This window comes from Mchenga conophoros, linkage group LG23 (assembly GCF_057382185.1).
Source record: "Mchenga conophoros isolate Kocher_MC1m ecotype Shallow Benthic linkage group LG23, M_conophoros_male_GT1.1, whole genome shotgun sequence".
Classification (NCBI taxonomy): domain Eukaryota; kingdom Metazoa; phylum Chordata; class Actinopteri; order Cichliformes; family Cichlidae; genus Mchenga; species Mchenga conophoros.
The window spans coordinates 30,792,638-30,864,079 of record NC_140547.1 but is presented as its reverse complement, the minus strand read 5'-3'; the positions used below and the strand labels follow the sequence as shown (position 1 = coordinate 30,864,079).

Here is a 71,442-nt window from a genome sequence, read left to right as displayed (position 1 = left end):
GTGAGAAACGCATTGTCTTGGCGAAATAAAGCGTTTTTGAACAGCTTCATATAAATCGCTGTAACTTTTGATAGAAGACTCAGACAAACATGTTTATGGCTTTATCTTATAGAACTCAATATCCCCGTGCTGGGCAAACAGGTTTTGCAGCCGATTGAGCTAAGATTTTAAAATTATTCACATAATGAAAACCTATACTTTGTCTCGGGCGAGTTTCCCATTCAAATGCATGTAACAGTGAGAAACACACTGTCTTGGCGAAAGAAAGGTTTTCGTACAACTTCATATAAATCGCTGTAACTTTTGATAGAAGACTCAGACAAAGATGTTTATGGCTTTATCTTATAGAACTCAATATCCCTGTGCTGGGCAAACAGGTTTTGCAGCCGTTTGAGCTAAGATTTTAAAATTATTCACATAATGAAAACCTATACTTTGTCTCGGGCGAGTTTCCCATTCAAATGCATGTAACAGTGAGAAACACACTGTCTTGGCGAAAGAAAGCGTTTTCGTACAACTTCATATAAATCGCTGTAACATTTGATAGAAGACTCAGACAAACATGTTTATGGCTTTATCTTATAGAACTCAATATCCCCGTGCTGGGCAAACAGGTTTTGCAGCCGTTTGAGCTAAGATTTTAAAATTATTCACATAATGAAAACCTATACTTTGTCTCGGGCGAGTTTCCCATTCAAATGCATGTAACAGTGAGAAACGCATTGTCTTGGCGAAATAAAGCGTTTTTGAACAACTTCATATAAATCGCTGTAACTTTTGATAGAAGACTCAGACAAACATGTTTATGGCTTTATCTTATAGAACTCAATATCCCCGTGCTGGGCAAACAGGTTTTGCAGGCGTTTGAGCTAAGATTTTAAAATTATTCACATAATGAAAACCTATACTTTGTCTCGGGCGAGTTTCCCATTCAAATGCATGTAACAGTGAGAAACGCATTGTCTTGGCGAAATAAAGCGTTTTCGTACAACTTCATATAAATCGCTGTAACTTTTGATAGAAGACTCAGACAAAAATGTTTATGGCTTTATCTTATAGAACTCAATATCCCCGTGCTGAGCAAACAGGTTTTGCAGCCGTTTGAGCTAAGATTTTAAAATTATTCACATAATGAAAACCTATACTTTGTCTCAGGCGAGTTTCCCATTCAAATGCATGTAACAGTGAGAAACACACTGTCTTGGCGAAAGAAAGCGTTTTCGTACAACTTCATATAAATCGCTGTAACTTTTGATAGAAGACTCAGACAAAGATGTTTATGGCTTTATCTTATAGAACTCAATATCCCCGTGCTGGGCAAACAGGTTTTGCAGCCGTTTGAGCTAAGATTTTAAAATTATTCACATAATGAAAACCTATACTTTGTCTCGGGCGAGTTTCCCATTCAAATGCATGTAACAGTGAGAAACGCATTGTCTTGGCGAAATAAAGCGTTTTTGAACAACTTCATATAAATCGCTGTAACTTTTGATAGAAGACTCAGACAAACATGTTTATGGCTTTATCTTATAGAACTCAATATCCCCGTGCTGGGCAAACAGGTTTTGCAGCCGTTTGAGCTAAGATTTTAAAATTATTCACATAATGAAAACCTATACTTTGTCTCGGGCGAGTTTCCCATTCAAATGCATGTAACAGTGAGAAACGCATTGTCTTGGCGAAATAAAGCGTTTTTGAACAGCTTCATATAAATCGCTGTAACTTTTGATAGAAGACTCAGACAAACATGTTTATGGCTTTATCTTATAGAACTCAATATCCCTGTGCTGGGCAAACAGGTTTTGCAGCCGTTTGAGCTAAGATTTTAAAATTATTCACATAATGAAAACCTATACTTTGTCTCGGGCGAGTTTCCCATTCAAATGCATGTAACAGTGAGAAACGCATTGTCTTGGCGAAATAAAGCGTTTTCGTACAACTTCATATAAATCGCTGTAACTTTTGATAGAAGACTCAGACAAAAATGTTTATGGCTTTATCTTATAGAACTCAATATCCCCGTGCTGGGCAAACAGGTTTTGCAGCCGTTTGAGCTAAGATTTTAAAATTATTCACATAATGAAAACCTATACTTTGTCTCGGGCGAGTTTCCCATTCAAATGCATGTAACAGTGAGAAACGCATTGTCTTGGCGAAATAAAGCGTTTTTGAACAGCTTCATATAAATCGCTGTAACTTTTGATAGAAGACTCAGACAAACATGTTTATGGCTTTATCTTATAGAACTCAATATCCCCGTGCTGGGCAAACAGGTTTTGCAGCCGTTTGAGCTAAGATTTTAAAATTATTCACATAATGAAAACCTATACTTTGTTTCGGGCGTGTTCCCCATTCAAATGCATGTAACAGTGAGAAACGCACTGTCTTGGCGAAAGAAAGCGTTTTTGTACAACTTCATTTAAATAGCTGTAACTTTTGATAGAAGACTCTGATACACATGTTTATGGCTTTAGCTCATCGAACTCAATGTGCTGGGAAAACGGGATTTGCAGCCGTTTGAGCTAAGATTTTAAAATTATTCACATAATGAAAACCTATGCTTTGTTTCGGGCGAGTTCCCCATTAAAAAGCATGTAACAGTGAGAAACGCACTGTCTTGGCGAAAGAAAGCATTTTTGTATAACTTAAGATAAGATAATAGAACTTTATTAATCCCTCGGGTGGGTTCCTCTGGGAAATTCGTTTTCCAAAAAAGCACAGCACCGACAGAAGTTAGAGTTACAGAATATTATATACACACACACACATACATATATATATATATATATATATATATATATATATATATATATATATATATATATATATATAATACAGAGACAATATAAATAAAATATACGAAGGGGATAAATAGGAATAAAAAATAAAAATAGAAGTGAATTGCACATTTCAAGTATTGTCTATTGCACTGTTGACTATTTACAAAAGTATTGCACAAAAGGTATTGCACAGTGAGGTGAAGAGGCACTACAGCTTAGTTGTTCCCCTCTCCTTTGTCCTCCTGTTTCCCCTCCCTCTCCCCTCCAGAGAGGAGTTAAACAGTTTGATGGCGTGTGGGACAAAGGAGTTTTTAAGTCTGTTAGTTCTTGTCTTTTGGAGAAGCAACCTGTCACTGAACAGACTCTTCTGGTTGTTAATGGCCGTGTGCAGAGGATGCCTGGCATTGTCCATAATGTCCATCAGTTTCTTTAATGTCCTTTTCTCTGCCACTGTCACCAGAGTGTCCAGCTTCATGCCGACCACAGAGCTAGCCCTCCTGATCAGTTTCTCCAGCCTGGATGAGTCCTTCTTTGCTGTGCTGCTCCCCCAGCACACCACAGCATAGAAAAGTACTCCAGCAACCACTGACTGGTAAAACATCCTCAGGAGCTTCCTGCAGATGTTAAAAGACCTCAGCCTCCTGAGGAAGTACAGTCGGCTTTGTGCTTTTTTTATACAGGTGCTCTGTGTTGCATGACCAGTCCAGTTTATTGTCCACCCACAGCCCGAGGTACTTGTACTTGTTGACCACCTCCACCTCCTCCCCCTCTATCTGAACCGGCAGTGGACCTGCTCTAGACCTCCCGAAGTCCACAACCAGTTCCTTAGTCTTTGAGGTGTTGAGTTGCAGGTGGTTTGTGTGACTCCATGCGACAAAGTTCCTCACCAGACTTCTGTACTCCTCTTCCTGATCATCCCAGATACACCCCATGATGGCTGTGTCGTCTGCAAACTTCTGAATGTGGCATAATTCAGAGTTGTAGCAGAAGTCAGAGGTGTACAGGGTGAAGAGAAGAGGGGACAGCACTGTTCCCTGTGGTGCTCCTGTGCTGCTGACCACTGTGTCAGACGTGATGTCCTTCAGCCTGACGTACTGTGGTCTGTCGGTGAGGTAGTCGGAGATCCAAGCGACCAGGCAGGGGTCCACCTCCATCCTGTTCAGTTTTTCCTGAAGCATACAGGGCCGGATGGTATTAAAGGCACTGGAAAAGTCAAGAAACAGGATCCTGACCGTGCCTTTTCCCCCATCCAGGTGTGAGTGGGCTCTGTGTAGGAGGTACAGGATGGCATCCTCCACTCCGACACCCGCCTTGTATGCAAACTGTAGTGGGTCCTGGGCATGTTGTACCTGTGGTCGGAGGAGGTTGAGGAAGAGCCGCTCTAGAGTCTTCATAAGATGTGACGTCAGTGCCACCGGTCGGAAGTCATTCAGCTCATTGGGCCGGTTCTTTTTGGGGACCGGGACGATGCAGGATGTCTTCCATAGGGCGGGCACTCTCCCCAGTCGCAGACTGAGGTTGAAGACTCGTTGTAGTGGCTCCCCAAGTTCAGCAGCACACGCCTTTAGCATCCTAGGACACACCTTGTCTGGGCCTGCTGCCTTTCTGGGGCGAAGCTTCCTCAGTTGTCTCCTGACCTGATCCACTGTGACACTGGGAGATGTTTGGGAGGAGGGGAGGGGGGGAGATGTCTTGCTGCTGAGAGAGGGATTGGAGGAGGGGGGTATCATGGTGTCAGGAAGGGGGGGAAGCGAGGGAGGTAGGAGAGTGGGGATTGGACTCTGTAGTGAAGGTGAGGGTGAGGGTGGGGGGGTTGTGGGCTGGTCAAACCTGTTGAAGAAGTTGTTGAGTTCGTTTGCCTTCTCCACAGTCCCCCCCCCCCCCCACTGTGCTTTTCTTGGTGTTGTGGCCTGTGATGGTTTTCACACCATTCCAGACCTCCCTCATATTGTTCCTCTCCAACTTCTGTTCCACCTTCCTCCTGTAGGTGTCCTTTGCTTCCCTCAGGCAGCGTTTCACCTCCCGCTGTGCTGCTTTCATCTCCTCCTTCACTTTGCTCCTGAAAGCCTTCTTCTTCATGTTGAGGACAGCTTTGACTTCCTGTGTTACCCACGGTTTGTTATTAGGATAACACCGTACCGTCTTAGCAGGGGCGACCGTGTCCACACAAAAGTTGAGGTAGTCTGTAAGACAGTGTGTCGCCCCCTCTATGTCCTCACCATGTGGGCTCAGGAGCACATCCCAGTCTGTGGTGTCATAACAGTCCCTCAGAGCATCCTCCTTTTCTGGGGTCCACCTCCGGATGGAGCGCGTTGTGACCGGCTGCCTTTGGACGAGGGGTGTGTATTGTGGCTGTAGGTAAACCAGGTTGTGGTCTGACTTCCCTAGTGGGGGGAGGGGGGTGGCTCTGTATGCATCTCTCACATTAGCATACAGTAGGTCAATTGTCCTGTTGCTCCTTGTGGGACAATTCACAAACTGGTGAAAAGTGAAAAGTCTCCAGATATAATAATGAAAGCCTCTGGGTTTTGTGTCTGAAGTCTTGCTGTGATTGTGTGTATTTTCTCACAGGCAGCTGTTGCGTCGGCCCTCGGAGGGATGTAGACACACACACAGATCACATGACTGAACTCCCGAGGTAGATAATATGGCCGCAAGCTAACAGCTAGCAGCTCCAGGTCCAGACGGCATACCGAAACTTTAACGGAGACGTGTCCAGGGTTACAGTATCTGTTGTTAACGTAGACAATGAGTCCCCCACCTCTGCTTTTTCCGCTGGCCTGCGTGTCCCTATCGGCTCTCACGGATGTGAAACCGCATAGGTCTACGTTAGCCTGCGGCGTTAGCTCGGTTAGCCACGTCTCCGTGAAGGTAAACAAGCTGCACTCACAGTATAGTCTGTGGTTGTTCAGAGCGCACAGTTCATCAATCTTATTCTGTAACGAGTTCACGTTGCCCATGATCACTGTCGGGATTGATGGTTTGAATCGCCTCCGGTGATCCGCTCTCCTCGTTCCAGCTTTGCAGCCTCTGTAGCTCCTCTTTAGCTCGGCCGGGATGTTGTGTCGCATGCCGGTCTGTCCCTTTGTTCTTAGTGCCAGCAGCTCCGCTCTCGAATAGATGAAGGAACTGGTTCCAGAAGTTTTAAAAAGTGCATTATCCATCTTGTATCGCTATATCTAAGAGGTATCAGAATCAGAATCAGAATACTTTATTGATCCCTGGGGGAAATTATTTTTTGTTACAGTGCTCTATTTTAAACCAACATTAAGACAAGACAGACAATACACTAACTAAGAATAGTACAATATATACATATATATACATACATATAGAGCAGGGCGATATGGCCAAAAATATTTATCACGATATATATTTGAAAATTTGCGATAACGATATAACCGACGATATAATTGATGCGAGACAAAATACAACTCCACAACATTACTAGCGCAAAAAGACAACCTTCCATTTATTTTCACTTAAACAAGAAGCTGGTTTTTATGTACATTAAAGCTTTATAAAAATGTAACAGTGCAAATGCAAATTCCTTGCTGAAAGTTTAACCAAAAGGCATTTCCAGTAGAAATGGGCTGACATATCCTGAGCATAACCATGTATAATATCCACTGAAGTTAAAAAGAGGTGCTTTGCAACATTAAACTGCAGTGTGCAGTACGCATTTTTCGGACCATAAGGTGCACGGGATTATAAGGCACATTAAGCGAAACAAAGCAGTCAGATAAATCAAACTTTATTAAACTCATTCTTCTTGCTTCCTCCACTTCTGTACCATTGATTCATTAATGTTGAATTCTCTGGTAGCTGCTCTATTCCCATGTTGTTGCAGTATATTAATGACTAACCTCGTATTGTGGATGGATTATCTCAGTTGTTCTCCTGACTGAAGTTTGGTCCGTTTACAGCATCCTGCCATGCGATTGCATTTGTCTCTAACCATGAAGAACCTTCACGTTAACTTTTATAAGTGGAAAAGTGTTAGTGTTCGTCCTCCAGCTTCACTGTTTATGTTATGCTAACATAGCTGTGTCGCTAGCGATCACGTAGCACATCATTATATACCAGCTAGCCAAACTTCAGTAACCCTACAAACGTCACTGCTGTTTAGTTTCCCGTCTTCATTTATGTTGGAAGTGATAGCAGAGCTGTACGTTTGATTTTTTTCAGAAATCTCTCAGTCAGAACATGCAATATCATGCTTAGGTAACTAGCGAAACTAGCGAGCTAACTTCCGCTAGCTTCCTGCTAACTTCTAACTCCGTTAAATGTAATAACTTTTGTTTTCATGGATGCCTGGAAGTTAAACTTTATAGTTACACCTGGTAAAGCAGCAATACTGATCGTTTTATTAAAGATGAAAGAATTTAGACAGTTTTTAACTCTAAGTGATGCTGCAGTGTTGTTTGACCTGAAGGATACGGAGTTTAGGACCCAGATTACTCCCAGATTTAAGAGCATCTTAGAACGGCCACTTGCATGTTCTGCAAAAAAATGTGCTTTGTTGTGTATCTGACGGACAAACACCAAACCAGTTCCACATCACGGAAGTTGCACCATTTTTACAAACCAATTCTGGTTCATCTGTTTCACTCAATAATCGGCCATGTGCGTATGAAAACAAAGGCACTGCGCATGCGCGTTTTACTCCCATTCTATCGCGATATTTCATTTTCCTATCGTTGCCTAACATTATACCGGTATTACCGTGAACGGTATAATATGGCCCAGCCCTACATACATACATACATAAGTCACTCATAAATAAATAGTTGGAAAAGAAACGTGTAGTTGTAGCAGCAAACAGTGTGTTAAGTGGATGCGTTGTACAGGGAGATGGCCACAGGCAGGAATGATTTCCTGTGTCGTTCAGTGGTGCTTTTTGGTAATCTCAGTCTCTCACTGAACGTGCTCCTGTGACTGACCAGCATGTCATGGAGTGGGTGGGAGGTGTTATCCAACATTGTCTTTATCTTGGACAGCATCCGCCTCTCCGACACCACCTTGAGGGAGTCCAGCTCCATCCCCACAACATTGCTGGCCTTACGGATTAGTTTATTAAGTCTGTTGGCATCTGCGACCCTCAGCCTGCTCCCCCAGCATGCAACAGCATAGAGGATCGCACTGGCCACAACAGACTCATAGAAAATCCTCAGCATTTTCTGGCAGATGTTGAAGGACCTCAGTCGCCTCAAAAAATAGAGACGACTCTGGCCCTTCCTGTAAAGTGCTGTGGTGTTTTTAGCCCAGTCCATTTTATTGTCAATGTGTACTCCAAGGTATTTATAGTCCTCCACAATGTCAACACTGACCCCCTGAATTGAAACAGGGGTCAAGTGTTTCCTGGTCTTCCTGAAGTCCACGATCAGTTCCTTGGTCTTTGCCACGTTGAGCTGCAGATGATTCTGCTCACACCACGTGACAAAGGAGTCGACCACAGCCCGGTACTCTGTCTCATCATCCCTGCTGATGCATCCAACCACCGCAGAGTCATCAGAAAACTTCTGAAGATGGCAGGTCTCTGTGCAGTGGCTGAAGTCTGTGGTGTAGAGGGTGAAGAGGAAGGGGGAGAGGACAGTCCCCTGTGGTGCCCCTGTGTTGCTGATCACCTTGTCAGACACACACTGTGGGAGACGTACATATTGTGGTCTTCCTGTCAGGTAATCAACAATCCAGGACACCAGAGAAGCATCCACCTGCATCGCTGCTAACTTATCACCCAGGAGGGTCGGCCTGATGGTGTTGAAAGCACTGGAAAAGTCAAAAAACATGACCCTCACAGTGCTCGCCGGCTGGTCCAGATGGGTGTAGACACGATTGAGCAGGTAGATGATGGCGTCCTCAGTTCCGAGACGAGGCTGATAAGCGAACTGAAGGGGATCCAGATGTGGTCTTACTATGGGTCGCAGCTGGTCCAGGATGAGCCTTTCCAGGGTCTTCATGATGTGAGAGGTCAGTGCCACGGGCCTGTAATCCTGGGGGCCACTGGGACGTGGCGTCTTTGGTACAGGGACGAGGCATGATGTCTTCCACATCACTGGGACCCTCTGCAGACTCAGACTCAGCATAAACAGTTTATGAAAGACTCCACACAGCTGGGGGGCACAGGTCTTGAGGACAAGGGGACTCACTCCATCTGGTCCAGCAGACTTGCCTGAGTGAAGTCTCCTCATTTGCATCTCAACCTGGTATTGAGTGAAGGTGATGGGTGGGGGATGTTAACTTGTTATTTTCTGTTTTATCGCGAGAGTACGGTTGCCCGCGAAGTGTTGTTGTTGTGGTCCGTATGTAAAATGGCGGAACGAATAAAGGCGCTGTGAATGAGAGTACGACGTCGTGTCTTTTGAGTTAACATTGGTAGCAGAGGATGGTTTCCAATTACAAAGTACCACCAAAGCTTGATGAAGCCAGGCCATACGAATGCTGGAAGAATGAAGTCAATATCTGGAGACGGGTTACGGAGCTGGATAAAAAGAAACAGGCACTCGCGGTGGCGCTGGGCCTCGAGGGAAGAGCCAGAGAAACGGCCATGGAGATACCCGCGGAAGATTTAGACAAAGATGACGGTATGGAAATACTACTTGCAAAACTTGACGCGGTGTTTCAGAGAGAAGAGAAAGACCGCGCTTATGAAGCCTACTCGTGTTTTGACTCCATTGCAAAGAACCACAGCGTGTCCATGGCAGACTACATTATAGACTTTGAACAGCGTTATAACCGGATGAAAAAGTACAACATGACGCTGCCTGACGCTGTGCTAGCATTTAAGCTTCTAGATACAGCTTGTCTTGATGAGAAAAGTCGACAGCTTGCACTGACAGCGTGCACGGACTTAACGTTTGCGTCTATGAAGTCTGCACTGAAACGGATTTTCGGAGGGAAAGTAACCGGAGTTTTCAGCGGAATTCAACTGAACCAAGAAGCAGTTTTCCTTACGGAACAAAAAGGTCCCAAATACAAACGAAACAACGGTACTTCGTCGCGGAGTGGACAGCGACAACCACTATAAGGTACCAACCCTCTTGACAAGTTTGGCAAGCGAACAAGATGTGCTATTTGTCAGAGCACTTACCACTGGGCGAAAGACTGTCCTCATCGTAATGGTGACCAAGTAAAGCTAACTGAAGATGGGAAAGTGGAGGAGTGTAACATTACCTTGTACACTAAAGCCTCAATGACAGACTCTGAAATCTTCCTGACTGAGGCACTGGGGTCAGCCATTATTGATACTGCATGTACACGTACAGTTTGTGGTCAAAAGTGGCTAGATAGTTACATGCGTGACCTCAGCCAAGGCCAAGTAAACAAGCTGTTGCAATCAGAAACCCCCAGCTCCAGACCATTTCGCTTTGGGGATGGTATTGTAGTGTATTCCAGCAGAAAAGTGAAACTTCCAGCAAAAATTGGACAAACAAAATGTGACATTGAAAGTGAAGTAGTTCCTGTTGACATTCCACTACTACTGAGCAAAACGTCTCTCAAGAAAGCAGGGACTGTTCTAGACATGGAGAATGACAGTGTTGTCATGTTCAAGCAGCCTGTTCCCCTAGAGCTCACTAGTTCGGGACACTATTGTGTGGACATTAGAGATGAAAATACTACAGAAAGCTGCAATGAAAATGAAGTTCTCATGGTAACTGCTGAAATGTCTACAAAAGAGAAACAGAAAGTCCTTGTGAAACTTCATAAGCAGTTTGGTCATGCATCTGCAGAGAGGATATTGAGGCTCATCCAAAGCTCTGGCAATACAGATAAACAATGTGCAGTTATTCTACAAGAGATAGTTCGTGACTGTGACATTTGTCAGAAATATTGCAAAACCAAGCCGAGACCTGCTGTTGGTCTACCCCTGGCTTCTGAGTATAATGAGACAGTAGCGATGGATCTACATGAGCTGGAGCCCAATGTGTGGTACCTTCACATCATCGACCACTTCACACGCTTCAGTGCTGGCAGCATCGTAAAGACAAAGAAAGCTGCAGAGATCGTCAACTCCTTCATTCACACCTGGATAAGCATTCACGGTGCCCCCAGACGGCTCTACACAGACAACGGCGGAGAGTTCAACAACACAGACATTCGGGACATGGCTGAAAACTTCAACATTGAGGTAAAAACAACGGCGGGGTATAGTCCCTGGAGCAACGGACTACTGGAGAGACATAACATGACACTTACAGAAATCCTCCTGAAGGTAAAAAAGGAACGAGGATGTGACTGGCACACTGCGCTAGACTGGGCCCTTATGGCCAAAAACAGTATGCTTAATGTACATGGTTATAGTCCACATCAACTTGTGTTTGGCCAAAACCCCAACCTTCCTTCTGTGTTGATGGATAAGCCACCTGCCTTAGAGGGCACAACTGTAAGTGCAAGAGTAGCTGAACATATCTCAGCATTACATGCTTCCAGAAAAGCATTTACTGAGGCAGAGTGTTCAGAAAGGATCAGGAGAGCACTACGCAAACAACTTAGGCCTACAGATGACAAATATGAGGCAGGAGATAAAGTATACTACAAACGAGTCGACTGTACAGAGTGGAAGGGTCCAGGTGTAGTTATTGGGCAGGATGGAACTGTTGTATTTGTAAGACATGGGGGGACTCTTGTAAGAGTACACCAGTCAAGATTGACTAAAGTGGATTCACGGACTGGAGATAAACAAATATCACACAGTACTACTGATGATGACAACAAAGACGCAGTTGAAAATGATGACACTGACACACCCGATGGGGAACAGAGTATTAGTGAGGAAGAAGACATCACTATTGACAGAGAAACTAACACTACAGAAAACATGTCTGTCACACAAACTGCAAATGAGCCCTCTACACCCACTGATCATGTCTCTGCAAATGTAAAGTTAAGATCAGGACAGCTGATTGCTTTTACCAACAGAGACAACGGTGTTCAACACACAGCCAGAGTGCTAGGCAGAGCGGGAAAAGCAAAAGGGCAATACAAAAACTGGTACAATGTGCAATATCTTGAGCATGATGGTAGTGAAGGTGAAAAGAAAGCTGTAGACATGTCACTTGTTGATGGTCTTTGCACTGAAGCTGAAAACAGAGATGCAGATGTACTCATAACAAAAGATATTTCCTTTGATTCTGCTAAGCAGCAGGAGATTGAGAGCTGGCAAAGTAATGGTGTGTTTGATGAAGTGAAAGACCTGGGTCAAAAATGTGTGTCTACTAGATGGGTCTGTACACTCAAAGAAACTACTAATGGTGTTGTCCCAAAGGCTCGACTTGTGGCACGGGGGTTTGAAGAGGTAAATACTAAAGAACTACAGAAAGACTCTCCAACGTGTGCGTCTGAGTCCCTCAGACTGGTGCTAGCTGTGATATGTCAAAACAAGTGGAGAGTAAATTCAATGGACATTAAATCTGCCTTCTTGCAGGGAATGCAACTGTCAAGAGACATCTATCTTCGTCCCCCACCTGAAGCTGGCAAGAACAATGTTCTATGGAAACTGAAAAAGTGTGTTTATGGACTTGCAGATGCTTCACTTTATTGGTACAATAAGGTCAAAGACATTATGCTCAAAACTGGTGGTAAAATATCACAGGTTGATCCTGCAGTGTTCTATTGGCAGAATGAACAATCTGAGGTTACAGGAGTGCTTGCATGTCACGTTGATGATTTCCTTTGGGCTGGTTCAAGTCACTTTGCAACTCATATCATTCCTGTACTGAAATCTACCTTCCTTGTGGGCCGTGAAGAACATGACAGCTTTTCTTATGTTGGTATGGACATTTGTACAGTTAATGATGTAATAGAGGTGCATCAACAACTTTACATTGACAACCTACAACCGGTTCAGCTACAAGCAGCACGGGCTGTACAGAGGGAGGCTCCCTTAAGTGAAACAGAACGTGAGCAACTCAGGTCAAAAATAGGACAGATTTTGTGGGTTGCCAAACAAACAAGGCCTGATGTTATGTTTGACACATGTAGCCTTGGATCTAATATCAAAGATGCAACTGTACAGTCTATTCATGAAGTGAACAAAGTTATCCGTAAACTTAAGGCAGAGAAAGTGACTCTTAAGTTTCAGCACTTGGGTAACAGTGAGGATCTGGCATTGGTTGTTTTCAGTGATGCTTCATTTGGCAACCTTCCTGATGGCGGTACTCAAGGAGGGGCATTAATCGTCCTTATGGGTAAAGGAGGAAAGTTTTGTCCTCTCTTCTGGCAGTCTAAAAAAATCAGGCGCGTGGTCAGAAGTACACTGGCAGGAGAAACTCTTGCCATGTCAGATGGAATAGACAGTGCTGTCTTCCTGGCAACACTTTTTTCTGAGCTTACAACTGGTAACACTGGTCTAAACGCTCTTCCTTTGATCTGTGTAACTGATAATCATTCCTTGTTTGATGCACTCAAGTCTACTAAGCAGGTTACAGAGAAGAGACTGAGGCTAGAAATGAGCAGCATTAAAGAGCTCATACAAGCCAAGAAAATCAGACAGGTTTGTTGGTCAGATTCAAAATCTCAACTTGCTGATTGTCTGACGAAAAAGGGAGTTTCACCTTTAACCCTTCTAAAGGCGCTAGATGAAGGACTCTGGATACTGTAATCCTTTGTCTACAAAGTTGTCTTTGCATTCAAATGTACCATTGTTTATTGTGTGCAATGATAGTATGCTTTAAGTAAAGCTAAGCACTTTTGAAATGTTTTTTTTGTTTATATAAATATATACATATATGTATACAAATGTTTACAGGGGTGTGTATACAAATGTTTACTGGGGTGTGTTTATACTCCTATTTTATTTTTTTTAAGAAAGAGGGAGATTGTTAACTTGTTATTTTCTGTTTTATCGCGAGAGTACGGTTGCCCGCGAAGTGTTGTTGTTGTGGTCCGTATGTAAAATGGCGGAACGAATAAAGCGCTGTGAATGAGAGTACGACGTCGTGTCTTTTGAGTTAACAGGGGAGGGGTGTCAGGAATCTCACTGGAGGCAACAGCGCCATGTGAAGAGAGAGGCTGGCACAGTGGTGTGGCTCTGGATTCCAGGCTGACTACAGGTGAGGTTGTGGGTGTAATAATGTGAATTATTGTTTGCAAGATGTTTTGTTCCACAATAGATTGTGTTGCTGGACGGACGTTTTAGAGTGTCACACAAGTAAGGATGGTTAGGCTGTATGTTGCTATTGTACATGGCAGAGGACCAATCTGAGTCGCATGACTTGTTAATAAAACTTACTACCCCGTTGGGTAGGAAATAGATATTCTGGAGTCTGTCGTGAATGAGACCAGAATATAACATGGTGGCAGTGGAGCGGACAGCGGAGCAAGCTGCACGGCCGGAGTGAACCCCCAAGAGACGCCTGTCGGAGCGGTGAGCAACTAGCGGCTAATCGAGTTAGCACCGCCGCGAGGCATGGAGGGCCTTAAATCGCCGCCGACGCTGGTATTGGACTCCAGTAACCTATCACGGACATGGAAGACCTGGAGGGACGAGTTTATGCTCTATGTGGAGCTGACCATGGACTCAGACGGCGAACAGAAAAAAGTAAGCTTGTTCAGTTATCTCGTTGGTGAGAGCGGCAGGGAGCTGCTAGACACGCTAATGGGCGACACAGCGAGAGATCGGTGGACAGTTAAGGACATTATTGAGAAGTTTGACAATCATTGCAATCCTGTAGTTAATGAAACTGTGGAGCGTTATCGGTTCTTCACGAGAAACCAAGGCGCCAGTGAGACAATTGACAGCTATGTGACGGAGTTAAAGCTGCTGACAAAAACGTGCAATTTTGGAGTAATAAGGGACTCACTGATTCGTGACAGGATTGTATGTGGACTTCACAACCCGAGTCTGAGGGAGAGACTGCTGCGTGAGAAAAACATGACACTGGATGCATGCATACAGCACTGCAGAGCCGCGGAGCTGTCGCGGGAAAACAGCAAAACCATTTCGGGAGCTGCAGTGGAGGAGGTGCATGCTGTGCATGGAGCTGTGCGCCAGAAACGGATCGGCGACGCAGTGGACTGTAAGTTTTGTGGCAGAACACATGAAAAAAAGAAAGAAAAATGTCCAGCATACAGGAAGAAATGTAAAAAGTGTGGCAGAGAAAACCACTTTGCAGTTAAATGCATGGCACGTTCAGAGCAGAAGAGAAGGACGAATGTACACAACGTGACAGCATGTGAGAGTGATGAGTATGAGGACGTTCTCTGTGTTACAGAGGCAGACGCACATGTTTCAACTACAAAGAACACTGACAAAGAGAGAGGCACTCAACTCTTTGCAGGCATGCTGATGGGCAAAGAGATTGTAAATTTTCAGATTGACTGTGGTGCCAGTTGTAATGTAATGCCAATCCACATGCTAAGCCCGAACACACAGTTGGAGGACACACAGACAGTGTTGATGATGTACAACAAAAGTAAGATAAAGCCGTTGGGAAAATGCAAAGTTAAGCTACGTAACCCGAGAAATCAGAAACTGTATCGGTTGGAGTTTCAAGTGGTTGACAAAGACTGTAAAGTACCACTGCTGGGCAAGAGAGCCAGCGAAGCGATGAAACTCATAAAAGTACACTATGAAAACATCTTGAAACTGGACAGCATCGTTACTTCAGAGCACCCAACAGCCAATGAGTGGAACATGGATCAGATTAAAACAGAGTATGCCGATGTCTTCACGGGAGATGGCTGTTTGGAGGGAGAGTTAAGGCTCGAGGTGGATGAAACTGTGAAACCAGTGCAGTTACCAAAACGGCGTGTCCCTATTGCAATGATAAAGCCGTTAAAAAAGGAGCTTCAAGATCTTCAGCGCAGAGGGATCATTACACCAGTAGAATGCAGCACAGACTGGATCAGTGGGATGGTTGTGGTCCAAAAGCAGAGTGGGGACTTAAGAGTGTGCATAGATCCAAAACCCTTAAACAAAGCCCTACAACGGAGCCACTTCCCATTGCCCACCATTGAGGACATTTTGCCAGATTTGTCAAAGGCTAAAGTGTTCTCTGTCTGCGATGTGAAGAGTGGATTCTGGCACGTGAAACTGGAGGAGGAGTCGAGCTACCTGACAACATTTTCGACTCCATTTGGACGCTACAGATGGCTGAGGATGCCAATGGGGATAAGCCCAGCTCCGGAAGTGTTCCAGAGGAAGCTCACACAAGCTTTGGATGGACTGGCAGGGATCTACATCATTGCAGATGATGTGCTGATCACGGGTCAGGGGGACACAGATGCTGGAGCAGTACGTGACCATGACGAGAAGCTGAGACAGTTTTTGACTCGTTGCAGGCAAAAAAACATTAAGTTGAACGCAGACAAGTTCAAACTTAAACAGAAGGAGACCACGTACATTGGACATCAGCTGACATGCAACGGTCTGAAAATAGACCCAGAGAAGGTTAGGGCCATAGAAAAAATGCCCAGACCTACAGACGTGAAGGCAGTACAGAGACTGTTAGGTATGGTGAACTACTTAGCAAAGTTTTGCCCACATCTGTCTGACCATTGCGACTTACTGAGACAACTGACACACAAAGACAGTGAGTGGAACTGGACGACTCGACATGAAGACGCATTCCAGAGACTGAAAGAGACTATAGCAGAGGCTCCAGTCCTGAAATACTACTGCCCAGAGGAAGAGCTGACAGTACAATGTGACGCTTCTGACAAAGGGTTAGGTGCAGCACTCATGCAGACGGGTAAGCCTGTGGCTTTTGCGAGTAGAGCACTTACACGTACAGAGCAGGGTTATGCCCAGATCGAAAAGGAGCTTTTGGCTGTAGTTTTCAGCATGGAGAAGTTCCATCAGTACACATATGGTCGTAAAGTGGTGGTACACAGTGATCACAAACCCTTAGAGACCATTGTAAGAAAACCACTGTTGAGCGCACCCAAACGGTTGCAAAGGATGCTTATGCGCATTCAGAAATATGACATAGATGTGGTGTATGTGCCAGGCAAAGACATGTTATTAGCAGACACGTTGAGCAGGGCATATCTTCCAGAGTGCTCACCACAGGGCTCCATAGAGGAGGAAATAGAGAGCATTAACATGGTCACTCATGCATCCATCTCACCTGACAGACTAAACAGCATAAGGACTGCTACACAAGACGACAAAGCACTACAGATCCTCATAGATACAATTCACAGAGGTTGGCCGACAGACAAAAGAGACACTGACGGTGACATCAGACCATACTTCTCATTCCAGGATGAACTGAGTAGTCAGGATGGACTTGTGTTTAGAGGTGAACGTGTTGTTGTCCCGACTACCATGAGACAGGAGATCATAACTAGACTACACTCGACACACCTAGGTGTAGAAGGTTGTCTAAGGAGAGCCAGAGAGTGTGTATATTGGCCAGGCATGAACGAACAAATTAAGACTTATGTGACTAAGTGTGACATCTGCAGGTCAGTTGACTACAGACAGCAGAAAGAGACCTTGGTTCCACATGAGATCCCGACTAGACCATGGGCTAAGGTGGGCCTGTTTATGTTTGACAACAAGGACTACCTTATCACAGTGGACTACTATTCAAACTTCTGGGAAATTGACTATCTCCCGGACACTAAGTCCACCACAGTGATTAGAAAGCTGAAGGCTCACTTTGCCAGACAGGGCATCCCGGACATTGTTGTTTCAGATAATGGACCACAGTATACGTCTGGTGAGTTTCTGAGATTTAGTCGACTGTGGGGTTTCCAGCATAAAACATCTTCGCCAGGTTACCCTCAGAGTAACGGGAAGGCAGAATCAGCAGTAAAGACAGCAAAGAGGCTGCTGCTAAAGGCAAAAATGGCAGGGCAAGACCCGTATCTTGCGATTCTGGACCATCGCAATACACCATCACAAGGCCTGGAGACCAGCCCAGCTCAGAGGCTGCTCAGCAGGAGGACACAGACGCTTTTGCCAACCAGGACGAGCCTGCTAAGGCCAAAAGTCATTCCAGCCCGGCGGGAGTTGGAGAGGAAACAGAAGCGCCAAAAACTGTGCTATGACCGATCAGCACGAGACATGGACTCTTTGAAGCTAGGGGACAGTGTCAGAGTTCAGCCTTTTGACCGCCATTCCACTTGGAGCAGGGGAGTGGTGATTGGGACTGTCGACCCGAGGTCCTATGAGGTTCAGTTGGACTCTGGAAGTGTCCTGAGGAGGAATCGGAGGCACCTGAGACATGCAGGCGTGGTGGATCAGGAAAATGCCATAACGGACACCGGGGCACTGACCAGGTCAGTGACAGCTCCCTCAGACACTCGTGAGCGGCAGATCAAGACTGACGAGGTAACAGGGGGTGTCAGGACAAGGTCAGGCCGCAAAGTGGTTCCACCACTTAGGTACAAAGACTATGTTGCATAATGAGGATTTATTGTTTATTGTTTGAGGGGAAGAGTTGTGTATTCTGTGGATATTGAGGTTCACTACAGCTTACAGAAATGTACATGTTTGAATAAGTGGAATGCTTTTGTATTCTTTGAGTGTTTCATATTGTTTTCACCCTCAGTGAGAAGAAGGACAAATCAAAACAAAAGGACTTCTGTTTTTTCCAAAAAAAAAAAAAAAAAAAAAGAGAAGGGATGTAATAATGTGAATTATTGTTTGCAAGATGTTTTGTTCCACAATAGATTGTGTTGCTGGACGGACGTTTTAGAGTGTCACACAAGTAAGGATGGTTAGGCTGTATGTTGCTATTGTACATGGCAGAGGACCAATCTGAGTCGCATGACTTGTTAATAAAACTTACTACCCCGTTGGGTAGGAAATAGATATTCTGGAGTCTGTCGTGAATGAGACCAGAATATAACAGTGGGGGTGGGAGCAGACACTGTGGTGTTGAATCTATTGAAAAACAGATTCAACTCGTTGGCTCTATTCTCACCTCCCTCAGCTCCCCTGCTGTTGGTTGGCCTGAATCCAGTGATGGTCTTCATGCCCCTCCACACCTATCTCATGCTGTTCTGCTGGAGTTTCCACTCCAGCTTCCTCCTGTAATTGTCCTTAGCCTCTCTGATCTTGTCCTTTAGTAACACCTGGATCTTCCTCACCTCCTCTTTGTTGCCCCCTCTGAAAGCCCTCTTCTTGTTGTTGAGGAGGGCTTTGATGTCCTTAGTCACCCACGGCTTGTTATTTGGGTAACAATGAACAGTCTGAGCTGGAACAATGGAGTCGGTGCAGAAAGTTATGTAGTCTGTGATACACTCAGTAAGCCCATTGATGTCCTCGGCGTGAGGCTCACAGAGTGTTTCCCAGTCGGTCACCTCGAAACAGCCCTGTAGTTCCGCTATTGCCTCCTCTGACCACCTCCTAACAGTCCTGGTGGTCACAGGTTCCCTCCTCACAATTGGCACATAGCGGGGGGTGAGGTGAATCAGGTTATGATCTGACCTATCAAGTGGGGGGAGGGAGGAGGAGCTGTATGCATCCTTGACGTTAGCATACAGTAAGTCTAAAATTTTCTCTCCCCTGGTGGGACAGTCCACATATTGTTTGAATGTTGGTAGTGTATTGTCCAGTGATACATGGTTGAAGTCACCCGAGATCACAATAAAGGCACTCGGGTGCTGAGTCTGTAACCGAGCTATGGCAGAGTGGATAGTGTCACATGCAGCTGTGGGGTTAGCAGAGGGAGGAACATAAACAGCCACCAAGATGACGTGAGAGAATTCCCAGGGTAAATAATACGGCCTGAGTCCAACAGCACACAGTTCAGTGTCCTGGCAACAAATCCTTTCCTTGATTGTTATGTTGGCAGGGTTACACCACCGGTTGTTAACTAAAACAGCAAGCCCACCTCCTTTCCGCTTACTGCTAGCGATGCTGTCCCTGTCCGCCCGAACAGTGTGGAAGCCTTCCACGGAAGCATTCTCATCGGGAATGTCCTGGTGCAGCCATGATTCGGTGAAACACATCAGGCTACAGTCTCGGTATTCCCTCTGACTCCGTACCAGTGCTGAGAGCTCGTCGATTTTAATTTCCAACGATCGCACATTTCCCATCACGATAGACGGCAGACACGGTTTATACCTCCTCCTCGCTTCGAGCCTCCGCTGTCTCACCGTCACCTTTTTTCTTCTTTTCTGTCCTTGACCTCTGCATCCCCGATGTGTTTTCCTCCAAATTTCAGCTGGTACTTCTGTGGGCCTGGCCAGCGAGCCGGCCGGCATCAGGGCGATCAGCTGATAAGTTGAGTCATGCGCTTTTGTATTGCAATAGCACTTTCAGTTTTGTTTAAAAACTGTTAGGTTGAACGCCAGTGTGTTTCTAGGTAATGCTGATACTGTGTGGTTTGTTCCATGCTGGAAGCCGATCCTGAGTTCAGTATGATTGAAATGGTAAAACAAATAAACCACAAATGCAATATACAGTGGCTTGCAATAGTATTCGGCCCCCTTGAACTTTTCCACATTTTGTCACATTACAGCCACAAACACAAATCAATTTTAATGGTAATTCCACATGAAAGACCAATACAAAGTGGTGTACACATGAGAAGTGGAACAAAAATCATACATGATTCCAAACAATTTTTACAAATGAATAACTGAAAAGTGGTGTGTGCATAATTATTCAGCCCCCTGAGTGAATACTTTGTAGAACCACCTTTATCTGCAATTACAGCTGCCAGTCTTTTAGGGCAGCGGTCCCCAACATTTTTTGCGCCACGGACCGGTTTATGCCCGACAATATTTTCATGGACCGGCCTTTAAGGTGTCGGGGATAAATAAAACAAAATAAAACTAGTACCGAAAAAAAGGAAAATTTATTCATAACACACGTGAAAAGACCAAGGAAAACCGAGTTAACAATTAAACGATAACAAAATAACGCTGAAAACCAATAAAAACCCTGAAAACTATACATTTCACATCTGAGCCTCAACTCTAGCGGCCGGGTACCAAACGACTCACGGACCGGTACCGGTCCGAGGCCCGGGGGTTTGGGACTGCTGTTTTAGGGTATGTCTCTACCAGCTAGAGACTGGTAGAGACATTGGTCTTTCACGTGGAATTCCAATAAAATTGATTCATGTTTGTGAATGCAATCTGACAAAATGTGGAAAAGTTCACGGGGGCCGAATACTTATGCAAGCCACTGTAGTAATTATTTTGTCATCAAATTCGTAATGTTGGTTAACACCCCCCCCCCCCCCCCCCCCCCCCCTCTTCAGGTGCAGTGCGAGTTTTGTCTCAGATGGGCACATTTTGGATGTGCTCAATAAGAGAGCAGCCTGGTCAAGTACTTGTGTAAAAAAATGTGCATAATTTGTTATGAATACTGTTTCTTTTTCAGTTCTTTCTCCCTGTGTTCTGTTGGATCTATAAATGTCAAATATATGTATCTGTAAATATATTCAATAAATATATACTGTAACCATAATGGAGTGAGTTCATTGTCAAAGTTTATATAGTCAGGTGTTCCAATCACTTCAATGGTGACAGCTGTATAACTTAAGTACCTTGGCATGCAGACTGCTTCTACAAACAAGTGCCAAAACATGCTAGCTTTGTTATTATAAACTAGAAGCATGCTCTGATGGGAAGAATTACGTGCCAAACCATGCTACCTTTGTTAATAAGAGCAAGAAGCATAATTCTGATCGGAAGAATTACGTGCCAAAACATGCTACCGTTGTTATTATAAACTAGAAGCATACTCTGACAGGAAGAATTACGTGCCAAACCATGCTACTGTTGTTATTATAAGCTGGAAGCATACTCTGATGGGACGAATTACGTGCCAAACCATGCTACCTTTGTTAATAAGAGCAAGAAGCATAATTCTGACAGGAAGAATTACGTGCCAAAACATGCTACCTTTGTGAATGTGACCTACAAGCACACTTTAATGGGTAAAAAGAAGTGTCAAACCGTACTGGCTTTATGAATATCAGCATACTGTGATGGGCAAAGTTAAGTGGCAAACCGTCATACCCTACTTAAATTTGTGCTGGAATTATTGTTTGGCAGCAGAAATGTGCATAAATTATGTACAGTAGGACATTTTGCCAAAGTAGGGCAGTTTGTCATAAGGCAGCGTAAAATTATCCTACTGTTAGGACGGTTTGCCAAAGTAGGACTGTTTGTCAGGGGACACTGTAAAATTATCCTACGGGTAGGACGTTTTGCCATAGTAGGATGGTTTGTCAGAACACCGGCTCGAAGAGCCATTTCGTTCGCAACCGACCCATCACTAGTAAACACAGCACACTGGTGGGATGTGCAGCATGAGTGCTCTCTGCTCCTCACAGAGAGCTGACTGTGATGATTCCTGAGGTCCAACAGACACCTGATGATGATGGTGATGGTGAAAAACTCTTTCGCACATTTACAGATTGGTGATTTCTGGGTCAGTTTGACTGGGATCTAACATCATTGACATCAGTAAGTCTCAAGTTGATCCATGACTGATGTATCAGTTTTGATCTCTGTCATATTTTGTTTTTTCTCACAGATTCTTCCTCGATCACTGTAATAGCTGCAGTAGTGGTGTTGGTCTTTGTTCCTTTCGTTGCTCCACTGTGCTGCTTGACGAAAAAGACAAGAAGAGGTACCTTTCACATGTGGTTTAATGTGTGTCTTATTGTAATGCATCTCTTTCTATTAACATGATAATGATTTATGACTCCAAGAGCCTAAACCCACATCTATCCAGTAATAGCTGCAGATATTTATTTAAACTACAAATCCTTCTATCACTCAGTGATCTTTAGAGGAGTAAAACAGCAGAAAAATCAACCAATAACATTCATGGGTAAGACTGTTTTCCTCACTCAGTTTAGTTCAGTACATTTTAAATATATTTGGGTTTTTTTGGGTTTTTTTTTTTATCTGAACAATCAGAGCACCTATGAAGAAGAATAACGACAAGGTGAACAAACACCAAATTACAACAATCCAAAAAACGATCAACGTAAGCGTGTTGCTTACGTCTTGTAAGCAACACGCTGTGGTGAACACACAGCTCACAGCAACACAACTGTTTAATATGAACTTTCTGCCAAGTGAGTTGATCTTAACAAATGCACCAGACACAGAAGCTAAACGCACATAAGCTAAAGGAATGATGTTTTACTGTGAGTGACAGAACTTTTGCACAGCTCTCTGAAGATCCCACTACAGCATTTGAGTCAGTTTGAGCTCTTGACTTTGGGTCATTGCAACACCCCGAGTCCTTTATTTTTTAGACATTTGCTTGGAGATCTGTTAAGGCTTGTTGTGCCTAAACATGACCCAGTTGGGGCTGAGCTTTAGCCACTCTTCCAGATTTCAATTGTTAATTTTTATTTTTTTAATGCTGATATTTCTGACACTTTATACTTTAATACTAGATTTTTTTTAATATTTGTCTGTTTTGTTTTGAATGTCACACTCCAGCGCTCCGTCCTCGCACAGTCACAATAAGGCTACGTCCACACGTACACGGGTATTTTTGAAAACGGAGATTTTCCGTTTTCATTTTAAAAAATAATCCCGTCCACACGTAAACGCAGAAATGAAGGAAAACGCTGCTACGAACATGCCAAAGCAACAGGTGGCGATATATTCCTAACCGTGTAGAAATGTTGGCCAATCAGAAGTCTAGAAGCCTCGGTGGGAAATAGTAAACAAGGATGGGGCATAGAAGCAGAACCGAGTCGTATGTGTGGAGGGACAGCAACTGTGTGTGTATATGTAAGCATTTAAACACTGCAGAGAGTACAATTAACAGTAACAGTATTGTAGAAATTAATTTCACCAAAACAACGTGGCGCACAGTGTGACGTCAAAAAAGGCGCACACCTTTGACACTGCGTTTTCTCCGTTTTTCTCGTCCACACGTAAATGCAAAAACGGAGTTTTCAAAAATATCCACCCTGGCAGGCGTTTTTAGAAATCTCCGTTTTCAGTGACCGAAAACGCCGTTTACGTGTGGAAAAAAAGGTGCAAACGCATAGAAAAATCTGCGTTTTCAAAAATACCCGGGTACGTGTGGACGTAGCCTCAAGCTGTTGAATCCTAAATTGTTTGTTTGTTTGTTTGTTGTTATTGGTTTATTTTCATTGCAAAAGTGTAACCCATTGTGTAACCCATTCAATCAGGAATTATGACAACCTCAATCAGGATTTTTTCTTTAAGTATTTTTATTCATCTTTTCATGCCTAAAGATTGAGGTTGTCATAATTCATGAGTAGTAATACGATGGCACCTATCCAAGATGGCGGCCAACTGAACGATGGCACCTATCCAAGATGGCGGCCAACCAAACCGGTTTGAGAACCGGTTTGACCGGTTTCGTGCGTGTGCGCATGCGCGTTCAGTAATTCGATGGCACTAGTCCAAGATGGCGGCCAACTGAACGATGGCACCTATCCAAGATGGCGGCCAACCAAACCGGTTTGAGAACCGGTTTGACCGGTTTCGTGCGTGTGCGCATGCGCGTTCAGTAATTCGATGGCACTAGTCCAAGATGGCGGCCAGCCAAACCGATTTGACCAGTTTCGTGTGTGTGTGCGCATGCGTGTTCAGGTGTTCTTACCCTCTGGGCGGGAACGACTCCTCCTAGTGGGATGTGCTAGGTTGTATGGGTATAAAAGCGATCCTTTCACATTCTAAGAGCATCACCGCCACGGTCTGAGGAGCACCGACACATCGCGCTAAGGATCCCCGACGCATCGACCTAGAGCACCGACACATTGCGCTAAGGATCCCCGACGCATCGACCTAGAGCACCGACACATTGCGCTAAGGATCCCCGACGCATCGACCTAGAGCACCGACACATTGCGCTAAGGATACCCGACGCATCGACCTAGAGCACCGACACATCGCGCTCGCTAAGGATCCCCGACGCATCGACCTATGGAGCTCGGAATGACACCCAGCCAGGACATCGCCCATGCCATAGGCACTCTAGGTATGTCTTCAGGAGTATGCAGTCGGGGTCCTCAACGTAAAAAGCAACGCTGTGGAAACGCCGCAGATGGAACTGTATTCAAGTTAGAATATCGAGGCGTCGAAGGGTATGTGTATGCCATTAAATATACCGAAGGGACAGTTGTGCTTAGTGTAGATTGTGGTGAGGGATTGTTTTGGGGGGAAGCCCAAGTCATGTCTACTAAAAACTGGAAGCTCTTCCGCACCGTAGTGTGTGCGGACCTGGACAATGTGGGTTTCCCAGAGCTGCTGTATGTTTCCCAGTGGAACAGTGCATCAGGCCCTGAGCTTTACAGGGTTGAGGCTGATCGTTTCAATCGCAACCCCGACGACTTTATTTTTCTCAGTGTATGTGATGACAGGGATAGTCTTATTGCTTCCAGAGGGCTTGAAAACTGGAGGTTAAATCCATACCCTCTAAACCTCGAAGAGCGCACAAGATGGTTTAAGGACTTGTTTTTTATACAGTGGTGCGACTGGAGAGGTTTGTCGCGTCTGTTTAGCCAGATTGATGACGCGATCAAGAAGGACAGACTCAACACTGCGTACGAGAGTATTAGAAAGCGCCTTGTTTTTGACGATCTGGCGAGTTGTCCGAAGACTGGTTTGCCTGGTACCCTGTGTAAACCTAAAATCATAAGACCTTCCGACAGCTAAACAATAAACTGGTAGGTTTAATGTGCGGGTGTGTGGGGTTGAGTGTGTATCTATGTGACAAATTAAGAGCTTGTGGTTTTCATTTTACAGAGAATGACACGCCCTCGTGGGACCTGTTGGAGTCACCATCAACAGAGCTGCTAATCCCGACCCTCCAGACTCCACCACCCTCACCACAATGCTCGCAGGACCCCCTCATATCAGACCTGTGGGATGAAACTGTAATCGACATCAAACTCGCAACTCTCCACCTGTTAATGTTGGCTTTGAATGAGTTTATACAAGAGACATGTTACGGATGCCAAACAGGCCACCCCAGTCAGGTGCAACACAGCTGCTTGCAGGAATTGTCTGAGTATTTCTTCGACACCTACTATGATGATGTGATGATAAGGCTCCAGACTGAGCGATTCATCCCTGCCATCCGGCTGTTTGTACGCTCATCCACTGCAGATGGGTCTGGAACACAAATCCGCAGAGTTGCAGAACACATCATGTGTGAACTGAGATCAGAGCGATATATAGTATGCGCCATTAATGACAACATTGGGCACCTGCTAGATGCAAGTACTTGCGCCCGCCGTGTTAAACCAGCCATGCTCCGCATGATTGGAAACTACTGGGCTGGGTTACATCTGGTTTAATGTGGGGTGTCCAAGTATCCATTGTCTGTGATTGTGTCTTTGTGAAAATTAAATAAAAAGACTTGTTAACATCAACATCATAGTCATTTGTGGTTTGTAAATCATGGAAAGCACATTGCATAAAATATATCACGATCCAGCCCATCCTGCGGGGTTAGCCAGTTTAAATAAGCTACGTATAGCGGCAGGGGAGGCATCAGGTGTAACACCTCCACTATCTCAGGTCAAACATTATTTAGAACAAGACGACACCTACACACTCCATAAACCTGCGAGGATCCATTTCCCCAGAAATAGAGTATTGGTGACAGGGGTCGACAAACAGTTTCAAGCCGATCTGGTTGACATGTGTGAATATGTGACAGATAATGATAATGTGAGATATCTGCTAACATGTATAGATGTATTCTCAAAATACGCATGGGTTAGATGCCTAACAAACAAGACAGGGTCTGTTGTATCAGCTGCTTTTGAAGATATACTTAGTGAGGGTAGGATCCCTGTGAAACTACAAACAGATGAAGGCAAAGAGTTTTATAATGCAACCTTTAAACAGCTAATGAAGCGATATAATATCAAGCATTTCTCAACAGCTAGCGAGGTTAAATGCAGTATTGTCGAGAGATTCAATCGTAGCTTCAAGGGTAGAATGTGGAAGTACTTAACATCAGCCAACTCCCGGAGATATGTAGATATCATACCAGATCTCACACAAGCATATAACAATGCTTATCACAGATCTATCCAAATGGCTCCGGCAGAGGTGAATAAGGATAATGAGAAGTCGGTCTTCAACGCGCTGTACAAAACGAGGCCTCAGAGGGAACTGCGCTTTAAATTTAATATCGGTGACACTGTACGAATATCAAAACTGAGAGGAAAGTTTCGAAAAGGATACGAGCAGACCTACACCGATGAGATTTTCACAGTCAAGGAACGTATAGGGAGACAGCCCCCAGTGTACAGACTAGTGGATCTAGCAGGAGAGGTATTGAAAGGTTCATTTTATGAGCCTGAGATACAACGTGTGGTTGTTGATGAAAACAAAACATTTAAAATTGAAAACATATTGGCTAGAAAAAAAGTGGGTCGGAAAAAGCAGGTGCTAGTGAAATGGCTAGGATGGCCCAACAGCTTTAATTCGTGGATTCCAGAAAAAGACATCGTTGAGGCGTAATTAACTCAGATGACGCAGCTCTACACACATTCATTCAACACTGAGCATAGACTGAGAAAGCATGAATAAAAAGAACAACAATGCAGGCTTCTATGTAAGCCTCTTCTCGAATGCTTCATCACATGTTTACCCAGGTAATAAGATATCTAATTTTAGAACAAAGCTAGCAAAACCTATTGTTTTGGATCAGCCATATGAGGTCGCTGTTATAGAGATACAGTACCCACGCATATGGCGGACTTTTCCACAATCAGATTCGGAAGTGGAAATTCATGACCCCGTCAAAGATGGAACCATAGCCATAACCATGATCGAACTGTCTGTGGGCCATTATGCATCTGTGGAACAGATAATAAAAGAATTTAATTTTAAATGTCAACAGCACCAAGCCACTGGAGACATTAAAATGCAGTACAACGCCGTTAGTAACCATGCCTGTGTTATGGGGCCTAGGGGGACTATTCTCACATTTAGAGGGAGACTGGCGGAAATCCTAGGATTCAAAACAGGAGAACCGTTTGCACTTCATTATAAAAACACATATGCCCCGCACCCCGCAGACATATACGGGGGAAAATATAACATCTTTATTTATGCAGATATCGTTGATTACCAGCTTGTGGGTGACGCCCACGCGAGGCTATTAAGAGCTATAAATATTACAGACGATGACCGCCGGTTGCCTATTCTACAATTTGACAGCCCACACTACACACCTGTGTCAAAGACATTAATCGACGACATAGAAATTGATTTGAAAGACGATCGAAATCAACACATACCCTTTTTATACGGCAAAGTGTTTGTCAAGTTACACTTCCGACCGATAACACAGCATTTTTGAAAAAAAAAGGATGACCGTCTACAACTCTGATGACTCAAAATATGTAAAATACTACTTATCACAGGCTGGTGGAGAGCTCGGAGGGTATGTTGGGACCAGTACACAATATGGGACAGGTCTGGGTGGGTTGTTCCGTAGCTTGTTTAGATTTGCAGTACCGCTGTTTAAAAAAGGAGTCAGCATAGTCAAACCACACCTAAAAACAGCCGCATCGGGCATAGTGTCTGATGTCATAACCAACATAACCAGACCCTCAACCACTAAGCAGGACGGTAACGGCTTGTATGTGTATACGCCCAAACCATCTAAGACCCCACCCCCAGGGCAGCCGTTGTCTAAAAAGCGTAAAACCACAAAACCTAGCAGGAGAGCCACCAAACGGACACCGTCACGCAGAGTGAAGAGACCCAGAACCACTCGTTCAAAAACTGCAGCGCTTGACATATTCTAAATGGCACTGTTACACAGTCATTCTGGAGAATGTGTAAAAACAGAGCTCGATCTTTTTACTGTCCCATACACACAGACTAGCATTGAGAAAAGCACATTTATTGAAATCCCACCTGTATCTGCAATCACTGATGGAGGGCCGATCGAGTTTTACATCTCATCGTCGGGTGAAGATTACCTGGATCTAAATGACTCATATATCTACACACGGGTGAGAATCACAAACGCTGATGGCTCAAACCTGGCTAGGGACGCTAATGTAGGATTTATTAATTATCCTGGATGCAGCATATTTAGTCAAGTCGATATTAATTTGGGAGACCGGCTCATTAGTCAATCATCCAATACATATCCATACAGAGGTGTGATAGAATGTCTTATCAATTATAATAAGGACACTTTAGACACACAGTTCAGCACCGGGTTATTCTGTAAGGATACAGCATCACACATGAATGACACATCTATAGAAGGAGAGAACCAGGGTCTGATGACCAGAGGTGGCTACACAGCAAATAGTAGTATTGTTGAATTGATTGCACCAGTACATGCAGACCTGTTTTTTCAAGAAAAACTGTTACTTAATGGAATCGACCTGTCGCTGAAATTTGTGCGCTCTAAAGACGAATTTGCTCTCATGACAGCGGATGCCAATGCATACAGAGTTAAAATTGTCTCAGCCAGTCTCTTTGTCAAGAAAGTTAGTGTATCACCTAGCGTCAGACTTGCACACAGCAAGGCATTGCACCATGCAAACGCAAAATACACGGTAGACAGAGTATCTTTAAAGACCTTCTCCATACCTGCAGGGGCTAGAATATCAACAAATGACAATTTATTTATGGGTAGGATACCTAAATTTGTCATCATTGCATTCATAGACAATGAAGCATACACAGGCTCCTACCAGCGTAATCCATTTCATTTTGAAAACTGCGATATAGAATTTATGTCTTTATATGCTGATAGTCAGGCTTATCCTGCTAAACCATTCCAGCCAAATTTCCAGAGAAAACACTATATCAGAGAATTTTACCAGCTGATACAAACCACAGGGAGACATTTAAAGGACAGATCGTTGGCCATAACACGTGACGACTTTGGTAACGGCTACACTTTATTCTGTTTCAATCTGGAAGCTGACGAAGGACATTCAGGGAATGTGTCGTTAATTAAAACTGGGAACGTGAGATTGGAAACCCGTTTCAGAAATCCACTACCCCGTACAGTGAACCTCTTGTGTTATTCTGTATTTGATTCAGTCATTGAAATATCTAACATGAGACAGGTGCTCTTGGACTACTATTGAGACAAAAACGGTCATGAACACTATAGAACTATCAGCCGTGGTCGGCGGCATTATCAATAAAAACACACATTTCCTAGGCGTGTTAGCCTATGACCAACTAACCACTGAACGGCTTCAAAGACTCCCTGCTATGTGTATTGTAAACACCCACCCTTCTACGATGCCAGGGGAACATTGGCTTGCTGTTTATATTTCGAGAGACAGACGCGGTTATTTTTTTGATAGTTTTGGTCACTCGTTAGACAGTTTTCCCCCAGCAATAAAGATGTTTCTTCTAAAAAACGGCTCCACTGTTTTATATTCAGGAAAACAAGTGCAGAACGACTTCTCCATCACATGCGGTCAACATTGTGTATTTTTTTTATATCATATGCAAAATGGTGTATCTTATGCCCGCCTGCTTAACATGTATGGGTCTGATTTAATTTGTAATGATGCTATGGTGTGTCGATTTGTCAACAACATACAACCTGTTGCTGTATGCAGTGATTATGTGTGTGTGCAATGTGGATACTGATATGTACTAATGAGAATAATAATAAAAACAACATGAGAGCATGATTTAATCGAGTCAATGGTATTTATTATCAAATCTCGTATATATATATAGATTCATAACATACTTTGTTTAAACATAAAAGAAATCAAACATTAACCAGTAATAAAAGACATAAAATATTTAACAGTAATAAAAGAAAATAAAACAAAACAATTTAGCAGCAATAAGTGAAAAAAAAACACAACAGTAGAAAAACACCAAACAGCAAATATTTTTAGCAGAAAAACAATTTCTGCAATAAGAAAAAAAACCTGAATTCAAAAATCCAACCACTCTACAGGACCCCCCTTTATTTTGTTTTTTTTATTCTTTATTTTTTTTAGTGTACTATGTCGCAGCGGTCCACCGGGGGTGTTCTTTTTTGGTGTGTGTTTTAAAAAACCACGGTCTTCAGACAGTGTGTGATCGGTTTTATACAAGGCGACGGTCTTACGTATGCCTGTGTTAGATATGGCTGATAACGGTATGTTTAAATCTGAGAAAGCTTTTAAAAACTCTGTCCAACCGATAGGTCTCAAACCCTCAGAAGGTGTGTGTGTGGTTGTGACGGCTTTAATTAGATCATAAATGTGTGAACCAGGGATGGTTTGTTTATCAACAACAATTTCGCCTTTGTCATTGTAAGAGATCAAGTGTGGCGAACGGTTCACCGCTGATAGAATAAGTTCTGCATTCCTCCTACTCCTTTTAGGTATGTGTGTTAAAACATTCTCCGCAACAAGATCCCGCACCCCGGCATCACCATGAACAGGCAATGTGTCCGCCGACTGGGGTTGCACATCCCTGTTAAATTGTTCAGGTAATGATAAAGACAGTACATTCTTTTCACGGGCACCTTGTCTCACAAGGGTGAGGTATCTTTGGAGAATATCGCTGTATTTTTTAGCCTTCTCATACACATCTATGTCAGAATCTTGTAACACTTGTAACATCTCCTTGTCCAACTCGTTCTGAGACTGTTGTCTGATGGTGCCTGTTTGCTGCTGCTGCTGCTGTTGCTTTATTAAGTCCAACTGGTGTTGGGGTACCAAAAACATCTTTTGCACATGTTCCATTTTCACCTGTTTGCTATCAGACTGGTTATGAAAGGGATTGCAGCCCCTAATAACGGCAGTAAAAACCCTCCAGATTGGTTGATTGTCTTTCTCTTTTTCAAAGATTTTATTTTTTTGTCTGCAATCAGTCTGATTATTGTTTTTTTCTTTTTTAGCTGTTTGTACTGCTGATTGGTCAGTGGAATGTTACCATGCAATACATTAAAGGCTATCTCACACAATGCATTGATAAAATCTAAGTTTGAATTACTAATAATAACTCTGCGTAGAGTAGGAGGAGCCCTGTATATCATCTCCAACAGAGACAGATTCCTCCGCATGCGTGATGACATCCTCTCACCTCTTTGCTGATTTTTGTTTTGGAATGTAAACAACCGGACGGTCTGACAGTAAATTTGTTCTGAGTCTTAAATAGTCCGGGGTCTTAGCTTTATAGTCTATTAAAAGATACCCGTATGTTGTCGATGTGGCATCATTAAACGCTTCTATAAAATATTTAGTATTACCCGGAAACATTTGCCTGGCTAAAAGCATAACCTGATATTTATCTCTCGGATTTTTAAACAATATTAGGTAATTAGTGTTCAAGGAAATGGTTCTACTGGATTTTCCCTGAATAAACAAATTCTGAACTAGATATATACAACTCAAATTCCTATGATGCACATACTTTGTGAACACATTTTGTACTTCTAAATTGTTAGCTGCATCGTTCATCACATCGTCTATAATTAACAAATTGTTCTTTTCTGCAGGCAGAAGGGTGTCATCAGCAAGAGATTCGGGTATACCGTTAACAAAGTTTATGTTTCTTATCTTAAGAAGCTGGTCATATAGTGTCTGCCAGCATGAGTATATATACACAATGTTATCAATGCTGCATGATATAATCCTGGAAGAGTTTTCAATTATGTTTTTAACAAAAAAAGTCTTGCCACAGTTACTGGGACCGCTGACCACCATGCTGAACGGATGCTGCAACCGGGCGTCAAACCCCTGTTCTAATTTAAAATCCATAAGGAAGGGTTGTGAAGTCTGGGAGCACACGGCGCTTATTGTAAACAACTTTAACTTTTTTCACAATGGTTTCATTCTTCAAATGAAGCTTCTTTTTATCGCGTCTGATGCTATCAGACACGGCAACTAGGTGTGCGTCTGATGTCTGATTGGCTACAAACTTGCGGACTAAACCTTTCAAGGAGTCGTGGGTGACAACTTTCGAGTTTAATGCATTCAGTGTGACGCCTTTACATTTGACCTGGGTCTTGCCCAGCGATGTGTGATACGCATAACATTTTGGCCCACCGGAAACAAATTCCGCTATGTAATCCTCCACACCATCCTCTCCACAATCTAATTCACTTGTGAGATCCCCCAGAAACGGACCTAGAGGAGGCATCCACTCGCCAGGGCGTGCCGTGAAAATGACACTGTCCGTGTCACAATACAGCACGCGCTGCTGCAAGTTGTCTAGCAAATCATACAGCATGAGTCTGGCGTGTGCAGTGGTCATGGCCCCGACAAAGACATTAACGTCCTTCACACGGGAAGCTCTACCATCAGTGTGGCGCCACTGCACCATTGCGACGTCGTCAGAGATGAAACAAAACTGACGCACGTCGTACTGGTCGCTAAACATTAGCTGGCTAAATCTGGAAGGGTCTGTAATGAGCTCAGATGATGCCATGTTTGACCTCATGCTGAAACGACCCCATAACGAGTTTAACAACAGCTTGTTACAGTTACGAACAGCTTTATTTACACAAATCTTGGATGGGTCTAGCATTATTCCCTCCTTCTCATAATACTCGTCTATGTACTTCTGCTGTTCGTCAGGTGTGTTCACATGTTCAGGATACCCCGAGGCCTCCTGTTTGAGTTTTAGGAAGGCTTTCACATAGTCTTTAAACAATGTGTCGGTCTTATTGGGGAAATGCCACACCTCATCAACAGCAAGAACCCTGTATCCCTTCTCAACAGCTTTTTCAAGCTCAAATGAGACCCATGTGCCTTTCAACACCCGCTCACTGTCACTGTGCCCGCATGCAGTATGCTGGTTCTGGTCTTCAGCACACATGCTGCAGAGTGGAAACATCAGTTTTCCATGGCATCTGTAGGGTAGGACGGGGTGAAAAAGACCCTTAGGTGGGAGCACTGTGCATTTAACAAAGCCGAAATAATTTTCTAGCTTGTCAAAGTTGGTGTAAATGACTTGAGGGTGTCCTACAGGATAGTCTTTTTTAGACTGCACTGTGGGATAGAGACTGGTGAAGTCGTAGTAAAATATTTTTTCATCACAAGCAGTCTTGTGGTACAGCTTTAGAGCATTTGTGCGACCGCCAAAAAGGGCGTCTCGGGGATTCAGGCGTTCTGGCTTTCTGTACGTATGCATGAAAGCCACAACTGCAGGGTCTGTCTGCTTCAAGGCAGCCCATTCACACTCCCACATCACTATTACGCTCACACTGTGTTGTGATCTCAGTGCATCAACTTTGTCACAAAACATGCGATGCAGCAGTCCATAGGATGCTTTGCTGACAGGATTAACTTCACTCTCGGGGTAGCATTTAACACAACCGTGGTGAAAACATCCTGCAAATTCATAAGCTGTATTACTTGTGGGGTCAAAACCGTCCACAAAATACGGTCCAACCCTCTGTTCGCCTCCTCTGAGAGCATGTTTTACCACTTTGTTGGTGGTGTGGGACACATATTGAAGCCATTCAATAGAGACGTTAGAAAACGTCTTGTTCTGCTCAACGTATGCCCCTTCATACGTGAGAGCGAGCGCGTCTCTAGGCAGAAACAGCGTTTTATACACACCCATACTAAATGCAGCCAGGGTGGTATACATGAATGGATCAACTTGAGTACAACCCAGTAGCGTGTCACGATAAATGATGCATGCTTTACGCAGGACATCAACATCGTTAACACAGTAACGCCTGAGTTCAGCCTGAAAATCAAAGGGATTCTGTGAGGCAACCTGGTACCATTCCATGAATCGCACCTTATCGCTTTCAGACATGTGCTCATAGCCGTAGAAGGAGGGGTCTGGGTACGGGCCCACATAACGCTCATTATCCCTCGTATTAAACCTGTGTGGGAAATGGCCCTTCTGCAGGTCTTGAAAACCTAAAGCAGAGGGTATTTTGGCAAGGCCCATGGGCAAAAAGCTGAACGAATCAATCCACCGCTGGTCATAGTCCCTGTCATGCATTAAAATCACACGGCTGCCGCTCATTATGACACTAGGTGTTATGCTCTGTCTGACAAAGTACTCGAGGAGTATGTAGTTATCAAAGCCAGATGCATTATGTGCTATGAAAGTGTACCCACGAAACCTTGGGCGTCTGTAATGCTGCACAAACGCCTCCACACACTTTAATGTATTAAATGTGAACTTATTGCCCTTCAGATCAGACGCACACACAAAGTTAGCCTCGTGTTTACCGTTGTGGTACCGCGTCTCAAAATCATATAAAATGTATTTATCGTTAGGCTTCTGTTTTTCAACAGGCTGTATGAAACACTGATGGTCGGAGTCTCCTGCTAATTTAGGTTCGCGGCAGTGCTCGCATCTAGGCTGCGCACATTTGTGTGGCAATTTCTTGGATTCTCTATATGTGGTGCCACAGTGCATGCAATGTTTCATATTATCACAGGGGATCATGTTGTGTTTTAATTCAGGTAATTTGTGTTGTTGGTAACAGTGTTGTGATTTGCAGATGCGGTTACAGTCGTTGCATTTCACTGTGGGTCCCCTGTGATGTTGACAGAGTGTGTAACATGTGTTACATCTATGTTTACAGCTGTGCTGTAATGGTGTATTATATATACTGTAACAGAAATTACACACATAGGATCCCCCCAAAAAAGCGGTCGGGTTTAAAATCAGGTGGTAATGTTGATTATGGAGATACACCATCAACGTGTTAGGGTTTGGCTCTTCATGTGTGTAAAAACATTCCAGGCGTTTACGCCCTTCTGTGTGGTAATAGATTACAATCTTAATGTTGAAGTGCTTCTCAAATTTACCGACATCAGAGAATGATACTTGCTGTGTGTCGCATAGACCTACTTCAGCATGCATCTGTTTAGCTGTAGCAAGTTTTTCATGCTCAGAGGATGATGAGTTTAATGAATGTGCTATGCATAGGGAGAAGCACAAATTGTTGTTTGTGTTGTTTGGTGTGTATAAATGTCTGCCTTTCTTTGAGAGAATCTCATCATAAGGTATGTGCGCCAGTCTTAAGCGAGACCCGCCACTACTGTTCTGAGCTACCGTGACAATAAACTCTAATTCATCATCACCGATAGATTCATCATTACTCTGCATAACTTGTGCAATTTGATCGAGAAACAGCTCCGGATCATACCGATCATCAGCGTTTAAAACAGCCTGAACATCTGAAGCCAGCGAGGGGCCACGCAGGACCACGTTTAGAACACTGCCCTGTTGGGATCCCGCCACAGCTCTGTCTATCACATTGGCTAAGCACTCGCGCACTCGCGCCGGCACTTGTTCTGGATGATCGAGACTTATACCCCTAAAATCAAGGCGTTCACGCAATTCGCGAGCATTAAAATTAGGTATCTCTCTAATGTGTGACTGAGAGCGGCTGCCGGACCCAGACTGCACAACGGGCTCAATAACAACTGCAGTAGCTGCAGCAGAGGTGACCCGGCTAGATTGTGCATCAGACGCAAAATCACCAGCAGCACAAGCTATATGGTTAGCATCAGTAACAGCAACGGCCCGAGCAACACCAGCTGTACTATCACTATTATTAGCAACAATAGCCCCATCAGCAATAGCAGACGTAGGAACAGTCTGACAAGGATGTGTATCGGATGAGGCTGATGCAGGCACCCTATTAAGTCTAGCTATAATATCGTCTAATTTTTTATCTGTTTCTTCAGCCCACTGCATAAAAGTCTCTAAGTCAAAACATCTAACAGGAGTGGAGGTTCCGTTATTATGTTTAAATAATTTATTTGGAGGGTCCATGGTCTGGATTTTAAAAGTCAGGGACTTGAAATTTTGCTGCAGATGTTGTCTAATGTACTACACACTTTGTTTATGAGTTTGGTAAACTGTTGCCTTTGTACCTGTGCTTCTTGGTGGTATTGATTGAGTCTAGCTTCAATCAAACATAATTTATCAGCTATTGAAGCTATTGAAGCTATATGACTTTGTTCAGCAGGCTGAGCGTCTGGAAGCTTTATGTAAGCATCATACGCCGCTGATATTTGAGAGTCTGTTATGCCGTCTTCTTCGAAATCTATGTGTGAATCAACGCTATTTCTGACACATTCTGGGGTGGTGGGTATATGAACTAGATCAAAATCTGACATGCTGTACTCAAAAACATCAGAGAAATCGCGTGGTAGCCACTCACTCGGGGGTGTTGCAGGTTCGCTGATGAAGATCGGTTCTGACTCTCCACTGTTGCACAAAGCTCCAGGTTTTTGTTGTTCTGGGAGGTCGATACTGCTTAAACATTCCAAAAACGTCTGGAATCGTATGGTGTCCTGATCATTATGAGGAGGGGTGCTGTTCTGCAGTCTGTGAAGATAGATAGACATGTGTTAAAACATATTATACATGTACCCATTTCAAACTGAATAAGCGTGTCTCCCTCTCTATCTCTTTTTATCTAATTTATATATGCCTATGCTTACCTTGTAGTGTGCGTTATTCGGGATGGTCCTGCTTCTCCACACACCCGGTTCTCTGGCGTGGCTCTGTAGGTGTAAAACGGTCAGTTTAGAACATTTGTAATTGTTTAAACCCCTTTAAAAAAAAATACACAACTATACATCCCGTTGTATACACACCTGATGTAAGGTAGGGCTCTGTGGTAGCGGTGTCTGAATGTTTTCCTGCTCAGTTTGTTAACCCTGGAACAAACAAAAACGTTATTACATAATTTAAAACAATCGCTAGTTTAAAACATACATACGTTTAAAAATCCAGTAATGCTGTACACACCTTGTGCCTGTTAGAGAACTAGTTCCAGCTGTAAAAGCGCCCGTTTCTAAAGAAAAGGGTCCTGGGCCGTTCTCCCGAACTCCTAAAAATTAAGCTTTTGTTTTAGGAAAAAAAGATAGTTTGAATATCCTATAATATGTTAACATAACACTTTTTAAAAATCCAATAATAGGTTTTGTTTTACTTACCGTTTACGATGTCCATGTTGTAAAGAACGATGTTAGTGTTGATGATCGCAAAGAAAATGGTGTGCTCTGCAGCGAATCTTGAGGCGTAAATGGCTCAGGGTATCGGGCTCTGAGCGTGTTTTTTATATAGGGTGGGTGTTTCCAAAAAGAAAGGTATGTCTCCAATCAATTTAAATGAGGCCCTACAGGGCTTTTGTCTTCTCAAGGAATTACAAAGGAGCCGATACTTCAGACAATAGGCGGGGTCCCCACCCGACTGGTATCACCTGCCCCCATTTACCTTGTCGAGGAATTACAAAAAGAGCCAATACTGGCCACTTTAAACAATAGGCTGGACCCTTGTTCGCATGGTACTCTCAACAACTAAGTGATACCCAGCGGTGGGCTTTTACAATCCTGAACAAATTCAAACAATTAGCCAGCTGTTGAAAAGTTGGAGCGGGTCTGGGCGACTGGTTTTAGAAGTATCACTGTAGCGTTTATTTTCTAAAGGGCTGATGAAAAGAGCGATACTGGCTGCTTATAGCATTTATTTTCTAAAGGACTGAATGCTATTTGTAACATTTACTGTGTTAAAAACTAGCTGGCTGGCTTTGTCTCACTCTTAGTTCAACATTCCGAAATCCCGATTTTTAAATAAAATGATCGCATCAACCCTGGAAAGAAACCCCAGTAGATGTGTAAAAACTAGTTAAATTAAAACTAGGGGTTTGATTAAATGAAACGCTTGTGAACATGCTGACATCACCCATTCAGAAGAAATTCCCATTTGTGCCATTTATAAAATAAAATGCATGCCTCACTGCAAGCTGAGACATTGTCAGATTTAGAAAATTAGTGTGATTAAAACACTATTACCAACACTTTTGACTAGAGCACACCCTCTTTGTTAAGGCGCACTGTGAACCAAAACAGCTTCCACTCCGCCAAGAATGAAACAAGAAACAAAGAATTGCTTTTAAGAACACATGCATAACTGAATGTTGCGATACACCTAAGTGAAAAAATAGTTTAATTAAAAACCCTATGGTTTGATTAAATTAAAACCCCGTTAAAAACACATAAACTCATATAACCCCTCTGATACCCTGTGGTATTTCAACACCTGAACACGCATGCGCACACACACACACGAAACTGGTCAAATCGGTTTGGCTGGCCGCCATCTTGGACTAGTGCCATCGAATTACTGAACGCGCATGCGCACACGCACGAAACCGGTCAAACCGGTTCTCAAACCGGTTTGGTTGGCCGCCATCTTGGACTAGTGCCATCGAATTACTGAACGCGCATGCGCACACGCACGAAACCGGTCAAACCGGTTCTCAAACCGGTTTGGTTGGCCGCCATCTTGGATAGGTGCCATCGTTCAGTTGGCCGCCATCTTGGATAGGTGCCATCGTATTACTACTTTCATGCATGACAGGATGAAATAACAATAATTAAAATGACACATGTCGTACATCTATAGTAACATTAAATGACCAGAGTTGTGATGGAGTGACACATCAGTGTCCAATGTAGTGGTTTATGTGCAAGTACACCATCAACACTGACACAAATACAAGCAAACAGCCTTTGAATAGCTGTTCACTGTAGTGACCTCTATGCATGAAAGGGTTAATGTAATTAACTGTATTTTTAAAAAAAAATGATTTAGTTATTGTCAGGGGGAAATTGTATATAGTGTGATCAGCTTCATGAAATGTGTTCTTTTATTGAACACTAAGCAAATGTCTATGTGACTTTTGACATGAACTCTTGTGTGATAAACAACTAACAGCTTCCTCTTTCTGTAAGAACATGCAGACTTAGAAAAGGGGAACCTCAGCTCTGAGTTCTTAGAATAACTCTGTTATCTTTGTACACACAGACACAAGCTTGTATAAATAAAGAACGCTGACAGTGATACAGCGCGAGTCCGTGAGTGCCTCCTGCAAGGAAGAGCGCTCTGTGACCGTCCTCGCAAGTAAAAGACAACTGCAGTGTTTGTGTTTTCTAACTCAGGTGTCTCAGCTGAAGAACTGCGGGGTGATGTTTAGAAATCCCCTGTCAGTTATATTAGCCTATATTACAGGATTAACTCGAACATGAAGCCGACTACAGACTTAAACATCTAACACTAACATTGTTTTCATATTAACTAAATGATAGCAGATTAAACTGCAGTGGACATACAATCTAAATTAGAATCTGAACTTGTGCTGCTGTTGTTGTTCAGTCCTGTAAATTACTGAACAAGTCCTGATGTCGTCTCTGGTTAAGATGATTGTTTTGGAACAAAGTAAACAGAGACTTTAGAGGATAACTATGCTGCTTCATAGTTATGTGGAGATGGAGGATGTTTTCTCACCTGATACAGTGATATAATGGTAGAGTTACCGAAGCTAATAGGCATCACGTTGGCTCTTTATGTCAAGGCTGTGTGCAGGCAGGCAGTATGGAGGAACCAAACGCAGGACTCATAGAGGCAAACCGTGAAGTCAAAACAGCTTTAATGCTGAACTCAAAAGTAACAGACTGAAAATACAAAAATAACCTTACACAGGCAGGCAAACAGAACACACAGCATAAGATGAGGGTACAGCGTGACGCTGAACACTGGAGGACACACACTATAAATACACAGGCAGGAACATGAGGGAACAAGGAACGGGTGGGAACACAGTCGGGAGAAGTTAGACCTAACAAGACAGAGCAACCGAAACTAAAAATACTGAAATAGGACATGGACCTTCAAAGAAAAACAGGAAATACACAGACTGGACTCAGAGACGCTATACAGACAGAACAGAGGGAACACACGGGCAGACACTAAACAGAGGGAGCACAGAATCAAAACCCTTGGAACTAAAAAGTCTAATAAGAATAAGCTAGAACGCAAGAACATAATAATAGTAAGAAACACAAACCGCTGGGTCAAAAGACCCAGGACCGTGAAACTTTAAATAAAAATACCCTACAACCAAAGGCCTCCTCTGCATTAGACTAATGGGAACTTGATGCAATAGTAACTCTAATTATTAGGCGAAGAAGCATGAAAAGGGAAGAAACACCCACGCTTGCCTGTGGGTGTTAAAGCTTAGTGTTTCTTGTGTAGTCTGTGTCTATATTTACTTTGTTTATCTCTGAGTGTTATGCCCAGAGCACTTTAACTAAAACTTGACCATTTGCAACAGTGATGGCACATGGTCACATTTCTACCGCTGTTTAATAAAGTTGATTAAAAAGCTGTGGCTAAAAACACATAAGAGGGTCAAAGGTTTTAACATCCAGCCTTTTATGTTTAAAATGATACAGAGTGCTATAACAGAGCTTATTCATATTCTATAATAGTAAAACATCTTTATTCTTAATCAAAGATAAATTGAGTCTGCATAAACTGAATGAAACATGAAGTTTGTCAGTCTGTGCAAATATTCACGTTAGAAACAAAATTATAGAAACAGACCCATAATGAACACAAGTGCAGTCATACAGCTCTGCGACACCACAAACACATAGTTGGTTTTCTTCGTTCTCAGATATCTGATATACAACATTGAAATATCTGTTTTAATGCAATAATTAATGAGACTCAGAATGATCCAAAGAGTCTCAGATTAATGTCTGCATATTACAGTACATAATGCTGACTTTAATAATGTGACAAACAGCAAAACCACGGTCATGTGTGTGTGACATCAGGTCACGACCAGGCCATAACTGATGGGATAATTTGTTTGAGGTAATATTTTTTGCTTTTTGGCATTCCTGTTAAAAAGGATGTTTTTTGTAAACTTGTTGAGGATCTGATACAGACTACTGAGAAAGCACAAGGAAGTGATCTGATGCAGATCCCTTCCTTGTGTTAAAAAAAAGAATTGAAGGAGAAGTCAATTGTTTTCGTTCAGTTACTTTTTAACTCAACTGTGAGTGTGCGGTATGTCTGCCCTGATTTCTGTGTAGTTTCAGTGTGCATTTATTCACTTACTACCAACCTTTTACACCTTTTGATATCCAAAAAGGTCTCCTATTCATCTCAAACGTGTTACTTTGCAATAGCGATGGCAGATTGTGTGCTTGTGTATCTACTTTTTGTGTGTGGAGTCTTTCAAACAGGTAAGGAACAGATGCTTCAGTAGCCAGTCTTTCTGTTTGCTGATGACTGATTCATTTTTCTCTGTTAAAGGTGCAGCAGCAGTGATCCAAACACAGCAGACTGTGATGGCAGCAGTGGGAGAAGATGCTGAATTGAGCTGTCAGCTCTTGGAAACTAAAGACGTCCTTCAGGTCACATGGCAGAAAAGTTCAAATGATGTGGAGACAAATGTTGCCACCTACAACAAGTACTTTGGCCAGAGAGTGAATGACGGCTTTACAGATAAAGTTAAGTTTAAACATGCTGGTCTATGGAACTGTTCCATAGTCATCAGGAATGTGACAGAGCAGGATGAAGGATGCTATCGCTGTCTGTTTAACACTTATCCTGAAGGAGCCTTTATTGGTAGACCCTGCCTCCAAGTCTATGGTAAGAACTTTTACCTTCTTCAAATTACAATAGGCTCCAGCAAAAAAGATAACAAATGAAAATTTGTCAGATGTTGATCGCATTTTAAAATCATTTTTCTTAAAGTGTTTGTTGATCCTTCACAGAGCTACACGAACCTGTTGTTGATGTCAGAGAGTCAAACTCTACTGAAGAGTGGGTTGTATCTTGTTCAGCCACTGGTCGACCTGCTCCCACTATAACACTCAGTGTCTCACAACAAGACCTCAACTTCTCACAGTACAACACTGTCAATGTTTCCAACACCAACGCTACATTCACTGTCACCACTACAGCTGTGCTCTCAGGTTCACTTAAACAGAGCACACAGGTGGGATGTGCAGCACGAGTGCTCTCTGCTCCTCACAGAGAGGTGATGGTGACGGTTCCTGAGGTCCAGCAGGTGTATGCTGCTGCTACTGCTGATTATAATGGTGAGAAACTTTTTCAAAGTCACAGATTTATAGAGTGATGCTATCTGAGTCAATTTGGAGCTAATAACAATGACTTCAGTAGGTCTACATTTCACTGTGATCCATGATTGATGTGTCAGTGTTAATCAGTGTCATATTTTTCCTGCTTTTCTCACAGTTTCCTTCTGGATCATTGCATCAGGTGTAGCAGTGGGGCAGATAGTCTTTGCTTGTGTAGCCACTTTCATAGCTGTCCTGCTTAAAAAAAAGACAAGAAGAGGTAACTTTCACTCTTGACTTATTTTGTGTCCTATTTTAATGTGTCTCTTCCTATTAAAACAGAATGCTTTATGACTCTTATATGTGACCTACACTGACACCTGTCTAATATCTGCAAATATTTATTATTTAAAAGTTTGAAATCCTTCTGTCACTCAGGGACCCTGAGAACAACAAATAAAATACCACAAAAATCAGCCAATGACATTATTGGTAAGTCAGTTTGATAAATATCCATTTTCTACATGTTTATTTAATAATTCTTTGGAAGATAAATCGATGTGTCTTTGTGTAAGTATTAATTTTCCTCCCTCGGTTTATTAAATCTGCACCACATAGACACCAATATTGGGAGATGTTTGCTGGGTTCAAATTTGCATGTATGGATTCAGTGTGTGTAGAATCTCTAGATTCGCTGACTCTTTAGTTGACTGAACCCCCAAAATGTTTCTTTCACAGACTGATGACCCCTCCACATCTTTACTTCTCTAAAACTCAGCTTCCATCTAAGGCTCTTTACATACGTTTTATACAGCTCACTGTAAAATGTTTATCTTGTTTTAAGCACTTCAAAAAAAATACCAATCTTTTGTTGCTGCTGTCTAAAATGTTCTGCATTATGTTGCTAAAATGAAATAAATTTTTTATAGCAATAAAATATCTAAAATATAATATTTTATACCTTGCCGTTATACCATGTGAGTTACATGCACACTTTAAATGCGTGGCATTTTTTTTTACTGTTAAACTGAATACAGTCTAACAGCAGTTAAATACAGTGCAACAAGGATCACCTAAAACCATCAGCTGTAACTCAGACGTAGACATAAATACATGCCTCAGAGTAACACAGAGTTGGAATGTGAACATGTGTAACTTCTGGTAAAATTATTTTTAAAGATGTACCTGACATATATCCTATATCCCATCCTCTGCTCTGTCTAAAGCTGTAGAAAGATTAAAATAATTTGGCAGAGGACTGATGATGGTGAAAATGATGGTAAAATGATTTCCACTTCACTAATATTCTACTTTGTATTCATGGTGCTAAAATAATTCAGTATACAAAGGAGTTTGTGGTTGACTCAGTGACTATGAGCTGCCAAGGGCCCTGTACTGTGAAGCTAGTTTAACATACCCAGGATATCTTTCAGTAACACAAAGCTGGTCATGAACTTGCTTAGCTAATCAAGGGTTTCCCCTACACGTTCACATGAAAGGGATGGTGTTGGAAACAGTTTAAATCCACCTCAAAAATATGAAGAGGCTACACACATACCACAGACTGAAAGAAACAAAAGAGCTGCAGAAAAAGCGGCGGTGTGAGGTTACGGTCATAGGTACATTTTGGTGAACGTAGCTTTGGCCTTTAGTCTGAACGTAAATAGTGTTTTGGTATCAGTAAAATAGGAGCTTTTCAGAAACTCCTGCCAGCCCATTTATCGCGTAAACATGCAAACAAAATTCCTAAAAAACATCAGTGTGTGTGGACATAGTTTGAGTTTAAGTAAGAGTAAAAGCATAGCAGAGTAATATTTTAAAAGTGAGTTCTTTAAGTGCTTTTGTCAGTATGCCTGGAACAGAGTTACAGTACTACATTAATAAAGTTGAGACTACTTGAAGATAAGATAAAAAAAAAAAAAAAAAAAAAGTGACAGAGAGAGATTGAGCTGGAAAGGATGTGCAGCTGGTTAGCGTGGTTAACTATAGGTTCAAGGTTCTTTATTTGTCACATGCATAGTTATACAAGTATAACACACAGTGAAATGTAGCCTGACACGCTCCTCGACATGTGCAAAAATTGGGGGGGGGGGGTGTAGAGGAAGAACATTATATATATATACATGTAGTATGTACACTGGGTGAATGTGCAGTAGTGCAGTAGTAGCAGCAAGCAGGTGAATTCTGTACATTAATATGAATAGACATCTGACATCTGACTATTTTACAGGAGCGATTAACTACAGCGAAAACTGCTCAGTAACAAGGAGTACTGTTAGGAGATAATGAATGAAGCAAGTGGCAGAGCAAGGTAGAGTGAATCAGAGTGTTAATGAATCAGAGAGTGGAGAGAATTAGTAAAGAGGAAGTGAGGGCAGCTATGATGAAGACGAAGAGTGGAAGGCCATTGATCCTGATGACATGCCTTTAACCAGGATCAACCGCAGGTATGGAAGTGTCTAGGACAGACAGCGGTGGACTTTTTAGCCAGACTGAGGATGCCTAAGGAGCGGAAAAGAAGTGTACTGGTATCAGTTTTCAAGAACAAGGGTGATGTGCAGAGCTGTAGTCACTACAGAGGAATAAAGCTGATGAGCCACACCATGAAGATATGGGGAATAGTTGTTGAAGCTAGTTAAGAAGAGAAGTGATGATCAGTAAGGAGTATGACTTTATTCTGAGAAAGAGGAATACAGATGTGACGTTTGCTTTGAGAGTGTTGATAGAGAAGAATATAGAAGGACAGAATGAGTTTCACTGGGTATTTTTGGATCTAGAGAAGTATGTGAGGATGGGCCAGGTCATAAGACATAAGGATGTGAGGCAGTGCTGAAGCGAACGTTTTAGTGACAGGTAGGTTCAGGAAATGAGATTACATCAGTGATCAGCTCTGAGCTCCTTCTTGTTTGCAATGGTGATGTGGCTGACTGATGAGATGAGGCAGAAGTCTATGTGAACTATGATGTTTGCAGATGATACTTTGATCTGTAGTGACAGTAGGGAGCAGATGAAGAGCCTGGAGCAGTGGAGGCATGCATTGTAGAGAAGAGGAATAAAAGAAAGACAAAATACATGTGTGTGAATGAGAGAGAGAGACAGGTGGAAAGGTGAGCATGCGAGGAGTACACAACTGGGGTCAGCCATCAGGAGGACTTGCAGAGTGTTGGTGTGACAGAGGAGGATGCTGGCAATAGACGGAGCTGGAGGGAGATGATCTGCTATGTTAACCTCGAACAGGAGGAACTGTTTTATGCATGACTGTAGTGAAAATATTTTTCATGTTGTTATCTTTTATACTTTTAATAAAGGATATGTACTTACCTCTGTCTTGTTTTGAATCTCACACTCCAACGCACCATAGCTGTAACTTTGCCATAACACAGTGACAATAAACCTGTTTAATCTTGAATTTTTTTGTAAGGACATGCAAGTTTGTTGTGTTTTATTGTGTGGCTCGCAGTTTTTGAAGCACTTTAAATTCTAATTTAATAAGACAATATTATTATTCAACGTTTAAAAAAATATTATAAAAGATAAAAATGACACAAAATGAGGAACATAAAAGATTCTGCATGTCGTGTGTCATTCTGCAGACCCACCATCTATCCTGCTGCTGTTTAATGAAGGTAATCAGGTGGGACAAAGGTACATCAGAATAATATTGCTGACAAACCCCTGATGGCATTCACTGACACAATTCTCTGTTCATTAACATCTCCCATAATTAAAAGTTGCATTTTATTCTACATGAACACATTTCATCATGACTAATTGGATAAATAGTTTATGTAAGGTTTTTTCTTTCCTGTTAAAAATTCATCATGTGCGATTGCTCAGGTTGTTTCAATGATCTTTACTTGAGGATCTGATACAGATTACTGGGAAATGGCAAAAATATAAATGTTTCTCTTGCTTTTCACTTCCTGGGGATACAAAAACAGAAAGAAAAGCAACTTGTTTTTCTTCAGGGTTGTTTTTTTAGACTTGTCTGTGATTGTGTGGTATGTCTGCACTGAGTTTGCATATATTTTTTCACTATAAACTTCTTCATTGTTTTATACCCATAAAGGTCTGCAGCTCAACTAAAACAATGTCACTTGCAACGATGATGGTACGTTGCGTTCTTGTATACTTGCTTTTTGTGTGTGAGTCCTTCCAAAACATAAGATGCAAACATGCTGCTGTAGCCAGTGTTTCTGTTTGCTGCTGACTGATTCATTTTTCCCTGTTAAAGGTTCAACAGACACAACAGACTGTGCTGGCAACATTCAGGAGACAATATAAGATAAATCATTTCATGTAATTTATTTCATAAAAACACTAAATACTGCTTTGTTTTGTTATTTTATTTAATCCCACAAAAATATGGCTGATTTTCTTTGTGGCAAATTAGATATGCTGAGGAATTATTCCACAATGCAAACAATGCGTGAATTTCTTCTATTTCTTTCAGCAGCAGGTGCTCAGCTTGGCCACTGGAGGTCTCTGTTTCTTCAGGTTTCCCGGAGTAGAGTTGAGAGTTTTGTAGACATCAGAGACTGAAACTAAACAGAAGAGAAACAGCATCAGACCATTCTGCATTTAACTGATGGGAACCAGAAGCGGCACAGTAATGAATGCATATCATTTTCTCAACAAAGTCTGCTGTGCAAGTCAGGTCTCACACACAGTCACTGTCACGGTTCGGGGCAGCGGCCGTGTGAAGAGTGGAAGGACTCAAATGCAGCACTTATTCAGATGTGAAGGGTGATTTATTAACAATACCAGACATAAAGTGGAGATGGCAAACAGAACTAAGCACGAACTAAACTGGGATAAACTACACAAAGGAGTGGCAAACCTGAACATGAAGGGAGAACAGCAGGGAGAGCACGCAGGGGATTTCACAAGGTATGAATACAGACGACGCGACGAGGAACAGAGGCAAACACACACTATAAGTACACAGAGAGACACTGGGAAATCACACACAGGTGGGAGACACAGCTGGACCTGATTAACCTGACGAGACAGGGGAACACTAACACCAGGGACCAATAGAGGGAGCACAAACCCAAAACCCAGTATCTAAAATCCCAAAACACAAACCATCCCAAAACAGCCCAAGAATAATAAAGAGAATAATAACAATAAAGAACACAAACACAAAGTTACCGAGTCATGGTCGCAGGACCATGACAGTCTCGTTTGGTGCCAGCTCATATAGTTCGGTACGCTTGGGATGTTAAATCTTCAGGGATGAATATTTAGAGGTGGTGTAACTTAATGCATTTTGTTTAAAAAAAAAGTGAGCAATTTGTATGCTTGTTGTATGGCTTGTTGTATGTAGTATGTTTGTTTTTTTTTAAACAGTGTGAAACAGACAGAGGTATACCATGAAGTTGCTCGTCACTTCTTTTGTGGTGTGACACCCTACATTTTATTCTCAGGAAGCCAAACTAGCTTTGCAAAAGTAAATAAAAAGCAGGACGTTTTGTTGCTTTTAGTGATTTTAAGTGCTTTTTCTGCGTTGGCTTTGAGCGTGGGAGTAAATGTGGTCACATTTGCTCAAAATAAAACTTTTCCATTTTTTTTTTTTCGCACTCAGGAATCTGCAGTTCAGCTACTTGCAGCAATGATGCGACAGAATGTGCTTGTATATCTGCTTTTTGTCTACGGAGTCCTTCCAGCAGGTAAGAAGCCGGTTCAGCAGTAACTGATGTTCACATTAGAGGTACAACAGGTGAAACGTGTTTGCTTTTGTCTATCAATCTTTGAAAAGAAAAGAAAAGCTGAGGGAGGTGGCATCTGTTTCTTTCACTCAGTTTAAGTTTGTTGCATGAAATTCTTACTGTTCATTTCCTCCATGCAGCTCTAACAGCAGTGATACAAACACAGCAGACTGTGCTGGCAGCAGTGGGAGAAGATGCTGAACTGAGCTGTCAGCTCTTGGAGACTAAAGACATCCTTCAGGTTGCATGGCAGAAAAGTTCAAATGATGTGGAGACAAATGTTGCCACCTACAACAAGTACTTTGGTCAGAGAGTGAATGACGGCTTCACAGATAAAGTTAAGTTTAAATATATTGGACTACAGAACTCATCGTAGTCATCAGGAATGTGACATAGGAAGATGAAGCCTTCTATCACTGCCTGTTTAACACTTATCCTGAAGGCTCCTTCACAGGTAAACCCTGCCACCAAGTTTATGGTGAGAACTTTTACCTTCTTTAACCAACAACAAGTGCCTCAAGGAGGACATAAATGTGTAGGCAGCTTGTGTGTTTGTAAGAGCATGTTGATAATATTTCCTGATCCTTCACAGAGCTGCATGAACCTGTTGTTGATGTCAGAGAGTCAAACTCTACTGAAGAGTAGGTTGTTTCCTGTTCAGCCACTGGTCGACCTGCTCCCACTGTAACACTCAGTGTCTCACAACAAGACCTCAACTTCTCACAGTACAACACTGTCAGTGTGTCCAACACCAATGCTACATTCACTGTCACCACTACAGCTGTGCTCTCAGGTTCACGTAACAACAGCACGCAGGTGGAATGTGCAGCACGAGTGCTCTCTGCTCCTCAGAGAGAAACGATGGTGATGATTCTTGAGGTCCAACAGGTGCATGGTGGGAATGACGATAATGATGATGGTAAGATGGTAAAGGAAGGTACCTTTTTCAAAGTCATTATATATATTAGGGTTTGTCACTACTCTGTAATCCTCATGTCTAAAATTCTAGATTTTAAATTAAGTCTAATATTTCCTGATTTCTTTCAAGTGTTTTATGTCACATTTCCATTTGTTTTCTTCCAGATTTTACTTGGATCATTGTGTTGGGTGCAGTGATCTGCGTTTGTGTTGTTGCTGTTGTCACTATTCTTACAAACAGGAAAAAGGTAAGTCTTTTAAATGCTATCTGAATTAATCTAACACCTTTGCTACTGTAGCCTAACTCTTTGGTTTGACTCCTTTGTTTTGTCCTGCAGCTGCTCTAAAATATATGATGTGATTCAATCCGCAATCAAAAACACATATGGCTAAGATACCTTTGTCATATCCCCCCAGGGATCAATAAAGTATTCTGATTCTGATTCTGATATTGTTATTAGAAACCCTGATGCTCTCAAGTTTTTTTACTATATCTGAAACCTATTGGCTGTCTTCTGTATTTTTCTAGCAGACAGCTGATCATTGTATACTTAACATACAGTACTTAACAAAATGCATTTAATCAAACTGAATCAGAAGGTCTGATTGTGTTTAATGTGTTCTGAAGCTTTGAGAGTTTGTAATTAAATTTAATTGTCTGGATGCATGTTTGTAGCTGTGTGTCTTTATTTTTTTGTCTGTGTGTTTATTTTTTGTAATTTTTGTTAATACAATTTTCACATTGATTTTTATTTTATTTTCATGTTTTCTGTTCATGAAATAAATCATTTTATATAACTGCTTCCACTTTGTCCATGTAATTGTTTTCACCTTCATATTTACTGCTGCTTTCAGTTACATTTAAAAGATGTATATAATGTAACAAAGGTTTAGGCCACTAAAAAAACAAAAAACAGGTTTGGGGTCATGACCTTTTTCAGAATAATCTAAAATCCAAATTCAACAAAGAACAGAAAAAAGGTTTTTAATAACTCATAAATATTTTTAATTTTCCCTTTATTAAAAAAGAATACTTAGTCTACTTGAATAAACACTTTAAATAAAATAAATTAAGGTTATTTTTGAGCTTCTTTGTGGCAGATTAGCTCTAATAACGAATGGTTGAACCTGTGCAGTTGATTTCTTGAACTGCAGTTGCGCCATTCGGCCTCTGGGGGTCTCTGTTTGTTCATCTTTCCCGTCCTCAGAGGGTCGTTTGCAAAGTTCATGGGCTGAAAAAACGCAGAAGGAAACAACACGCTGGAGTATTGGTTTAATGTACGAGCTGTGGATTATACTTTTCCAGTTTCACCTCACCTGACGCACAGGGCGAACGCCGGGTCCCATTTGTCTTTGCGGATTAAACTCTGTCAGCAGGTATTTATTTATTTTTATTTTTTTCCTTGTAAATTCTGAACAGTTTTAAGTAAGCACGTGCGGAAGGACTGAAATATTTTTAAAGGTTAACGCTTGCATGCGTTGCATTTGTTTCTTTGAGCGTTTAAATTGAACCCACCTGCTGTCAAATTCTTCACAGCATCTCTAACTTTGACCTTAACCTTCATAGCGAATGACTGTGATCGACTTAAAATGACTTGGATTAATATAAACTCAAACTTTATCACACTTTTCCTGTTTTGCACCTGTGACTAAAGTATTTTAAAGGATTGATATTTACTTAGATATGCTTACTGATATTTACTGTGCATTTTTCATGCATTGCACTAATCTGTCCCTATTATTTTATACTATAGTATTATATAGTATATTATTAAGTACAGTGATTTTCTCATGAAAAGAGAATTCGTTTTGTTATTTGAAAAATAAAAATGTGATAACTTTGTTTTTAAATGTGGGGGAAATTATCTTTGTGTGTGTGTTGTTGTTGTTTTATTTATTTATCTATTTATTTTTAGAAATCTGTTCAAGATGTGTTCAGTCTGTCTCCTGAGGCTGGATTTTGGTTGGCACCCAGGTTTCACTTCCTCACTTGTTGATCTTGAAATGTTGTTGTCAGTCAACTTCTAGCTCCCTCGCTGTCTCTTCCATTGATGACTTGCCTTGGATGTGAAGAAAATTAGGCTGGACTTTCACAATAAAAGCCTACATCTGTTTGGCCTTGTTGACTGAGTCTCCCAGCCTACTGTGAGACATCAGTATGGCTTTATAGTGGAAAAGTGATTTAACTGTTGCCCAACAGGAGCAGGCAGCTTGTTTGAAGCCAGATGGCTGACAGTGTAAATGGTGCAAAATAATGCCCGTAAAAGCTGTGAGGTCTGGACGTGGTCTGTCTTGTGGTTTAGGCAGGTTTCTCTTTACCAGTAAGTCCACTTCACCTGACTCAGAGCAAGTTTAATCAAAAGTCACTTTGTGCCAAATTCCTCCAGCCTTTTTCTCCAGGATGCGGAGAGCTGATGCAAGCCAAGTACAATTCACAAGTAAAGCCACAGTGGTGACTTTCTATTGTCTCTGTGAAACAATGAGAGCAGAGCTATGCCAGAGTATGATGTTTACAGCTTACTCACTGCTGGGCTCGGCTGGTGATTGCACACCCTCTGCTTTGCATGTCCTTGTGCATGCTGTGCTCACCTTAATGACTCCCTCCAACCTCCATCTTCAGCATCCGGCCACTGTAATTCCTTTGTGGTTGCAGGTATCGATGTCGAAACCTCAGGGCTTGATGTTGTCTAGACATGTAAGAGGTGTGCTTGTGTTGCGTTGCCAGATAATTATGGGCTCACCGGAGTGAGCGCATGCTGTTGATTAAGATATAAAACCCCCTATTATACCCCAGGTAATGTTCCTTGAATCAGCATCTGTTGTTGTTGATGCTTACAAATCGCCATAGCAGCAACTTTTAAAGGAAACTAACCGTGGGATGCACAGATGTCCAAAAGAAAAAAGAATACTAAAGAAAAAGTTTAATTTCTTATGATGCTGACGTCTTTGCTAATGTCCTCCTCTGGCTTTTCCATTACAGCTGACAGCTTCCCAAGAACATGCAGGATCTACAGTTCTGACCAGCAGCGGCTCAACAAGTAGAGCACTGGACAGCTGACAGGGGTATGATTTTTAGGAATATTATTTCCTTTTTTCTTTGTCCTGTTTATTTAGCCAGAAGCTGTAAAAAGTGCTTAACCTTGAGGTTTCCCCGCTGCGATTAAGGTTGTGGTCAAACTCCCTGACTGCGTTTGTGTGTGCAGCTGCAGTCTGGATGTAAGATTGGGTCAGTGCTTGAGTCGGTTACCCTGCTTCAGTGTGCGATGTGTGGGTCCTCTATCCCGCTGCGTCTGCTGCTCTGGATCGTAGGAGCAGCTGTCTCTACGACGCAAGGTATTCCAGATACGTGTGCGTGTTTAATTTTTGAGTTTCTTCTTTTTTTCTGTGTTTTTGCAAAATGATTATAGCCTCCTTTTTTACATGATGATTACACTTGCTGCTATAACCAAAGTTTCACAATGGCCTAGGCTGTTTTCAGAGCAGACTGTTAGCTTACAAACTGTAGGCATGAGATTGCAAAAGTCAGAAAGAGAAAACTCTAACTTTATTGAGTTCGTTTTTGTTTAATGGTGAGCTTGGTTTTGCATGGAATTGCCTCTGCAAGAAAGTAACTGCATATGTCCTGGTTTGTCTTCATATTACTCTTGCTCTATATCATAGCTGTAATTATTTTTTATTTTTAAGAGTTAAAAAAAATGCAATTATCTAAGATTGAAGCAGTTGTGCCCAACCTGTTTGACTTCTGTTTCGTGTCGCTGATGTGATTATTTCTACATACCTTACTAGACTCATTAGTTCGATGCATAATTGCACAATATTTTTGCACAGCAGCAAATGTGTTTATCAAAAGCTGTTTATAAAAAATGGAATTAGCCATCGTGTCATCACCAGTTGGTTGTGGATTTTATTCTAGGACTTTTACCCATTGCTGTTTTATTTTTTTAACCACATCTGACAAGTTAGAAGCCGAGCACAATGCACTGTCATACAATAGCAATGAGGTAGCCTCACACCACGGAAGACAGTAATTGATAGTCTACCCTACTAGCTTACTCTAAGTGGGACCAGAATTTAATAAATGAGTTCCACAATGTGTCAAATAACACTTGAAACTAGGGATCTGGTTGGTTTATTGGCGTGCTTCAATAAACCAACCACAAAGTCTGTACTGACATATCAGTAAAATTTGAAAAACCCTAAAGAAAATTTAGGGAACCCTATTTTTTTAGGTTTCAGAATAAAGATTTTAAATTATATTCTAATTTTATTCCATCTAGTCATAGAGTTCAGGAATCTGATCTGGAGGTCCCCTCCTCCTTCTACTTGTGATGTGTAATGAGTATGTCCTGGGTAAACCCAGGACACATTGGTGAGATTATGTCTCTTGGCTAGCCTGGAAACACCTCTGTATTACCCCACGTGATCTAAAAATGGATGGATGGAATTTTGTATTTTTGTGTAAACTTCATTGTAGGTTCTCCATTACCTGGGCATTAAAAAGGCCAATCAGACCACTTTTAGTCAAACATAAAAAAAATTTTCCAGAAAAAAACAAGTCCAGATGCCCCCTTTTCAAGCCCTCACAACTTTGTAATGCAATAGGGTTTTGTTTTTAAATTCAGTGTTACTCTTACTTCCCCACATAATTACCAGTGAAAAAGTCTTTAGAGTTACAGGAGCTGACTCTGTGTTTGTGCCTTACGTCAGGTAAGGTTTTAGGTCCCGCTAATCTGACCGCAGAGGCAGGTCGTCCCTTACTGCTCGGCTGCAACATCACTACGGAGCCAGGTGATATGGTCTACCAAGTGCGCTGGCTCAACAAGCACCACAAGCTCATTCTGGCGTACGAACAGGGGACGTCACCCCACATCAGTCACCAAGACCAAAATGTGCAGCTCACTGTCTCTCATCACAACGCTAGCTACATAACCTTCACGAAAGTGCAGGCTGCTGACAGCGGCTGCTACCACTGCATCTTTGATGTTTACCCCAAGGGCACGCAACAAGGCTTGGCGTGCTTCAATATCATCGGTGAGAGTAAATCTTACAAATATGTCTAAAATGAGCTTTAACCTCAGAGCCGTTTTTAGGAATGTTCCCATTCTGTCATGTCTGTGGAAGTGACTGAACTTTGAGTTTCTTGTAGGTGTTTAAGCTCTCATCTGAGAAGCTTCTTCAGTTCTAAAACCAAATGATGGAGAGTCTCAGGTATTTAAACCCTAGTGGGACTTGTTCTCCTGGAACTGAAGAAGCTTCTTGATTGAGAGATAAAACCTCTTCACTAGCCTCCAAGCTCCTTAGACCCATTCTGCAATAATATCCTTACTGGTGGTTCTCATAACATCCCCTTGATTCTGTTTTCTTAAAAACAACAGTCTTCGGTCTGCATTTTTCAAGGTAGCAGCTCCAACTGACATTTGAACTTTTGTGCCTTTATGATAAAGTCAAAGCCTCTTTTGCAACTGTGTTTATTTGTGGAAGTCACATTGCACAGTATAAGCTTTGTTTTGCCTGAGGGCAGCAAAATCCTGTAAAACCGGAAGTAGCAGGTTAAAGTCTGAACTCTCAGATCAGCAGGAGCAGGAGAGCCCACCCAGGCTGCTAACCTTAGTGCTTTCTGTTGTTACTGCTAAATGTGCTCATACATTATTCTTATTTAAAGACCATCTCTTATACCCTAAAAGCTGCATGGAGTTAATGAATATCAGTGTAGACAGCTACTTTTCCATACTAGATAACTATAAAACACTTCGGAGCAACTCCTGTTATTTTAAAATCTGCTGTATAAATAAAAATGACTTGATTTGGCTACAATTTTCTGTGTACCAGGAAAAGTGCATTTCGATGGCAATAAGACTGCCATAAGTGGAAAGCCGACCACCCTTTCATGCTGGTACAGCCTCCCTGGCAGGGTCCGACAGGTCTTGTGGAGGAAGACAGCCGAGCAGGGTGACACCACCACTGTTGGCTCCGTTGCTGAAGGCAACCATTACAAAATAGAGGAACAGTTCAAGGGTCAGGTCAGCCTGAGCCGAACCCTGGGACACACTGAGCTGACGATAAAGGCTGTCCGAACGGAGGACGAGGCCTGCTACACCTGTGAGTTCCACACGTACCCAGATGGCACCCGGGCCGCCACCACATGCCTCTCTGTTTATGGTGAGATCTTATTTTTTTGTTTACTTGGTTGTTTTGTTTTGTTTTTTACTGTATTTGGTCCTTGGAAATTGTTCCCTATTAGGTGATGAATTCTATGTTATCCAAAGTCTGTCATTACATATAGCTGACAAAGTTGTCATGACATTTAGTCATTAGCAACTCAGTAGCCATATTTAATCAGCGCCTCTATATATGTCTAATCTCCACAACCCCAGCTTTGAATATACTCTTCAAAGTTAAACTACAACCCTCCTCACTCGAATTGAGACAAGCAAGGATCATACACTGGATGATTGCTCAGGCGCTATTTCAGGCAGGCAGTAGCCATGATAAGTAGTCATGGTAGCTTATCTTATTACCATGCCATGTCAGCTGATACCCTTCTACACATCTTATTGGTAAATCTCATATAGAGCCCCCAATTTAAGTTGCCTTAGCTTGACAACAGCTGCTACCCACCTGCAAGCCACTTTGCAACCCATATCTCCCACAGAGCCTACTTTCATGCTTGTGAGTGTCGTACCTATTATATGTGTTGGCCCTTGCTGCTGCTCTCCCAGCCTCCAGTTTTCCATATATACACATAAAACGATTGGGAGATCCCACAACAGAGCAACGGCAATCTTCTCATTGAAATACACAAAAATCTCTGTCTGTTAGTTTCTTTGACCACCAACTTGTCCTTCAGAATTAAGAGTTGAGGAACCAAATTTGTCACACAGGTATATCTGAGACCCCTGATTGTTCTTATCTATCTCATATATTGTGGCATAATCATGTTGCCGTGCAATTTTAGCTTGTTGCTAGGTAGTTACCTAGCAACAAGCTAAAATTGCATGTTTTTGTTGTTTTGTTTTTTTTGCCTTGTTGCATCTATAGCACCTTGTGAAATTATCCTTTTGCTATTTCGCACTAACATATCAATTATACCCACAAATCCTGAAAGATCTAGCAATGTGGGTTTTTTTCTTTTTTGTGTTTAGACACATAGAACAGCTTACAGGTACAAACAATACTGGAGCATGAGCATTTGCTAGCAAATATAAACTAGAGCAGATTAAAAAAAACAATTTTCTTTTAGCTTTAGTTGTATTAGGAGGCACACCTACAATTTTCATTTTATAATGGGAACACTTAATAATAATAATAATAATGATAATAATGATGAAGATGATGATAAGACTATTTCTGGACATCTGGAAATGACTAATGTGAGCTGTTTCCAGGAAATGTCAGATAAATATTTCGCTGGGTGTTGACATGGAAAAGTGTTTCCATCCTTTCCATCAATCTGTGCCCATTGTTAGTGTCATTTAGAATAAAAATAATATGTTGGAAAAAAATTTAAATGGCATGGGACCTTGAACTGACCAAACTGATCATTCCAGTTCAATGAGTAGCGCTATTGTTAATTTCCCACGCGGAACATGGATCTCTGAAAGTAAAACATATTATTAATATTACCAATCCTGTATTTGTTTACAGGAACATTTATACGGTATGGGTTAGTGTCACATGCTAGAAAGTTAAACTAGTTTTCTTCCCTAAACCTGCTCCTAACTTTAACCCAGAACATGATACACAAAAGAGGAAAAACAAGGTGTGGCTGTAAAGTTCGGGCTAAATACACTGGTGCTGGCGCCTTTCTATGGTCTCTGCCTTATCTTTCACCCTCTCGGAAAAGGGTCTTGACATGTACCACAATGAGAATATACTGAGGGCTGAGAGGAAATGTGTACTAGTGTATGTGTGTGTGGATCCTGTATATAGCTCAGGAAAAGGAAAAGCAGTGTATAAACAAACCACAGGCAGCTCAAAGGTGAGAGGTACTGGAGAGGGTCATTAACTACTGTTCTGATCTATTTTTCCCCTCAGTGAGAGAGAGTTGCTTAGACCACTATTACACTTTTACACATGAATTATACTTCTGCATCAGATCTACTCAGTAACTTATGCCAGAACCAGAGTCCCATTTTAATTGTATGCTGTGAGCTTCCACGTAACCTGGCCTGCGCCTCCTGAGAAGTGTAACTGCATTGGATCAGTGTATACCACAACTTGACTTGAATGGTGTGCAAGATTGTGGTATAGAGAAAAAAAGGAGTTTTGGGTTAAAACGTCAGTTGGGACGTAGATTTCCATCAGAAGACTAAATGTAGCTCTAGTGATCATGAGCAAAAGTTCCAGGAGTGAGAGTAGTTGCTGATCTTCCTCTGTGAGTGCGTGTGTGGGTGCTTTTGGAGTGATAATGAGAGAGGGGTGTCACAGAGGGGAAAGTGGTGATTAATGTGGGATAAAGCCCAGGGGATGAGTGGTTTACTGTTTCCCTAGACACAAAGCCTAGTGTGTTTGTGTGTGTGCGTATGTTGCTTTCCTAACAGGCTTTGCTTTTGTCTGAACTGTTGGAAGCAGACACCAGATCCAGACACACACATAAACACACACACAGTCAGTAAAAGCTGCTCTGGCTCTGTTCTCCGTCTGGCTTTTGTTTCCAGGCCTGTCGGAGGACGACTTGTGTCACTGTGTCGTCGGGGCAGAAAGATTGACAGGCGATGTTCTCTGTTTGTCCATCTTCATTAGGAAGGCAGATGAGCAAATCTTTGTTTTCTGTGGTGTAACTAAAAGAATACCAAAAAAGAGTAACACAGAATGAAAAAATGACCTAAGAAAAATTGCAAAATAAACTTCAAGCAGCCATTAACTCAGTCTGTCTCTCTACAGTTTTACCCAAACCAGAGGTGAGCCAGGTGACCTCACCTTCAGGGATCACTGAGGCCAACTGCACGGCCAAGTCCCGGCCTGCAGCGGAGATCATGTGGAACGTCGGCAGTGACAACCGAACCCTAGGCCCACCATTTTCGTCGGCCTACGAACAAGGCGACGGTACAACAATAGTGACGAGCACGCTACTCTTCCAGTCTGGGCTGTTCAGCGACCTGTCCATCAAGTGCATCGTGCACCACCCGGGTTTGAATAAACCCCTGTTGATGTCCCTCAACACAAACAGTGAGGACCTCCTGAATGATGTCTTGTCCTGTCACACATTATAGCAAATATAATATGCCATAATGTGTAAAAGCTCCTTTACTAGGAACAGGAGCTTTTGTTGACAAATGTGAATTCTCTGCTATTTTAGTGCTGGGTAATTATGGCTGCTTTGATGGGGTCCCGAATCCTGTAATGCCACATAGTACGGGAAGGATTATTTTTAGTACAGAGAACCTTTCTTGTCTTACCACATCACCTAACATGTTTATTCCAGATGTCATACATAATATATATCCTACTTTTAGACATCATCTGTGTTTTGGAGGAAATGTGAGCTTGTGTGTTTGTGTGCCACAGTGGGTCCAGCCATGGTTATCCTCATCTCTGTGTGCGGTGTGGCAGCGGTCCTCCTCTTGTGCTTGTGTGTGTGTCTCTGCAAGTGCTTCATCTGTACGGATGGTGAGTCTAAAATCTAAGCTTTTTTTTTTTTTTTTTAAAAAGCTTCACATTTGCATTTCTTAAATAGCATTCAGTTACTGGAGTGCTAGGATTTAGCTTGACGCAACAAGGCCAGCTTTGCCGTTTAGTGGTGTCAAAAGGCATTTCAGAAATGCAGTGAGTGTAGTTTTTGCAATAATAAATTACAGCCTGTCATCAAACATAGACTAACTTCTGTTACGAGACCATATGAAGATTTCCCTTATATGGTTGGCACTCTCAATCCTAGTAGCTCCAGAAAACATGGCTGAAGAAAGTCCATGAGAAGCCCTTTGAGGTATTCCCTCAAAGTTCAGCAAAACAGTCATTCTGGGAAGCCTTTATGAGGAACCATGTAATTATATATGTCAAGCAGAAGAAATTACCAGACTTTTTTTTGTTGTTGTTGTTGTTTTTTTTTTTATTAAATTCTGCTTTACTTAAGGTTTTCTAGGCTTTCCTTTATCACAGGATGTCCATGATGTGAGAAAAACCCTCAGTGCATATGCAGTGTTTGTCTAGTGGCCTGCTGTGCTGGCCAAGTTTTGAGTGCCTCTTGTCACCGTGACTGTGATAAAGTGTCCACATTTCTTCTGGTTACATGAACAGAAAACATCTTGGCATTTATGGACTGTGACATACCAAATCAGCCTCCAAGAACTACAGTGGCACAACTACTGCTTCAAGGACTGACAGATAAAACTTGTTTTCTTTTCAAAGTTAAACCTAATTATTTTGTCATTTGTAATTTTGAAAATGAACAAAAAGGGGGAAAAATTATTGAATGCTTGTATATAAAGGAGGTAGATCATATATCATTACCATTAACATTTTAGCTAGTTTTAGCTCAGAGTTTACTCTCGTCACCCCTATTTTCTAACATACTTACATACTTACTATATATATATATATATATATATATATATATATATATATATATATATATATATATATATATATATATATATAATTTTTTTTTTTTTTTTTAAGATTGTTGGTGTCTTCACTACCAAGTTGAAACAAATGTGACTCTAACTTACTCTAACGTAGTAAAGATTTACAACACTGACAGCAAAGATGTAAATATTTGTTTTTGTAGCAATGGGAGAATAAATAACTTCTCAAAATGATGAGCAAACATCAGGAACTGAAAAACAATTTCAAGAAAGACATAAAAGCAGCTCCTCAATTGACCACTTCAATCAGCCTTCAAAGTGGGTCAGTTCCCAAAGAAATATCTTTGGAGCATAAAACAGTGTTGGTCTCTAGAGCTAATTTGCCCCTTCTTGGTGACAATGATAAGTTACCAATTTCTGATATTTTGATTCTGATAACTCATTTGTGTCTTTACTAATTTTTTTTTTTTCAAGCCCTGTTTTTGATGAAGATAGAATCCCATTTTATACCACAGATAGTATAAAAGTACAGATGTACCTTACTAACCAAGCTAACTAGCCAGCATTAGTTGGTGATGTCACAGTGGCATCTTTAACTTAGTCTTTGGAGTTCAAGTTGAACTAATTAGAAATTAAGAATGTGGGTTTTTGTATTTGTATTTGTTTTTTGTTTTTTTTTTTAGTTCCCATTGGGCATAAAAAATGTGATTCTTTTAGCTGACATTATTAATCCATTGTGTTTTGCAGACAGGGAAAATAATAGGAATACAAGGAAGCATAAATTGCTTATTAACAATAAATGCATAGCCTGAAAGATACTTAGCTGCCAGGAAGGAAACCATTCACAGCTTAGTTCTGCCAATGTTAATAGCTGTGTCTGCCAATTTTGATTACAAAAAAGGATATTACAGTTTATATTTTTTATATATATAATTACAGTTAAGTTGGAGATTTCTGATGTTTCAGCTGTTTTTATTATAACAAAACATGAAACACACTAACAGTTACCAGAAAACACCCTCTAAAGGTCAATATTCAGCTTCTTTTCACACTTAGGCGACATGGCAGATGCCTTCTCCGAGGTCATTGACACTACCTTCTCTGCTGTTAACACCTTTCCCACAATAATGACTGAGTGAGTTGCCAATGTAATGTGGCATGTGGGTGGTTGCCCATTTCCCCCTTATGATAAATTACCTCCACACCAAAGGGAGCCAGGGAAACTCTGGCTTGTGCTGTATTGACAGAGGCCTTGGCTTGAAGCTGGTGTTCTGGCTGGCAAAACAAAAGCTGTAAAGGAAGAAAAACAAAAGTGGAGCTGATGTGTCAAGGTTGGGTCACATGACTGTTCTTGACATCCATAGCTAATACAATCTCACGCATCAACAACAGTCAAAAAACTATCATCCATTATAGCTTAAATATGCCATCCCCTCATGGACATTTTCATGTTTGATTTTTCAAAGATTTTTTTTTCAATTTTTAAAAAAAGTTTTCAGCGATGTTGTAAAGGTGGGAATTCACTGCACTGCACCCTTGTCACCTCTTCATGTCAAGTTTCAAAGCTAGGTTTTGCCCACACAAGAGAGTCCCCATTCATGCTGCTGATATAAGGGTGGTTCTGTTTTTGTCAGGAACACTCTTAAATACTATGTTAGCAGTGTGATTGATTGTGCCATGTTTGACCAGAAAATTGAGCTTGGGATATGTTGAATAGATTGCAGTGGCTTCGTTGTAAAAATAGATTTTTCCCAGGAAATGAAGCCCTTGTTTCCTTGAAACATTCCTTGAACCACAAGTTTCCTTGTTTTCCAACTATGTGGGACTTGAGCAGAATAACAAGTGATTGTGCCGATTGTCTGGAGTTAGCAGGCAGAAGAAAAGACCCTCTTTCTTGGTCTAATCCCTGAGACTAAGAAAGAAGGCAGACATTAAGGGGGCCTGGATGAGGGAACTGTGACAAGTCCTAAGCTGAAAGGCTGCCCAGTTGATAACAACGTCCCCTCTCATACTCAGCTGTACAGACACACTCTTACCATATGTATTTCCCAGTCTTGGCCAAGTTGGGATGTGGAGCAAACACAGGCTTTTACTGTGATGTGATTCAGATTGCAGTTAAAGCTGTGATGCAAAGTGTCTTTGTTTTTACTTTTAGATAACCTGACAAGTTTTGTTTTATTTTTTAAAATCAGACAGCTTCATGTATACTGATCATTTAATGATTTTATGATATCACCTAATGACACAGTGATTAAGCCAAGATCATTGCTGTCATTAATAGAAAATTAAATTCTAGTTACAGGATCAATTCACAATATAAACATAGTATCACGTGTAAAAATTCAGCTGCAATGCATCTTTCCCATACTTGGATCTAGTTTATACATATGGATCAAGAGTTATTTGCATATGAAAGTAGAGTACTGTGAAAAACTCTTGACACACAACTTTGCAAAAACAATCTTAAATAGTATCTTTAGGTAGATTGTTGCTAGTATTTTGCAAAACAAAAAAACAATTTCTTTCCATTTCTTTTGTTGAATCTGTGAAAAATGCCAAAGATAACACAGTTTGAAGGGCAGAAAATAGTATTTTTGGTGACTACCAAGGTGATTCCCAAAGAGCTATTAGCTGAAAACTGGTTATGTCTGCATGGTGTATGGTGTGCAGTGTGTCCTTAAGAAATCTGAGGAAATTGGACAAGTGGAGGACAAAAGAAGAAGTGTCATGCCTGAAAGACTATACAGCAGATGAACAGTATCTGAATGTTGTCTCCTTAAAAATAAAAAACAAATCACACAGAACCTGAGACATCTGACTCTTCAGAAGGCTCATCAGAAACGATCTCAGTGGAAGGTTAGCTCAAGTCACGGTCTTGAGGAAAACTGGGAGTAAAAGCTGAGGTATGCCAAATTACACAATAACTGGACTGAAAATTAGTGACAACAGGTCTGATGGAGTTAAGAGTTCAAGTTTGAAATTTTTGCTTCAAATCATTATCAATATGTACAGAGGGGGGCAGCAGAGAGGTAAAATAGTGCATTTCTACAGCCATCTGTAAAAGTCCCAGGCACAGTCATAGTTTGGGGACACATTTCAGCCAGTAGTGTTAGTGATCTTGTCAAACTTGATGGAAGTATGAAAACAGAAGAGTACTGTCAGATTGAGATTGACCATGCAATACCATCTGGAAAGCATCTGGTTGGAAAAAGCTTCATTTTTCAGCACGACAAACACAGTGCCAATGCCGTAAAAAGGTATCTTCATAGAAAAACACACAGTGGAACACTCAGTCATGGATTGGCCTCTCCAGAGCCCAGACCTCAACATTATTGAAGTACTGTGTCATCATGTTGACAAGAGAACAGAACAAAAGGCAGAAACATCCAAAGAAGAGCTTTGAATGTCCTTTAAGAAGTCTGGAAACCTATTCCTGAAAACTACTTAAAGAAATTACTACAAAGCTTCCTAAGAGAGTTCAGGATATATTTAAGAATAAAGGTCATCATACAAAATACTGACTTTCAAGGTGATTAGAATGGTTTCTGGTTTCCCTTTGTAGCACATTCAGTGCGCATGCGCCAACCAGCGTGCAGCCTGTTACAGTCGCTCCTGCTCAAATAATTTCCCCCAGGGATCAATAAAGTATTCTGATTCTGATAGTCCACTTGAAGTCCAAGTTCTTTTGACCAGCTGTTTTTGAAATGGCGTTGGCTGCATGAAGGTTAAAATCTTGTGTAGAGAACAAGCAAGAGATTTAATTTGATTAAACGCAATCTAGAAACTCTTCTCATGGTAATTTAGTTTTTTATTAGCTATTGTAAATTTATCTGCTTTTGTCTCCTGGCACGCAGGAGAGGGAGTCTTCAATCGGGTATGAGCTATCCAGACATCCTGGCAATACTGGAAGCATAGAAAAGCTAGTTACTTTCCCCAGCACTATGCCAGCACACTATTCAATGGGTTTTCAAATTGGGCCAGTTGTAGTTTACAAAGAATGAAACAAACATGAGTGACATTCCTTTTACAAATCAGAACGACCTTCTGCTAAGTTTGTCTGTGTTTCAGTCCTGCTAAGGATCTAATATTGCTTGTTAACATCCACCTTGTAATTGTAATCTTGTCTGTCATTTTTGTAGGCATGGTCGCTGCATGTGATTTGTCGGATTTAGCTACACATAAGATGCTAGGGGACCTGGCTGTACTCAGCTTGCACTGTTATGAGAGCAGAACTGTTGTTAATGAAACCATGAAATCCACCAAAGAAATAGTCTCCATGCAAGTCTTGTTTTTACATTACTTTTCCTAAATATATCTGTGGAAAAATAGTAACAACCACAGTTAAAACATCAGTTTATGCATTAATTAAAAGTATTAATCTAATTTATAAGGACTGGGAAGGATATTAACAGCATAATCACCCAAACCAACAAGAACCATCATGTTTTGATTCAAATCTTGCTGAGTGCTGGAAACAAATTACAAAATAACCTCTTTTGGTGAATAACCAAAACAAAACAAACTATAGCAGGTTACCATGTGTTTCCAAAGATGCTCTGACTAACAAAATTAAGTTTATGGCTTGTAATGTAATTTGCCTTAATATTTCCTACCATGTCATTTTTTTAAGCAATTCACCTCAGGACATCTGTACTTCCTCTCTGAGTTAGAGGAAAAGCTGAAAATCCTGCACTGTGCACCAGCCGGTCTCTAAAACTATTGCTGACAAAAGTCTCTGAAATGCCCAGTTCCAGAGAAACCCACTGTGAACCCATTGAGGTACTGTAATGTCTGCGGTTGAAGACAGACCATGAAAAAGCCACAAATAGGCCCCGGTAGTTCCTGCTCAAACAGTGGGTGTAATTCGCACTCTGCCTGCCTCGATCTCAGCTGGGAAGAAGGACCAAGGCCGGGGCCTCTTCCAGTAAAATGTTGCTGGTCTATTTGGGGCAGTGTTTGCATGATTTTTGTCGTGGTTGGGTGGTGATATGTGGACCGCAAGGTCTGCCGCTGGCTGAACTACAACTAAAGATAAGAGTGTGAAATCTTTAATCATGGAAAGAAAATGTTTTCAGTGGCATCTTTTAATCTGAGGCACCAGAGGAAATATGGGGCTGGCACCACATCCGGTCCAGCACACAAACACAGTTACCACTTGAATCATGGGGGCAGAACTGATAGCTCCCAAGATATCAGAGGGAGGACAAAGGAACAAACTTTAGTCTCATGTTATCTTAAAAGGAACACAGCTTCCTAATGTGGAGAAGGTGACACCTACTGGTTGCCACACTGAAACAACAAACAGCTTTAACAAGCATTAATTTCCATCTGCACTAATGATTTTCCACTAACTCACAGCACAGTTAACCTGTCGCTGATGCTCTAATTGTCTTTTAGCCTCCATGTGTCGATTTTGCAGTGGTGCTATAGACTTTCCTAAATAACTCACATTACTGCCACATGTAGATTTAGGTGTGGCAGGCAATTATGTCTGTGGAATTCATGCAGTGTTTCATTATTTTGTGTATGTGATCTTTTTAGATATGAGGGGGCGTTTTGGGGATTTTGTGAGTGCACAGACGTGTAAGGGCTTGCTGTGTTTCTTTTTGCATTCCTGAGTGGGATTTATATCAAGTTAATACACCCTGTCGCCGATGATATTGTGACATTTTTACATTTAGAAATACTCTGAGGGCTTCTTTTTATAGACTAACCTCAAACTCCGATCTTGATTAATAAAACTGGATGATCAATCAAACAGTTATGTATAGCCACAGCTTAAGAGCCACTTTGGATTTAAAATTACAAGACTGAGTTTATAAACAGTCCAGTTACTGACAATGCCATATAGACTGGGATTTTTTTGGTCAGCTTGTGTAACTCCTTTCAATGTCTCAACCGGTATTTTTGATGGATTGACATGAATGTTGCTCATGTCCTAGTTGCTACACCCATCTTTCATATCATGCTCCTTTTTCAGTGGTCTTAAATGCACATACTAAAAACTACGTTTCCATAAAGCTATGTTTTATGAAAATGGCTATAGACTGGTCCATTAGCTTTTCTTAACCCATATAATTATCATAGCATATGTATGCATGTCTGTTCAAGACTTCTCCTAGACACATTACACAGCCTGGATGGAACTTTTTACCAGGATTATAAAAATCTATTTAGCTTCTGGGAATTATGTTTATAATTCTCAAATCCTAATAGATCATCAGCTGATGTCAAAATGAGCAAATGTTACGTATACGTGTACCTTGTTGTCATTACCTGTACGTGTACATGTATGTGTTTTTATATACATTTTGCGAACTTTTTTTAGGCCAGTGAAATGTTTCGCTATTCAATACCTGTAAATAAGCATTTGTCAAACAGTGACACTAATAGTGCCTGTCACTGACTACTTTGTCTTAGACAATATGAAACTTGCAAAGAAGAACAATAAGTACATGTTTTTATTATTCATTTGCTTGGTTAAGGCGATCGTGGCTCAAGAGTTGGGAGTTCGCCTTGTAAGGTTGCCGGTTCGAGCCCCGGCTTGGACGGTCTCGGTCGTTGTGTCCTTGGACAAGACACTTCACCCGTTGCCTACTAGTGGTGGTCAGAGGGCCCGGTGGCACCAGTGTCCGACAGCCTCGCCTCTGTCAGTGCGCCCCAGGGTGGTTGTGGCTACAATGTCGCTGCCATCACCAGTGTGTGAATGGGTGGATGACTGAACGTGTAAAGCGCTTTGGGGTCCTTAGGGACTAGTAAAGCACTACACAAATACAGGCCGTTTACCATTTTGGTGTTGTGAGTTTTTGCATTCTCACTTCATACACTTCATACATATAATGAAGATAAAAATGATAACATGATAAACTGACATACACACCTGTGTTTTCATGCATGATCTAAATGAACAAGTGCTGCAGGTCTGGAAAAAAATACCAATAGGGTGGGTTTTGGCCTTAGTGTGGTTGGTTTCTTGATAGTGGTTTAAAATCGATGGAAAACTTAACGAGTGACTAATGGACCAATGTCCTAGAAACCTGATGTTGCCCTCATCAACCTGAAAAAGTCTCTTTACTAATGAAATCTAAACAACATCCTACCAGGAAAAGGCGGTTACAGTCTGAACAGGACATGCAAGGCTGTCAAGGAAGGATTGTGTGATAGATTTTGAAGTGGAAAATTAAACACTGAAAATTTTCCGGTGTTCTTGGGACAAAGGTGCAGGCATGGCAAATAACTTTGTGTGTCTGTCTCTTTCTATCCAGACTGATTTGGAGTCTGCCCTCACCGCTGCTTTGATGAAGGTCCAGTGAAGCTCTGAGCCTGACCTAGCTGCTCAGCACCGTGCCCTTCAATTCAGTATTCAGAGGAAGGGGGAAGGGAACAGAGCTGAGCCAACACTGGGCTGAGCTGGGAGGGTACTGCTAGTGTGGACACCAATTTACTACAAAGTAAACAGAACTAAAACCACATTATTTAATGCTAGTTATTATACTTACGGTAGAGCACTGGAGATGTTTGTTGATGAAACCCTTTTATATAAAAGATAGCAAGGCTGAGAGATGCAGAAGTAGATGTGGCAAAATGGAGCTCCAGTGGTGAGATTAAACAGTGCTTCCTCTCTTAAGAAGTCGTTGTAGTGTCTGTACATGTGTGTGTTTGTATGTGTGTTTTAGTTATTCTCTGATGTCAGAAAATGGTGTGATGAGTTATATATTTTTTCAACTTTCAGTAGCTATATGATTGCATGAAGTGTCATGTAAATTTACAGTTGTGGTCAGAAGTTTACAAACACTCATCTAGGGTATGAATGTCATGGTTATTTGAGGATTATAATGATTTCTTTGAACTTTACTTTTTCCAGGGTGGAATGATTGTGCAATATAAATCTTTAATTACTTTAAAAAACAAGACTTGAGTGAACAAGTTTGATCTGATTTTGGATTTTCTTTAATCCACACAGGGTCCAAATTACACAAAGCTTGAAACACCATACTAACATTTGGTTAAGTGTCCTTTAGCAAGTTGCACTTTAGCCAGATGTACTTGGTAGTCATCAAGAAGCAAAAACCGCTCTTGTTGCCAAAATTTGTAGACTTCATTTAAGTTGGTTGGTTAGCTGACACAGACCTGGCTTTAAAGTGTTGTTCACAAATTTTCAGTATGGCTGAGGTTTAAGAAGACCATTCCAACAGCTTCTTGTCAGCCCGTTTATACCTTCCAAAACCAGTTTTGATGTGTGTTTCATTGTCCTGTTGGAACACTCAGTTGTGTTGTCAGTCAACTAAATGTTGATTTGAGGTGAAGTTGCAGAATTTGGAGGTAGTGATTCTCATTCATTATTACATTTACTCTGTGGAATGCCCCCAGTACCACTGGCTGCAAAACAGTCTCCATGCCTTGTGTCATTGTGGCTAGACAGCTCAATCTTTGTCTCATCTGACCATGAAACTCTTCTCCAGAAGGCATTTGTTCCATGCGGGCTGCTACAAATTTTAGTCGAGCTTGAAGGTGTCAGTTTTGGAGCAGAGTTGGCATCTTAGTCCATGGTGATGTAAAACTGGCCTCACTGTGGACAGTGTTGCTGGTGTTCCAGTAGTTTCCAGCTCATGGCACGCTTGAGCCTTGATGTTCCTGAACATCCTAAGCAAATTCCTCAAATCTGATGGTGACACTTTTGGTCTTTTTCCAGATCTTGGCAAAGTGGTGATGCATCTGAATACCTTGTACTTACTTGCTTGAACAGTCTGCAGTTGTTTAAAAACGGCTTCAAGAGACCTTCCCAACTTGTAGATATCTACAATTCTCCTACTTAGAACTTCTCAATTTTTACAATATTGGTAAATCCAATGAGTGCTGAAAAAACAAATCCTTTTTTTGCTAGCAATTGAAATTACCAGTTGTAGTCAATTATGATGACTAGTGAGACGTTAACAGGCTTTGCTCTTGTCAAGTTAAAGACAATGTAAAACCTTTAGCGCCACTTATTCAAAGATTTAAATAAGGAAATGTATGTATATGAGTCTGTATGCATGTTTGAGCCTGTGTGGATTAGAGAAAATCCAAAATAAGTTCAAACTTATGGAATCCTGTACAATCATTCTACCCTGGAAAAAGAACAGTTCAAAGAAATCATTGGAAGCCCAAAATTACTATGACATTCATGTCCATGATGAGTGTTTGTAAACATCTGACCATGACTGTAACTACACTTTTTCTATCTTTTTCTATCATGTTTGGAATTGACTACTTTACATTTCAAATATAGAAAATAATAATAATAATAACATGTTGATATATATATATATATATATATATATATATATATATATATATATATATATATATATATATATATATATATATATATATATATATATATCTCTAAAACCCTTATATTGATCACTAAACTAGAAAAAATGTTGATGTCACATATATGTAGGTGTCATCAGATATTAACTGAAAATCTCTTCAGAATTGGAAGACCAGAGGCACAAACAAACGTGACACAGAAAAACCGAAACCACCAAAACCGTTTGGACTTTGTAATTGTGAAAATACTTTGTTTCTGAACCTTTTAAGGTGGCTGAACATTTCAAGCCACATCACTTGCTCTTTGCCTGATTGCTGTGGGACACCAATATCACCACTGCGAAGCTGTTGCTTCACCTGACATCCCTCCATTTGTGGTTGTGATGTAGAGAAGAACGATGGCTAAAACGGCACCAATTGTGAACTTGCAAGTTACGGGAAAGTAAAAAAAATCTGACTTTTAGTAAACGGGCCCGTGTGAGTCACCCTGAAGGATGGTTTGTGGTGGAAAAGAATGAAAAGTTTGTTATTTTTAGCTGCTGCCTGCAGGACAGAGACGGGTGGTCGACCTGTAACCTTTGTGTGCTCGGTGGTTAACACCGCCCAAACAATTTCTGTGCACATGAATCCTGAGAATTACTGTTTGCATAACTGTCTGAGAGATAGAAGGCGTTTGTGTGTCTTTCTATGTGTCTGGGTGAGTAATCTGAGTTCAAAAGAAACACAGAGTGCATCTATGTCTATGTGTGTGTTTGCATTTGCTGCCATTGCTGTACAGTATTATAATTTACAGAGTTAAACTGTAGGGAGCACCAGTGCTAGGTTTATTGGCCTGCATGGGCAGTTATTGGTTTATCATAGAAACTCAGAGTATAATGCTACAGTGAAGTCTGTTATCTTTATATATAAACACAGTTTGAAGGTTTAAATATTAATAAATGTCTTTGATGATAAGAAGCTAACAAGCTGATTGTGTTGCTTTTACAGTGTTTTTCCTTTTTTGTATCAATAAATCTGTTAAATAGTGTCCTGCACTTGTGCTGCAAGATAAATCTTAAGCTAATGTGGATCGGCACTGGGTTAAATAAATAAAAAACTTTATCTGCTGTCTTTTCGCTGCTTCTTTTAATTGATTTTGCTGAATATCACAATAGTATGAAGTGATACCCTCATACTAGCTTGGATTCTTTTGAGATTGTTTGGCAGTGATGTATGGGGACCGTGGGTGTTACATACTGAAACTCATTTCCTCCACAGCCCACTGCTGTGACTGTACTGTTTTACTTTCAGAACCTGTGAGTGGTATAACGGCATCTCCTTCTTTGGAAAAAAAAAAGAACAAAAGAATAAATCTGTGACTAACCAATGCAAATATTTTAAGATTAAAATAGCTTTAACCAGTTTAAAATTTGTTTTTGTTTTTTCGAATATTATTTAAATGACTCACTTGTGAGTCAATTTTCACACCAAAAAAAACCTGAAAGTGTGCATTGAGTTAACCCTTACAGTTTGTATGCTTTTAAGCTTAAACTGGATTTTGGGTTCATTTTGAATTCAATTACCACGTATAAACTAACATCATTGGTTTCCTATTATTTTGTTTCAAAACGGCTGCTATGAAATAGGTGCATCCATCCACTTTCCACTCTATCCAGTCTGGGAGACGAACAACCATATGCCAAATAACCTAAACAAGCATTTCTTTGGGCCGTGGAAGGAAAGTGGAGCAGCTGAAGGAGTGTCGCCATGCAGTTCTTTAAGTACAAGTCAGGTATTACAACACAATGGATGCCTAAAATAATCACACTATTTTCAACATCTACAGTCTTTTTCATAAGACTCTATGCAGTCCTGGGAAAAGCTAAGCAGACAGTATGATTCAGTAGTCTGTGGAACCACCTTAAGCAACAACAACTTGAATTGGTGTGTTTGGCTTTTTCTGTCTCTCGTATCATTATGGAGGAATTTTTGCTCAGTCTTCTGTACAACGTTGCTTCAGTTCGTTTACATTTGCAGGCATTTGTTTTCTTTTTCAGCCATTCTGATTTAGATTTGCTGCTGTGCTTAGGATCATTTTCCTGGCTGTGCCAGGCTTTAGCTCTCAGACAGACAGCCTCACATCTAAGTCTAAAACACTTTGGTCTATAGAGGAGGTCAGCTCAGGGCGCCCAAGTCCTGTGGCAACAGGAATAACCCCAAATCATCACCTCTCCACCACCGTGCTGGGGGTGTTTGTGCTGATATACTGAGTTTGATTTTTGCAAACTTGGAGCTATGCATTATAACAAAACATCTGTACTTTGCTCTTATTTGTCCAAAGGACATTGTTCCAGATATCTCGTGGTTCTTTCAGATGCAACTTTGCAAACCTAAACCATGTTGCCATGTCCTTTTTAGTGAGAAGAGGCACTGTCCCAGAAACCCCTCCAATCAAGCCATACACGTTCAGTCTTCTTCCTGAACTGTGTTG

At 41.6% G+C, this 71,442-nt stretch overlaps 3 protein-coding genes, 1 long non-coding RNA gene and 1 pseudogene across 8 annotated transcripts; 4 read left to right on the top strand and 1 right to left on the bottom strand.

Annotated features, from left to right (window-relative positions):
* The first annotated feature begins 24,259 nt into the window (after window positions 1–24,259).
* Window positions 24,260–26,020, top strand: LOC146547610 (uncharacterized). The gene has a single exon (XM_085264750.1). It carries the CDS (start codon window positions 24,615–24,617, stop codon window positions 25,344–25,346), a length of 732 nt encoding a protein of 243 aa, XP_085120876.1. The 5' UTR covers window positions 24,260–24,614; the 3' UTR covers window positions 25,347–26,020.
* Window positions 26,021–36,542: 10,522 nt separating this feature from the next.
* On the bottom strand, window positions 36,543–38,044 carry LOC146547609 (uncharacterized). The gene is made up of 4 exons (XR_014890828.1): window positions 37,380–38,044; window positions 37,226–37,288; window positions 37,070–37,132; window positions 36,543–36,953 (listed from the first exon to the last, which is right to left on the bottom strand). It is a non-coding gene; the product is annotated as an uncharacterized LOC146547609 (long non-coding RNA).
* Window positions 38,045–41,448: 3,404 nt separating this feature from the next.
* Window positions 41,449–47,104, top strand: LOC146547608 (OX-2 membrane glycoprotein-like). Of its 2 annotated transcripts, XM_085265090.1 has the most exons (8): window positions 41,449–41,668; window positions 41,739–42,077; window positions 42,203–42,529; window positions 42,687–42,788; window positions 42,947–43,000; window positions 46,578–46,619; window positions 46,743–46,807; window positions 46,965–47,104. In XM_085265090.1, the coding sequence occupies exons 1-6, from the start codon at window positions 41,614–41,616 to the stop codon at window positions 46,592–46,594; spliced, it is 894 nt and encodes a 297-aa protein (XP_085121216.1). In that variant the 5' UTR covers window positions 41,449–41,613; the 3' UTR covers window positions 46,595–46,619; window positions 46,743–46,807; window positions 46,965–47,104. The 2 variants fall into 2 exon arrangements, with proteins under 2 accessions (XP_085121216.1, XP_085121217.1); XM_085265091.1 differs by lacking the exons at window positions 46,578–46,619; window positions 46,743–46,807; window positions 46,965–47,104 and adding an exon at window positions 43,247–45,896.
* A 244-nt stretch (window positions 47,105–47,348) lies between these two features.
* LOC146547607 (OX-2 membrane glycoprotein-like) lies at window positions 47,349–49,606 on the top strand (annotated as a pseudogene). Its single transcript, XR_014890747.1, has 6 exons — window positions 47,349–47,398; window positions 48,096–48,180; window positions 48,360–48,697; window positions 48,812–49,138; window positions 49,303–49,385; window positions 49,476–49,606. The product of XR_014890747.1 is annotated as an OX-2 membrane glycoprotein-like (transcript).
* A 593-nt stretch (window positions 49,607–50,199) lies between these two features.
* LOC146547606 (nectin-3-like) lies at window positions 50,200–68,965 on the top strand. Of its 3 annotated transcripts, none has more exons than XM_085265333.1 (8): window positions 50,200–50,514; window positions 52,118–52,200; window positions 52,341–52,470; window positions 53,845–54,168; window positions 54,967–55,296; window positions 58,021–58,305; window positions 58,645–58,746; window positions 59,374–59,649. In XM_085265333.1, the coding sequence occupies exons 3-8, from the start codon at window positions 52,401–52,403 to the stop codon at window positions 59,598–59,600; spliced, it is 1,338 nt and encodes a 445-aa protein (XP_085121459.1). In that variant the 5' UTR covers window positions 50,200–50,514; window positions 52,118–52,200; window positions 52,341–52,400; the 3' UTR covers window positions 59,601–59,649. The 3 variants fall into 3 exon arrangements, with proteins under 3 accessions (XP_085121459.1, XP_085121458.1, XP_085121457.1); XM_085265332.1 differs by lacking the exon at window positions 59,374–59,649 and adding an exon at window positions 66,926–68,965 and having other exon boundaries at window positions 50,208–50,514; window positions 52,303–52,470; XM_085265331.1 differs by lacking the exon at window positions 59,374–59,649 and adding an exon at window positions 66,926–68,965 and having other exon boundaries at window positions 50,209–50,514.
* The last annotated feature ends 2,477 nt before the right edge of the window (window positions 68,966–71,442 follow it).

Excerpts from the sequence above, each read along its gene's own strand:
- LOC146547608 (XM_085265090.1), top strand. The coding sequence starts at position 41,614 with ATGGCAGATTGTGTGCTTGTGTATCTACTTTTTGTGTGTGGAGTCTTT. Across the intron at positions 42,078-42,202 it reads ACCCTGCCTCCAAGTCTATG|AGCTACACGAACCTGTTGTT; the intron begins GTAAGAACTTTT and ends GATCCTTCACAG. Across the intron at positions 42,789-42,946 it reads TAAAAAAAAGACAAGAAGAG|GGACCCTGAGAACAACAAAT; the intron begins GTAACTTTCACT and ends TCTGTCACTCAG.
- LOC146547610 (XM_085264750.1), top strand. The coding sequence starts at position 24,615 with ATGGAGCTCGGAATGACACCCAGCCAGGACATCGCCCATGCCATAGGC.
- LOC146547606 (XM_085265333.1), top strand. The coding sequence starts at position 52,401 with ATGTGTGGGTCCTCTATCCCGCTGCGTCTGCTGCTCTGGATCGTAGGA. Across the intron at positions 52,471-53,844 it reads AGCTGTCTCTACGACGCAAG|GTAAGGTTTTAGGTCCCGCT; the intron begins GTATTCCAGATA and ends GCCTTACGTCAG. Across the intron at positions 55,297-58,020 it reads CACATGCCTCTCTGTTTATG|TTTTACCCAAACCAGAGGTG; the intron begins GTGAGATCTTAT and ends GTCTCTCTACAG.